Genomic DNA, 72089 nt, shown 5'->3' on the forward strand with positions numbered 1-72089 from the left:
GCTAGTTGTTTAGTATCTTTCTGTTCAGTATCAGTGTTGACAGTTTCCCACATTCTAGTAAGTCATGCTTCCTGCCACGACTACTACTACTACTACTGCTCTTCTTCCTTTCTCTTCCCGAGGGCATTCCTTGTCCCCCAGCCCCCGTGGGTCCTTGAGTCTCAGCAGCCCTTCCAGCTCAGCTGTCTGGGAATTGGAGGCTAGAGTTTGCAGAAATTAGATTTAAAATGAGCTACAATGCACATCCTGTTAGACGTTAAAAGAAAAGTAGGAATGGGCTGTGAAGAAAGGCTTCCTGTGCCTGACAGGCTTGGGAGTAAAGGAATGGGAGGGATTAGTGTGAGAGAAGGGAGAGGACACGGGAGATACAGCTTAGAGAGTCTCTAGAGACTTCAGGACCTGGAAATGAGTGTAGCTGGTTCACAACTCAATGTTTCTATCTAAGCTTCAGTTTTCTCACCTGCAGAGCCAGGACAACAATCTCTACCTCACAGTGTTGTTGCAAGAATGAAATTAGAGAATGTGTGTAAAGCACTCCATACAGTGACTGGCGTATTGTAAATCCCAATGAATGGCACCTATTTTTTTCTTCTTCATCGTGTGCTCTTGTCCTCCAAACAGGACATATAAGCCCTTCAGTGGAAACTAAAACTATGGCTAGTAAGAACGATAGATTACATAGATATGTTACTTTAATAAGAGACAAATGTATAGAGTACATACTGCCTTATAGCTGAATTGTGGAATAAATTCTTCCAATCCGTGGGCTCTTCCCCCTTGGCAAAATTATATTCTAAGCATTTTCACTCATCAAATTGCTCATTAGCAATGACCTATTTAATTAATAGAATCAGTAAAATGGCATTACAATACAGCTGAATTTAATAGCTTGCAGTAATTTGGGGAGGGGAGGCTGCCATTATTCTCTTTTATTGTTTCTGCAAGTAAGTCAGCTCTAAAGTAAAAAAGGAAAAGGTAGTTTTAGTCTCTGCTTTTTAAAACATGCGATTCTCAAACATGTGCATCAGAGTCAGCTGGAGATCTTGTTGAAACACAGGATGGCTGGATCCCACTCCCCGCCACCCCCTGAGATTCTGGGGACTGCACTTGAGAACCTGAGATTTAAGCCAAGGCTGATTTCTCTGCACTTTAGCTGTGATGGCAATCGGCTAGAAGGTCCTGCTTGGCTTTAATGAACTCTGTAGATTTTTCTTAGTTGATTAAGCAGTAGTTTATAGCTACTTTGTGAAGAACCTTTTTTCTTGCCCTCAAGAAAAGTTATTAGCCCAGAAAGATTACAAGAAATAATGGGCCACTAGGGACACTTATTTAAAAAAATGGTGTCTGTGTTACACATTGATTAACAACTTGGGCTTTGGAGTTGGGAAGACAAAGAATGAGACCAGCTCTGTCATTTTCTAGCTCTGTAAACTCTATTTCCTCATTTGTAAAATGGCGTCAAGCATACCTACCTTCTTGCCAGGTTTGAAGGTAATGCACACAAACTGTGTAATAAATGTTAGCGATTTTTTCCCAAGGGGATGTAAAATCTCAATAGTGCCTAAGACTGTGACTGCCACTGTTCTGATTTGCTTATTAGAACCCTTTGGAAAGTCCGAGCACAAGGTAAGTCCTTTCCCTCTGAGGTGTAGGGCAGGTAGGCTCCTGCAGGTCAGGTAGAGAGGGAGTTCCTAAGGAATCTCCCACATGTTATCCTTCAGCCTCTTCAAGAAAATTCAGACTGAAGAGTTTATTCTGTAAATATAAAGGAAACAACCCCATCAACTACCTGCCAAATGGTGCATGCTGTTTAATTAATAATTGAGGGTTTAGCATTTGTTACTATTAAAATATGAACAACTTTGCCTTGTTTAGAACATCTTATCATGTAAGAGTTAGAAAGACCCTAGAGATCATCTGGCTTAATCCTTTTATTTTACAGATGAGAAATCTGTGGGCCTGTGAGGTTAAGTGAATAATTTCCCTGAGGGTACATTACCACTGGTTTAATTTCTATCGGACTTGCTATCTAAATGCTCTCAGAAAGAATGGCTTATGATGAACTACTCTAAGACAACAATTACTTTTAGTCTCCTGCAACATGTACTTGGTTTATATCCAAACACCCTACATAAAAGGTAAATTCATTTAGTTTCGTAGGGTTACATTATGAAACAAATTTATTTAGAAGCCTTTATCAGGAGGTTACATGGAATAAACTTAGCCATTTTGTGAGTGTATGACTGAAATTATTTCATAACCACAACGTGTGATTGGTAACATATGCTTTGAAAAAAATTCAAATGAACATTCTACAAAACAGGTCTAAATGAACATTCTACAAAACATTGGAGCTTCATTGTCTCATTTCTTGAGGAGTGAAAGCATATTGTGGACTGTTTTCTGAGAAAAATCTTGACCCTTTCTCCAAGTGCTCTGTTGTACAGAGATAGGATATATTTCTGTGCAGATTTCAGTTGGTTAATTTTTGGTGAAGTTAATTTCAACTCATTTTCTACATGATTGGTAAAAATATGGGTATTTGTATTCCATATTCTCATCAGATAACTTAACTTCAAACCTTCAATTGCCAAACTTATGAAAAGAGTTGGTGATGAGAAATATATATATATATATATATATATATATATATATATATATATATATATATATGATGAATGAACTATGTAGTTCATTCATTACTTTACAAATTCTGATAGCAACAACAATAATAGAAATTGCTAAATATTTACTACCATGTTTCCCCCAAAATAAGACCTAGTCGGACCATCAGTTCTAATGCGTTTTTTGGAGCAAAAATTAATATAAGACCCGATCTTAGTTTACTATAAGGCTGGGTCTATAATATAATAAATATAACAATATAATATATAATATGAATACCAGGTCTTATATAAGCCCAGGTCTTATATTAATTTTTGCTCCAAAAGATTCATTAGAGCTGATTGGCTAGGTCTTATTTTTGGGAAACATGGTATATATATGTATATACATGTATACATATGTGCATATGCATATGTATATACATATGTATATGTATATGTATATACATGTGTATACACACACACACACACACACACAGCTCATTCTGCCTGAGTGGGTCCAGAGTATCTTCATAGAGGAGGGAGCCTTTAGTCTTCATGTCATCAGGTGAAACTGAAGAGAGGAAACGATACAAAAGGCAGGCCGGCGTCAAGTATGTGCATGCTGGGGACTACCAACTACAGCTCAAGTTTCACTAGAACATGGGAGTAGGCAGAAACACATGCCCGAACCTTAGAGCATCAGGCTTCCCAAAATGTTGCTTATAATAGTAGCCCATCTTCTTTCACCTTATAATCAGTCATTTCATTTGTTTTGTTCTCACAAACCTAATGCCTACTATATAACCTTCCTTATTTTTGTCTCTCTTAAGTCCTCTTATTACTCACTTTTTATTGGCTGAGTAGTTTCGAGTTATACTCAATAAACCAGATGCTTACCGGTGGTCACCTAAATGTGAAAATGGGTTGGTATCTGGGGCTTTGTCTTCTATGACAACTTAGCTGTTAACCCTGCACAACTATCTTTTGGAAATGTTGCTGAGATTTTAGAATTCAGATACTTCTCTAAATAAGTTTCTTTCCTATGGACCCCTCATCAATTCTGCTGTTCTCTAGTTCTGGAGGTGCTATTGGGTTTTAGCTAATTACTGTTATCTTTATTGAGCTGAGCCCTCTGTGTCAGGTTCTTATATATAGCTGGAGGACAAGCCCTCCAAAGCACAATCAGCTGGGGGACAAAGGGAGACAGTTTCAATTTGAAGGGGAAGTTTGGCACGGATGCCATGTCCAGCTCACCATGTTAGAATCTGATTATCACTTTGATACTCTGACAGAAAAGCATAGTAATTGAAATCTTCTATTAGATACCTTGTCGCGGAATTTTATCTGGTTAGGTTACGTAAATACCCAAGTGTGGAAAAATCAAGACGGATTCTTTTAGAACTAGATTTTTGTAGGTACAGTAGGATGTACAAGGCAATGTCCATTTACTGTGACATCTTTCAAGGAAGATTTTATCTGGCGATAGTGATATTTACTCCACAGAGGTTGATAATAGCAACTGCTCTAACATACTTAGCTGGAGATCCTAGTAAGTTACTTATTATCTACTAGGTGCCAGGCAGTTTGTCCATAATATGGCTAATCCTTTCATCCGTACAAGGTAGGGTTATTTTATTCTCATTCTACAGGTAAGCAAATAGACTCAAAGAGGGTGACTGATACAAAGCCAGGCAACTAAATGAGAGAGCCAGTCAGTGTTCGGCCAAACTTCCCAAGTTTCTACTTTCCCTATTATGACCATGCTCCCTAAAACCAACTGTAAACCAACCAGCATCAAAATTACCAGTCTACTTAAGATTGTTCTCCTACCATTTCAGCAAAAGTCAGAAAGGTGATAGTGCTTTCATGAGAATGAATAAAAGCAAGAGGCAAACTAGTACTACAAACATTCCCAAAGTATCACAAAATACATAATAGAAGGTAGAACAGTAAGTGATGTTATGTCAGAATAATTTCAGACTGATCTTGGTTTTAATTTTTCAGGGTCTTTTTATCTTCCTCTTATCCTTTAGTTTTAAACCGAAGGCTCTAAGAACATTCATTTGGAACCCCTCCAAAAAGGAACAATCTCTCTTATACACTGCTGATTAAAAAAAAAAGGGGGTAAACTGATAAGTTTTCTAGGGGACAAAGTGGCTGCAACAAAAGCTTTTAAAAACTGGCATGCTCTCTCCATTAGCAATTCCACTTCCAAGTATTCATCGTAAGGAAATATTAAGAACACATAAAAGATTTAGTAACACAATGTTCTTTAAAGCAGTTTATTAATGAAAAATTGGAAACAACCTAAAAACCAACAGTTTAATAAAATATGGCACATATGATGGAATAGCATGCAGCCATTAAAAAAGATGTAGTAATACATTTGACACGGCAGGATAGTTGTGGTATTCATCAAGTGAAAACAAGTTACAAAACAGTATATACAAGTTAATCCCATTAAAAAAATCTATAAATGTGCAGAAGAGTCTGGAAGGCTATACACCTATACACCTAAGTAACAGTTCTCCCTGGATGGTAGTATTATAGGTGGTTTTAGTCTTTTTAAATCATATTTTCATTTGTTTTCCTTTTTCACAATATATCTATGACTTGTACTATTAAGAAAACATTAACATCTTTAAAAAAATCTCCTTTGAAATAGGAAGAGCTTAGCAGCCTGAGCACAGGGACGCACGTTAGTCTGATGCCACTTTAATGGCGCATCAGGATGATTTGATGTCAAGTTGTCACAGTGCTGAGTGGAAATGGGAGTGGCAGTAATGTTTACCCTTCTTCAGACTAAGGAATCCATTCCTAGAAACCCTCCACAGCCACTAAGTACTGGCATTTCCAGCAGTATTTCCCTTAACTAAGCACAGCTTACACCGTCACACCTGCTGGCGATACGGCCCTGCAAGTTTCCTCTAGCGTACGATAGCATTGTTTTTGGTGACGGTCCAGAAGGTAGGAATTTCTCAAGTGATGTCAGATTATAGGCCTGAAGGTGAGAGGCAAGTTTTCTGTGTTCTACTGAAGTGGTTCTCTACCTTTACTGTGTGACCATCACCCAAATGGCTTGTAAAAAGATTGCTGGGTCCTACCCCCAGAGCTCCAATCAGTAGATCTTGGATAAGGCTTAGGAATTGCGTTTTTCTTTTCTTCGACAAATATTTTTGAGTACATACTATGTGCCAGGTCTTGTGCGGAGCTGGGAATTTAACTGATCAAAAGAATTATAGTCTGTCTCAATGAGCTTGCATTTTAGAGTGACATAAATACTAAACCAATCATAAACGCAACTATATATAATTTTGATTAGTGCTAGAACACAGTAGAGAATCAGAAGACAGTTTTTAAAGTATTTTTTTTAAATGTTACATGGAAGAACTAACACTAGTTCTATAGCCCCTTGAAGAAAAAAAAATCAGTACAAATAAAGGTAGAAAGTACTTGAAAATATGAATTAGCATTTTGAGTAAGTTCCTAGGTGATGCTGATATTGCCCGTCTTGGGGTCTCACACTGAGCAGCATGGCCCTGAGGAGGCTTTTTAATTAGGACAATGTGGGAGAAAGGGCAGGTGTGCTCTTGGAACTCCCTCCTCCCGTTGAGTCTCATGAGGTAAGAGCCACTTACTCATGTGGAGAAGGGGTTGAGGCAAAGCTGGCTGTAGGTCAAATTTCAAAGCCATCTATTATGGCTCCTCACTCCGGCTTGAAGTGCTACATACAAGGGCAACGTATTTCAAAATGTCAGGCACTTGGGAGGTAGTGTAGAGACTTTTGAGGAATCCTGTCTATAAAGCATGGAGCTAAGCTGGGTCTCTCGCAGTAAACAAATCTGTTGCTTGTCCTGCACTCCATACCTTCCCCAGTTTATCTGAGAAATGTCCTCCCAAAACCAGCTCCTCCATTCATTCTATCCGTTTGTTCTGGCAGAGGGTGACAGCAGACTATGAGGATGGACTCTAACCCACCGGTGACCCTGGCCTGTTTTCTAATTTCTCATGTAAATTGGGATGACGCACATTCCCACTTCTAGGACCTAATCTCCTACAATACAAATTCTTTTGATTAGCTGCATAAAAGAAAACAACAAAAACGATTTAACACCATGACCTTTTAGATTACTTTGAGGACAAATGCAGAAACAAACCAATCATATTTTTTTGTTTATAAAAGAGCCTATGTCCAAGTTTATTATTTCGTTCATACGTGTATCCTTGCTAAGTTACTATACCTAAGCTCAGGGGCACAGAGCTTATTTAAATAATTCTGAATGCACCATGAATAGGCTTCCCAAGCCTTTTTTCCATGCCTAAGAATTTTTATGGGATCTTACCTGAGCAAAATTATACCTATGACTTTAAAAAATAAGCCAAAACCAAACTAAAATAAACCAACCTCCCTCCCCTCAACCAACCAATCAAAAAAAAAAAAAAAACACCTCATGAAAAGAAAGAGGAATAAACAGAAGAACAAGTCCACATATTGTGGTAGATTTGTGGTAGACAAAGGCACAAGAAGCCTTTGAACCTTAACATTATTAGGGGCTACGATACATTATTGGGTTACTATATTCATTTAATGGAAAGCATTAGTTTCTCATAAAAAATTTACACTGAGTGTGGTAAGGTTAAACCTAGATCTGAGTCTGATTTACAGAGGGTGTAAGATAGGATGGGTAAAAAGAACAGATCACGTGTATCAAAGAGGTGTATCTCTGGTACACGCATGAGTGAGGCCTACAGTCTTGGCAGGTCAGGAATCTACAAGGGCTAACAAGGCGAAATTGGAATTTACAGAATGTTTCTACCATGTGCCAAGAATTTCCCTAAAAATCACCTAACATATACAAGATAACATTTGCTATATAAACCTCACAATAACCTTAAGGTGGAATAATTATCTCTATTTCACTAATAAGGAGACAGCAGTTTTATGTCATCTGAGTTGAAACGCAAAGAACACAGTATGTGAGGAAAACTGGATTTGAACCCAGAACCAATTCATTCCAGGATCCATACTCTTTCCCCTTTACTACTCTACCTCCTATATACCTAATTTATAGTTGCTGTTTCAAGTTGACCTGATTTTTTTGTATGATCTTTTGAAGCCTAAATCTGGTCTCATATAACATAATAGATGGTACTCTAGGCTGGCTGTAGAACTTCCGTTCTGGGGAGGGGAAGCTTCTCTCACTTGGTTCTGTAGCTAACTAGCCAGCTTGAGCAGCTTCTGGGGTTAAGAGTATGGCAATTCACAGTGTGAATCAAAGCGTCTTGTGCAACTATAAAATTGAGGAGGAATTTGTCTCCTAGCACCAAAATAAAAGGGTAACGACTAAAGTTTGGATTGTGAACTAAATTATCAACATGTTTACCATGTCATTAGGAACTCTTAAACATCATTTTAAACCATCCTTCTGTGTTAAGCATTCATTCTTTAAAGTACCAGAAACAGTTTTCATTTTGATGCATTAACATGCCCTGAAGAAATGGGCTACCCCTTTGCACCCCACGTGTAAGCCAGACCGAACTACTTTGATGTCAGAATGAGCTACACGCTTTTGGCTCTAGGCCTGGCACATCTCTTTCCCTCCGTCTGAAACCATCTTCTCCAAACCACCTCTCACTCCCCAAATCTGAATTAGGTAACTCCCAAACACAGTTCCCTATGTTACTTCTATCGCGACACTGATCCTGTTATATGACAAATGCTTCTTTATTTTTTTGTAACCTCCACTGGCCTTCAAGGGATCAGGGAGGACTGTGTGTGTCTGTTCAGGGTACTATCCCAGTTGGTCAGCATAGTGTCTGGCTCTCAAAAATGCTAGATGAATGAATGGATAAGAAAGACAGAAGTCCTAACATGGAAACAATGTGCTTATTCATATCAATGGTCCAAATAGCAGCTTTCTCATGCCAAGTGTGTCACTAACCATTTATTAGTGTGTGTTTCATAACTAGAAATCCTGATCAAGATAACCTAAGTTCATTAATAAATTTTCAAAACTTTATTAGTAGGCTCAGAGTAACCAAAAGTGTATTGTTTGTACACAATTTACTCTATGATGAATGTATATGCACTAATCCATATTTTTATAAAGATTTGTCCATTAGAACAAATTCTCTTTACTTACAGCAGTACGCTCTTAATGAATCCAATTCTGATTATGCATTAAATTGTGTCAATTGAACAATCTTAAAAATATTGTTTAGTGAACTGAGCTTGTTCCAGATGTTTTAACTGCAAATATACCAAAGAAATACAGTAATGCTTTTCAAAGACTAGTTCTTAAATTTAAAAGAAACCAATCAGTAGTGTTAATAAAACAAACAACCCCCCCACCATAACCCATTGAAATACAGTATTGAAATAATTCAATTTCTGTTGGAAAACAAGGTATACATGGTATAATTGCATTTGTTTATGGAAACATTCAAAAACATTGTATTTTTCACAAAAGGGATTTATATTTTAGAGCTCATTTTAAATCGACATTTAAAAACAAATTTTAATTTTATTCTTTGGCTATTAATTGAACCTAATAAATGAGTCACTGACATCATTTCACAATAAATTTATTTTACATAAAAGAAAAAGCTTGCCATTAGTGAAAAATTCAGTAGAAAACAGTTTTTCTGCTTTAAGTTGGGGCTCAAAAGTAGTGCTTATTAGTGAAACCTCAGTAGAAAGAATTTTGTAAGAAAACATTCTTAGCATGAAAGCTCTAACATAAATTCTGTAATGAAATATTTACCATGCAATTTTATTGGCAGAAAGGCTGGTTTCTGATGGCTGGTATTTTCTTTCAGTCTCTTAAGACATGAACATGGAAGATACTAACCCTGCTTTATTTAGAGTTAATTGTATATAAATACGGTGTCATGATGGACACTCTTTCCATAGTCCACCTATTTAATTGAGCAGTTCTAAGTAGGTAATTGGCACTCTGCCCTTCTGATTTCCCCTTTCCCCCATTAGCCAGTCTGAATCCATTCCAACGACACTGAACACAGTGATCACCTATAAAATAAAATATTTCCAGTTACTATGTTAAAAATAAACACGCACAGGGAAACTAATAAGGTTTGTATTTAATTTGTTTAAGCTATTCACTATCAAAGGACTTCAACATTACACATTTTGTTGAAAGGTAAAGGATATTTTTAGAGGCAGTTTTAGAAATCTTCCAGTTATTTAGCAGTTAAAAGCTTTAGATATTTCTGTAATGTTCTATTTTGTTAAATAGTAGTTAAAATTCTATAAAATGTTAGTATTACCATCTGAAATCTATGAAAGCATTCATGATAAACTATTTCCAAATAAATAATGAACTTTTCACTTTGTTATATAGAATATATGTCAATCTACGATGTAATTTTCTTTTTTACTCACCTCATCTGCCAGAAGTGATAATTCACTACTGTTTGCAGCATCATAATCATACAAAACCCTGGCCTTCCTGCTGCCACTGCACTCCTTAAGGTCAATAAGGTTGGAAGGAGAGGTCATTACTAGCCCACTTGTTGAAGTCAAGGCAGGAGAACCAGCCACATTTGATGAAGCAGATGGTATAGGTGCCACAGAAGTCTGATTGTTGTTACAATGATAATTGGATGGAAAACTGTTAAAAAGAAAATGGCTGATTAATATTAATATTTCCAAGTAACGCAAGTTCCTGAATATTACCACCTGGTGGCAGTGTTTACTTTCTACAAAAGGAAGAAAGATTTACAGATGTTAATATTTTAATGACAATACCTGCTGTCTAGCTTATCCTTATTGGGCTAATTATACTAGAGAAAATTCAGGTGGCTTTCAAAATTATAAATCCTTGAAAGTTTGTTTCAAAACTGTTTTTACAGTTATAAACTTAGAAAAGTTTTTAAAAAATAGAATGGCTATTCCCCCCCCCGCCCCCCAAAAAGTGAGTTTATCCTTAAAATAATTTCAAAAAGCTTCTATTTACATATTTTATTGGTGTCTTCCTCATTATGAATTGTTAAATACAAATTATCAATGAAAACTACTCTTGTGGTAGTAGCTAATAATTCTTTGAGAAACATTTGAGTAACTGAATTATCTTTTTTATAAAATCGATCCAATCACATTTCCTATTTGTTGAAATGACAAGTATTTATTGAGTATCTACCTGTCTAGCATCACTACCACAAGCTGAAGACATAAAGATAAAATGATATCATTCCTTTATGGACATATAGGCAAGTGAGGAGATGGATATTCAAATAACATGTTATGACTAATAATTATCATAAAGTAGACTCAATGAGAGAAAAAGGGAAATTTCTTAAGTTCATTTTGTCTTCTATTTTTTAGGGAAAATTTTTTATTAGAAATTAATGAAATCGCTGTGATTGATGTGCTTATAAATAATTTACAGATAATTAGAATATTTAATTTATTGTAAGGCTATTGTTTCTCCAATACTAAATGGAAAACACTATAAAAATAGCTGGCCTATCATCATTCTAATCCAACCATTTCTAAGGATGAAAGTTTCCTATGAAAATTCATATTTAAATTTTAATAAATCCATTAAGTGAAAATATAAAATGCCTCATTTGGTAGGGTAGGTGAAAGTCATCCCTCCATAAAATACAATTTCCTTCTCTTTATGACCATTGTGCCACCTGGAAATCAGTTAGCCAGCAGCAAAATTCCCATTATCCTTAACCTCTTACCTAAACTTTCCCTATCTATGCTTGGGGTTTATCTCCCATAATCGTTGAGCCTAGAAGTGGATAGAATAGGAGTTTTATGTTCCTCATGACCATTTCTACACTTTCCCGCCGCAACCAATCATACCCAATCTTTGAATTTCATGTTATTTGACTAGATACTACCCACCATCTCTTACTGCAATTATGTACAGATGCCTCATTCCTTTCTCTTCATTTCTAGATTTTAGCTCCTGGCTCACTGACACTATCTTAATTCTTGAGGTTTTAATACCATATAGGTAATTCTTCCAACACTTTGGCCTCTCAGATCCACGAACTCTTCTAGTGATTCTGTGCCTGACCCTAGTTCATCTACCCATTCCCACCTCATGTAGACTTTTATCAATTCTAAAAACTAAAATCCTTCCAATAATCATAATTTCCAACACCTCATTCTCTCACCATTTTTATTCCTGGTATTCTTTCTTTTAACAAGCTTATCTGGGATCTACGGTCCTACCACAGACCTATCACCTATCATCCTACCAACACACCCTTCACGTCCATGGTTAATTATAATCACCCCATACCCCCACATATCTCTTCACTGCCTATGCCCCTTACATCATTGTGCTCATTTGGTAAAAATGTCCCTATTTACCTACTTAATATCTATATACCTACTGTGGTAAGAGAAAAATACAAAACCATGTTGTCTGGTTGTACATTCAATTTATGAGAAGGAACGTCACGGGGGTCTATGATGCTGCCTGGAAATTACATTTCTTTAGTCCATTAACTTCCCCTCACTTTTATACTCAGCTGATGAATTTTTTCCTTTTTAACTGAGAGAAAAAAGGACAATTAGGCAACTTCCATGCTTTTGGTCATTTCTCCTCTCACTACAGATGAGCTGTCTATTCTCCTAAGGCTGGTTTCTCCACCTGTGTACAAAATCCCATCATCTTTCTTCTCTCAAGGACATCAACCCTAGCAATTCTTCCCTTTCTTTCCCACATTATATTTTCTCCATTTACTGTATCATTCTCATCAGCTTACAAACATGCTCTTATTTCTCCTATCCTAAAAAACAAAAATCTGCTGGAGCACACTTTCTCCTTTGGCTACTGCTCCGTTTCTCTGCTCCTCCTTATACGAGAACTCCTTGAAAGACTTACCTATACTTACCTTCACAGTTCCTCTCCTTCCATTCTCTTACAATACAAACAAGTTTTTGCCCCTACTGTTCCACCAGAACTACTCCTGTCCAAGTCAGCAATGACTTCAGTGTTCTAAACCCAGTGATCCACTGTTAGTCCTATTTCACTTGACCTATCTAGTGATCACAGTGGATCACTCCTCTCCACTTTTCTCTATCATCTTCATGTGACTTCAGGTCACGCCCTTAGTTTATCTCTCACCACACTTTTCATTACTTACCACCCTCTTAGATGGATCCTCAGCTCTTTATGTTGAAGTATGTCAAGGCTCTGTCCTTACTCCTCTTTTCTCTACCTGTACTTACTCCCTTGGTGATTTCATCCACTCTCACATATTTAAATATCCTTGACATGCCGATGCCTCTAATTTACATCTCTAACTCAGCCCCAAAATTCCAGACTTGCAGATCATAAAATTGGATAGCTCCACTTAGATGTTTCATGCACATTTCAAATTAATATGTCTAAATCTGGGTTTCTGATACACCAAACATGCCCTCCTACCCCAACCTGCTCCTCTTGGGGCTTTCCTGATTTTAATTAACCACAAGTCCATTATTCGAGTTGTTCAGGCCAAACAGTAGCAGTAATTCTTGACTCCTCTGTCTCATACACATGAAGGCTGTCAACAAATCCTGCTGGCTCTACCTTTAAAATACACGCAGGGTTTAAACACTTCTACCACATCTACCACAATCACCCTGACCCAAGCCACCGTCATCTCCTAAGTGACTAAATTATTCCAATAGGTTCCAAACAGGTTTGTCAGCCTCTACCCATCTAACATCTAACCCTCTAACATCCATCCTCAATAGAACAGCAAGAATGATCCGGTTAACGGCTAAAATCAAATCATGTCACTCCTCAGCTCAAAATCTGGTTTGTCATCTCTGAGTACAGGCCAAAGGCCAAAGAGTGGCTTCCAAAGCCCTATGTGTTCCAGCTCAGTCTCCTTGATTCATCTCCAACCAAGACTCCTGCTGATGCTTGAACATAACAGCTATGTTCCTGCTTCAGGGTTTTTGTACTTCCTGTACCCTCTCCTGGAATACTGTCTCTCAGATGCTGCATGCTTTGCGTCCTCACATCTTTTAAGTCTCTGTCTTCTCTGACCACTGCAAACTTCTACCCCTAACGAAGGTACTTCCCTGCTGTATTTTTCTCCAGTGTTCATCACCTTCTAATATACTACGTAATTCACATACACACAGATTTTCTACTCCCCTCTACCTCCAAATAGAATGTAGGTTCCATAAAGGCCAGGATTTGATCAGTTTTGTTTACATTGTGTCCCTTATGCCTAGAATAATACATTTTTTAAAATTAAAAGCAAATGTTTCTCTGATGAATTAAAAGGGTTCTCAGAATAAAAAGAATGAATTTCTAATTCAGGTTTCACTCCAAAATTAAGAACACATTTCCTAGCATCCTTTCCTCAGTGAACTCAGTCCTCAGCAGCAATAATTATACATTTCTGAAGATTAAAAAAAGAAGACTTTTCTTTCAACATATGTGATTTTAAAAAATCTCTAACCATAGAATTTAACTTTCAAATTTACTTGTATATTTAGCCACTAAGAGCTACCTATTTTGAGTTCTCCAAAATTGTTTGGAGAATTGTAAAAAGAAAAACAAAACAAAAATATCAACCAACGAACCAAACAAAAAACCTGAAAGGACATTTTTCACTTTCTAAGAACTTTTACTGACACATTTAAAAAACTACAGACTTCCTGCCACTGTAACTTGATATGTTAAAACCTCCCAATTATTTAAAAGTAAAATATATTTACTAATCTTGTGATTAGTGCTCCTTTCTCATCTGTAAAATGTGGAGTGAGGATTATAACATTATCGCAGGTGAGGTGTCTAGAAGAGTAGCTGGGACACTGAAGCCCTTCCTCAGTGATGCTGTTGTTCGGTTACTACCCACCAACACTGCTATTTACCGCCACTGACTGACATGTTCACCGCCTGGTGCTACCCTCAGGAACCGCTCACCCACGTGCTAGTGAGCATCTGGGTGATTTTCAGGTTCTGCATTTGAAAGTTTCTATATGTGGTCTTAAAAAGCATAACCTGCAACAAATGAAAGGCCTAAAACTCCCCCACTCTCTATCATTGGTCGTTACCAGTAACAGAATTCTCTGAGGGCAGAGGGACAACCTGGATGTTCTTCCCTAGAATAACAGCACCGGCTTCACTCTGCAATGTGTGAGCTTATCCTAAAGTGCAGCAATAACTAGATTTTGTTTGAATGACTGAGTTCCAAGCATCTGTGTGGCTGTAAGCAGAATACAAGTATGAACAGTAACCGCAGCAATCCCTTTGCTACACTCCCAGAGTATTAGGGCAAACTGAAAAGGAAGTACTAAGGCTTCGTGGGCTTAAAATAGTTGTAATGATGTGGGGATAAAGTGGTGTTCTGCTTTCAGATATTAACACCACTAACAAAGCTTCAAGAAGTGTAAATAAATCCTTCTGTAAATCCTACTAGAATAACTAATGGTATTAGGTTAGAACTCATTTTTAAGATATAAAATTGGTTTTGTGAATATGCTTAATTTTGTTGTAGGTCGACTTTTGAATGATTAATATGAGAAAGCAACACCAAAGTGGTGAGTTGTTGTTTCTGCCTTCTTCCTTGAAATAACTTCTTTTGATAGTTCTACATAAAATGTTACACATCATCCCCCTGCTTTAATAGTTTCTCACTATATAAATTGCAAACTCCTTACCTTTACTCAAAGGGCATTCACGACATGATCCTGCTTCATTTCATCTATCTTCCAGCCTCATCTACAACCCATTCTTAACTTGAACATCATGCTTCCATCAGAACGAACTACTGTCAGTTTCCTGAACTTGCCACTCTTTCCTTTGGCCCTTTTTTATACATGTTCTTCCTATGCGTGGAATAGTCATCCCTGCCCCGTTCTTCATCCAGATTATTCCTACTAAAATGATCTGTGAACCTTCGCTAGACCCACGTGAGTCACGGTTAGATGTCCCTGACAGTAACCTGCACTTCTGCCTTATCACTCACCACATGTCCTGTCCACCTGTATTCTGTATTTCTACATGGACTAAAGTGTGAGAGCAGAGACCAGGTTTGTCCTATACATCATTTTATTTCCAATGTCACTTTACAACATAAGCTCATAAGGGTAAGCAATTCTGACTGTTCTATTTGTTGATATAATCTTAGAGTATAGAACAGTTAAATAATATTTGAATTTTAAACATTGAATGAACACTTGGCAGATGTTCAATAGGTTATTTGAATGAATGATTGAGCTATATGATTTTTCTATCATTTTGTGTTAAAGTATATGACCACAATCAAAATAATAACACTAATGGGTTTGAAGTCTTACAGACTATTCTAAAACCCTTTTTTAAAAACAGTGGACAAGTGAGTAGTGAATAAGTATAAATTAGTTTATCTCTAAGGGCAACTAAGTGTCAATGTAACTATATCTTCCTCCACTAACTGCAAAGGCATTCAATAGAAAAGTGAACTTCAAACACTTTTAAAGCTTTCTTTATACAGCACTAAAAAGGTATTCATTTAAATTATCTTCTCATCCTGTTAACATTCTTCTGTGCCAGAAAAGCTCAAAATGTTGTAACCTCAGAAGTCTGATAATTACTTTCCTTACAAAAAAAAAAATCCGATTTTAAGCAAGCTAATAAAAGCCTTTAATTCTTCTAGTCTTCACCTCTATTATTAGTTCATATGCAAAAATCTGAATTTCTTCTCTTATCAGAATTTCATGTCTAAAAGGAAATTACCACCTTCCCAGTTGTTTCTGGAGGTCTAACATGTACTGGTAACATTGTGCATAGTACGTCATCTGGGCTTCTACAAAGTCATTCAGACAGCGGAGATGATGGGCCTGCAAAGGAAAGTTACAGTCACTTCTTAGCTTTATAATCTACTTAAAGTAGCAAATGCTAAGTAAGGGGAGACAGAATACAACACTATACTCAGGGAGAATGACTAGTATCTAACATTTTACTACAAAACTTATTAAAATTGACTTTAGTTTAATGGTGTAATAAACTGTTTAGCCAACAAAAACCAACAACTATGATGACGGTGGGATAACTAGGTGATGAGGTATAAACAAAAATTTTAAATATTTCTTTATATATTTTAGAAAGTGCCACAATTTAAGTTTCCCTGATAAATGACTGAAAAGGAAGTTCATTTTTTCATCTCCAAATTGCCTTAGGACTATCAAAGTCTTTTGTTCCAAATGAATTTCCAATGAAGGAACGAACACTCACGTGTGTACTGCTGATTCCCTCTAGTAGAAGTCTGGTAATTTCTGCCTGACGATCAAATTCACTTTGAGTTATTCTTAATTCCTGTTCAGACTTAAATTGGAACACAGTTTTAGAATCTCATTAAGACAACTTAGTCCATTTTATGTACATTCATTTAGACTGTTAAAAAAAAAAAATCTCCCAAACAAACTGCAAATGCTAATCGAGCAATTCCCTGATTCTGCTTTATATCTAAACTGGCCCCTGGTTTCTAGATCTTAGTTTTCCTATATTACTCAACCTAGATAGAACCGATTCCTACCAGTAATTGAGTCAAAAGAATTTATCAATGCCAAAGCTTAATGACATACACATAAAAACCTAGAAAAACTTTTATGGGACAGTCAATATATTTCCAAGTATCAATTTTGTTAAACTTTAACATTTTACAAGTCTTAAAATTACCAATTTATATGTATAAAATAGTATTTCAAAAAATTCTTAATTATTATCATACTTTACTTTGAAGTTAAAGATAGCCTTTAATCTCAAATAAAACACTTCAGAATGAAACCATAGTATTTTAACCTTTTGTTTTTAGTTACCAATCATATACTTGTTTTCAGGTACATGGTTCTTAGGTACCTTCAAAGTACTCTTTGTCCTTATGTCTTTCTTTTTAATTTTTCTTTCCAAACTTTGCATAAAATATGCTTTAAGCAGAAATATTATCTATAACACATGCTAGGGTTTTTCTGCAAGTTATGGATGACATTTAATCAATGGTATGCTAGTAAATCAGCTCTCCAGGAAAAAAAAAAAGACATTAATGTGTTCATTTTCATGGTATAAATACTTCTACCATAGTTGATTTCAAGTTACCAAAGTGAAGACCTTGGAGCTGGAAAGCAGTGTGTATAATAGCACACCACTACTAGCTTCAATCATCAGACACAGGTTTAATACTGGGGCAAAACAGTTCACTGAAAAATCAACATGATCTAAAAACAGTAAATACTGGCAAAAAAAAAAAATCTTCTCAAACCTTTAAAGAGTTGGTTAGTAGTAAGTGAGGAGGAGAAAATAAAATCTGATAGCTCACTCAAAATAACTTTCTCTCTCATTGGGAATCATCATCGGTAATAATGTTATTATAATGATAATTTCTACTACCTCTCCAGAAGAAACTGTTTTCCCTCAGCCAAATAATTACAATAGCTCCAAGACTATAGTATAAAAACAAGGTCTGAACTTTTTCCTTTCACACCCCACCTCCCTCTTCTTTGCCCTGACAATAGTTAACCTAGTGAACTAGTTAACAAGGAAGTAGCAGCAAAATAGATAATCAGTTGTTATATTATCATCTCACTGGCAACAGACCTGGCAGACAGGACTGAGAATTGATTACTAGACTGGATTTATAGAAATAAGCTTGAATTACTCAATAAGTTGAGGTAAAATTAAATTTTACTTCACTGAAACCAGAATACACGGTGCTTTTATAACAGGACTGAAGTAAACTTCATCTGGAAGCTAGTATGGAATGGAAAAAAATCCCAGGAGAATAAAAGAATCAATGTTCTTCTTAAGGAAAATGTTAAGGAAAACCAATCACTTCAGTGTTACATCAGCACTATTTACTGTTCTGCTTGACTGAATACAAAAAGGTTGTGGTTAATAGAAGTAACCATAGCAAATCAAAAATAAATGAACTTCAGAAGTAAATGAGGCTAGTTCCATGTAGATCTTTGATTGTACAAGTACAACTTGATTTAAAAACCTTTAGTAGAAATGGCAGAAAAGCCTACTTAAATGGCAATATTTTTGTACAAGGTATAAGCAAGTAAGCTAGGCAGCAAATTAATAGTGACCCGGAAACTTGAGTCTGAAGTGGAAATGTTTTAAAGCTAAAACACTGAATGAAAAAAAATAATATGACCTTATTAAGGATAAGAGATCAGTCTTCAATGTTTGAGCAAAATTATTTGTGAAGAAAGGCACCATGTAACAAAGCCTAAATGTCATTCTGTAAAATCTAGATTTTATATTTAGAAAAGGCGACAGGAAGGAAACAAATCTCATGTTTGAACAAGTTTCAGTATATGTCTTGGGTGGTTGCAAACAGTTAAAAGTCCCAAAACATTTCTACTTTTGACACATAATAATTAATCTGAGAGGCTAAGGTTAACTGAAATTAGGTTCAGTATAATTAATTGACTTAGGAAAAAAATGACCCATTATTAGATAGGTAAAAAGGGTTTAAAGAAAGGCAATAAATTTAAAGGGTTTTAATCTGTCCTCCAGAAAATCTCATTCCCGGACTTAATTTTACAATTAAGATGCTTAGAATTACTGTCACTGGGCTAAATGACCTACAGTATATATGATAGCATAACTTGGATTAGGAAAGCAAGAAGAGTTCTTTTAGGATGTAACTTGGAAAAAGGTCAAGAATTTGTTGCTTTGTGATATCAGGACTGGGTAACTATAAGCTAGAAATTTAGCTCATGCATTTGCTATGACAAACTTAAACCGGTGTTATTTTTTCTATGGGCTTAAATCTTAAAATATTCTAGGAATAGGAAGTTTTAAAATTAAACGTTTTTTAACTGCAAAAATAACAGAAGAATTATAGAAGAAAACTCCTCAAATCTATTTTGATATATTTTCTTAAGTTTTTCTCATATATAAATAATGTAAATACTTGTTTCATGAGTTTCTTCCTATTATATCAAATATTTCCCAAACTTGAAGAGACTGCAGAATCAAATCAGAAATTTTGTGATGTACCTGCATGCTAACCAAAGTAGAAGAGACCCTGGTTTTCTTGTTTAACCTATATTCTCTTCTAGGTTACTCTGCCACCTTTTCATGCTAGAGGTTCAGGAAGAAATCAGAGGCCAGGGTGGAACCATAATTTAGTTGATGAATGGATTCCACAAAGGGGCATGAGAGAATAAGTCAAGAATTTCACATTGGTATTCCAAGTCATAGAGTCAATAGCTCTATAACCTACGCATGAAATAGTCAGCAATCCTACAAAGTCAGAAAATGAAGTTAAAGTTTGTAAAACTATTAATACCCAGGGGCCATAAACACCTCACTGTCCTCGTCTGGAGGTCAGATTTTGGTAGGCCCGAACATAAAAAGGAAATGAAAAATGCTTCTGAAGACCTCAAGTAGGATTTGAAACTAATCGGCACTGAAGTCGTAATTTTATTTATTAAATTCTGGCTTAGTTATTTGATTTCCCAGCCCAGAAATATTAGAAATAGCAACACAGGCAGAGGGACTGCTAGTAGCAGGCATATGGACAGCTTCTAAAAGTGACAGTCTGACACTGAGGGAGAGGACAACATACTTTAAAAACAAACAGAGCCAATTGTTATACAGTATAATAATGGATATTCATAATAAAGATCCTAACTATAAGTAAAATTAAATATATGCTATCATGTATTTAATGCAGTAAAATACTATTTTTTACAAATATTTTCAACTAAAGTGAGAACAATTAGCTTTGGTGCTGGAGAGAACAAGCTTCAGTAAACTAGAAAATTCATTTGTGTGACATATGATACATTCAATTCTATGAAGATAAAGAACATGGTGTTAACTATATTTTACATAGTTGTCATATGAACAACCAAATCTTCTGACAAGGCATTGTAAAGATTACCACTTAATATAAAAGGTATCAAGAGTGCGTGCAAACCACATCTCTGCAGCTTTGTTCTACTGTTCTGTGGAGTTACTACTAGCCAAATGGACCTGAGCTTTCCATAATCAGTCAGATTTTAATAAGATATAGTAACAAAGACTGTGACTAGCCCCATGGTTATTGCCCGATATTTACTGAATGAATGACAAATTCTTGTTTCATAATTCTGTAGTTTAATAATTTACTTACTTTTGTCACTTCCTCTGCCCAAATCTAGCCAGCATTAAAAATTAGAGAAAAATATAGAGCATGAAAGAAAGTTGGAATTTAACATTTTCTACAACTTAGTACAGAAAAATGTAAATAATTTAATTCAAATGGCATACTCCTTTTCCAGAATTACACTAACAGATTAAATAGTGGTAACTAAATTAGTGCAGCTGAATATACTGTGAAAGTATGCCTTGATATGTATCAATACTATCAATTTTTGAATCTTTTACTAATTCTATAAATAAGAACAAGTTTTCTAAAATTGGGAATATTTAACCTCTCTTAGTTCTAGTTTCCTTGATCTGTAAAATGAGAGGTTTGGACTAAATTATTTCTAATTCCTTTTTAGGTCTAAAATTCTAGAATTTTAGGAAATTAAAACAAAACAAGAATAAATGGACACTGAACACTGATATAGCCATCTGGAGGGGGCACAATAAATCAGAGCTATAATGAATTTAAAATTACCAGACTTAAATGCATCTTACTTTAAGTAGATGACAACAGTAGTAAAATAAATGCCTAATAACTGAAAACAGTCTTGCTAATTGTTTAGGATATTTTTACCTAAAAGGAAACCTGTAATTTATGTGCTAAATTATCAATGATTGAAACAAGTCTCACTCTTTTTATTTACCTACAAATAGCACAATGGAAATAAATGAATGCATTCTCTTGCTATCTAAAGAAGGCCCTAAGTTAGCCAGGGCTTCATAGATTTTTTCCCCCTCCCCTGCTTGTAGTTCAATGGTAATGGAATAAAAGCAATCAACTGTCAATTTATTATTAACTGTACTGCAGGTTCCATGCCATTTCTATAAGAAGTAATGTATCTAGGAGTATAATAATAAACACTTCATACATCTTTATTGGCTAACATAAGTTTTTGGGCTATGTTCAGAAATTACAAACTTCTATTTTGTTAAAAAATTAAAAATTCCTAACATCTTGAACACTTTCTCAAGCTCAAAACACACATTGGGTACTATGTAACAGTTCTGTCAATTATTGCCCAAGGCTATCACTATCCTGCAACTTTCTTAAGTACATTAACACTGTACAGGGAATATAATATGCCTTGCCAGTACAGAAATGCCTGAACTACTGGGGTTTGTCTTGGCCTGGAATTGCAGAAGAAACTACAGTGGTACCTCGGTTTTTGAATGTCTCTATTGACGAACATTTCGGTTTATGAACACTGCAAATTTTATGGATCTATGGTATCATTAGGTAGTAAAATTCAGGCTAAATTTGCAGTTTAAGGGTTGATTTGAAAGGTCTGGAACAGATTAATCCATTTTGCATTACCTTTTATGGGGAAACCGCACCTCGGTTTTCGAACATTTCAGAATTAGAACGATCTTCTGGAATGGATTACGTTCGAAACCGAGGTACCACTGTAATTCTATATTGAGTTTGGGTGAAAATTAAGGAAACAAAGGTACCAAGAAGCAAAGCAAATCTGTGTACCTTATAGCTTTCTATATAAGTTGTTAATTTCGTTAATTTTCTTCACCAACAGTGAAAATACCAAGTTCCAGCTAAATTAATATCTTTTATTGGACATGAAAAGCACAATCTATTTATGTATAAATTCAGATTCTAAAATCTGGATTTGGCTTAGGTAATATATTTGGCAATTAGAACCACAATTTCTTTTCTTTAAGTTCTAATATTACTTCACCTAGTATTCCCTATATTTTTTGTTAGACTAATGAATTCATGGCTTCGAATGTTTTAGATATTTACATGCAGATAATAGCAAGAGAATGCACTTTATTCATGATGTAGAAAACACAGTAGGCCAACAAACCTTCAGCCATTTTACATGCAGGAAGTTGAGCATGTGAGAGAAATTTACCATAATGTTATCTCCTTCAAGGCGAGCTGAATTTAGTTGCTTAAGTACATAAGTAAGAGACAAAGAACACATTATACCAATGAACACAGTGAAACAAGTTACTTCAGCACAATAAAGAACACACAAACAGGTAGAAAACAAGTGATAAAATGATTTTCTACTCTCAAAAAAACACACACAAGTATATTATTCTATAGAATTTTCAAAGACAAAAAATATGGTTGATGCTTGATTTTAAATTAGAATCACTTAGAGAAAATGCATCACTTTAAAAACTGCCACTAATACCTATAATTTTATTAATTTCCACCTATAAAAGCCCTTCTGCCTACCCACAGCTTTCCTATTCAAAGATCATTTCTATTTTATGAATGTATGATGCCTTCATCCATGTTCTCTTTCAATCAGCCTCAGCCAGGTCTTGGCATACTCTGAAGAAATATGAAAGGTATTTTTAATAAACTTTATATTCTAATACATGTACCTAAAAGTTAAGGTTACATGATGGTGTTACAAATTCACTAATTTTATAAAGACCTGAGAGTGCTATGGAAACGCTTAAATGGGCAGAGGGACATACTAACTATGTTATGTTGAAGATGTATCTTCCATCATTTTTCGATATCCAAAAGTGCCAGAGGTCTAAACCTCCAAATATCAGCGAGCTCTGAAGCCAGATGATTTGTTTCTTCTCATTAACAAAACTCTAAAATAACTTTTTAAGTTCATAAAAGACTAAGATTAGGTTAATAAATGTCTGTGCCTTAAAATTTAAATGTAGAAGTTATATTTGTCTTTGCTTCTCTGACATAAGTTTTACACTATTTTCAAAACTATATTTTATTTTTGTTCATTGTGAAACATTCAAGTAGATTTTCTCTTTTCTATTTAATTAGTATATTTGAGAAATAGCTTTGCTGTAGCTTTACCATTCTTCATTAGTAGTTAGCAACCACTAGTTACTAATACTAACTAATAAAACACATTAGTAAAGTAGCACTATTGGAGACAAGCAGAAATATAGGGCTAAATGTCAAAAAATTCAATCTACTATATGAGACTGTGAACCAAGGACAGCAGAGATTTTGCATTATTTATCTATGAGCTCCTCAGCAAAGCACCTTGTACAAAATTAGAATTCAGTAAATACAGAATTTTAAAAGAGGTCACAAGAAACCAGTAAATGAATTTAAAAAAAAAAAAAAAAAGGGACGATATGCTCAGGTCCCAAACCTTACTTGCAGAGGAATAACTAGTCACACACACAAAAAAAACAAACTCCATGGAAATTTATAAATAAGTAAAATCAAAGAATGTCTGAGGTTAGAGTAACCTCTTCAGCTGCCAACTAGAAACCAGGAAATGTGTCAAAGAAGAAGAAGAAAACAGCAATCCTAACTCTCAGTGGTTTCTATTTTTCTGTATTCTTAAGGAAATGGAAGAGAAATACAGAAAAATATTCACAAAATACAGGCATGCCTCAAAGCTTTATGTAATAACAAACTAAAAGGATCTTTCCTTTCTGAAGTATTTCAGACTTACTACTATAAAGTTTGAAGAAAAATGAGTTGGTTATCTAGGAGGAAAGAACACAACTAAAATCAGGAAACGTAAATTTTTGTCTAGACTGATATTTTTAATATTTGACTACTGTCAAATTTAGTTTTATGTAATATGCAAATCCTAGAAAAGTTGTGTATAAATGAGATTGTTGAATAAAGTCATTTGTATAATCTTTCATTTTTATTTTAAATGTAAATTCTCATGGAAAAATTTAGTACTCAAAAATACACAGCACAGAAAAATTGTCGAGATCTTCTCTGGATATATCAAAAGGCAACATCTCTCAAAATTTGTCTATTATATTTAGTTCTTATATGTGTTAATAGCAGTGGTAAAACAATTTAGAATAATCAAAGGACCTCGTATACTGTTAAATCTGTGAGATTTTTGGCACTTGTCCAGGTGAAAAAGTAGACTATCATTATCCTATAATAGTGTTGTTAAAGAAAGTTAAACTAATACTTGACAACCATGTTCTTTTTTTCTTTTTTTTAGGTAAACCATTTTGTTTGTATTTATTTATTTATTTATTTATTTATTTATTTATTTATTTATTTATTATTAGTTTCATGTGTACAAAACACTGTCAACCATATTCTTAATCCATAATCATCACTGGACACATGTAGGTATTTTGAATAAAGAGATTCTGTCATAGTTCAAACATTTATTTCCAAATGATTCTTATTTATCTTAACATTTTTTCCTAACTATGAAATTAATATCTTAAAAACCAATTTATATTTTACTATATATTTATTATTAGCAACTAGAAATGAATATCCTGAATCTCTTGTCATTGTTCAATTTTGAAGTTCTGATTCTGCAAAAAGCCTGTTTAAGGAAGTTAGGCTGTTCTTGATAATGATGTCATGATGTATTTTGAGGTGAAATAGACAGTGAATTTGCAATTAATCTCTTGTCAAAGATAGCTTTTCTCCTGTAGGAGCTAATACAGAATCTCCAAAAGGTGAACCATCTAGAAGAAAATAATTTATTTTGCTCATATAAGATATTGGGGTAATCGCATAAGACATCACTGTCCAACACAAAGTTACCACTTTTGAATTTCATTCAAAACCAAGTTTCAACCCTTTCTTTCCCCAAAAAAGAGAACCACAACAGACTTCTACCAATACGGTGCTAATATGCTCCTTTAAGGCAATGATTCTTAATGGTGGTAGTGGCAGTGAGTTGGGAACAGTCAAGGCAGTAGGAATGTCATGCCTCTGAACAAAACTCATCTCTTAGCTCAAATTAAGAATTAGCTGATTGGCTTCCTCTAATAAATTCAGACTTGTTTATATGTGATTAATCTCTGCAAACTTTGGAATGGAGATATAAACAGTATAAACATTAGATTAAATAAGAAGCTTATAAATTAAACCTTTAAGAAAGTTTTATATATGTGTATATATATATATAAAATCACTGAATAACTATATTTAATATATACCCACTCAGTTTTAAAGGCTCTTCTAAGGTTGATTTTATGAAAAATATACTACAACTTATTTATCCACCTGTCAGTCCCTGCTGCCACTGTTTGAATGTTTTGGAACTATTCCTGGTGACAACTCCTTTAGTCAGTTTGAGTCACATGTGGAAAGGGAGTCAGTCACATCTAATTTTTAAGCCACAAACAGCATTCTCAAACTTATTCACTCATCTTAACTATTTGTTTTTATATTTCAAATATAATAAACCTAACTCCAAAAGATGTATTTGCCATTGCCACTGAGGAAATTTAAAGATGACGTAGCTTGAGAAGCTCTTATAATTTTGTTTTTTAGCAACAGGTGTACAGCTAAAATAAGGATGTTGCCTCTTGATATGACTATTTTGCACTGATCTGGATGCATTAAGTTCTGATGAGTTTAAAAATAAAAAAACAATACTCTAACGTCACATTATAGTCTTAATGACAGACTGTAGCTTGCATGTATATGAGTAAAATATTTTACAAGTCTAAATGCTATTAACCTAAAATATTTTTCTATTAAAAAACACTACTTACTGAAGCTCTAGTTTCTGCAGCTTTTGCTTTTTTTAGTCTGGTTTTTGCAGCATCCAAATCCAGTCTCTTATTTTGTAATAGTTTCCTTTCTTTCTGTAAGTTTAGGAAAGAAAAATATGAAGGCTGATGATGTTAAAATCCAGTAAGAATATACACATTTAAAGTATTATTTTCCATTAAATACATCAATCATCTGATAAACAAAGATCTATAATTACAAAATTGGCTATAAAGTGACCATTCAGTTATCTGATTCCCTTTTCTTACTGTTTTCAATTTTAAAATGATTGAGACATTCTGAATATCTAGGAAAGATGGCAGGCGATGGTACAAACAAAGGAATACTAGTTTCAATGTTGTGATTTTGCACCGCAGGGAACATTTGGCAATATCTTCTTGGTTGTCACAACTGGGGAGAAATGATACTAGCATTCACTGGGTAGAAGCCAGGGATGCTGCTAAACATACTACAGTGTAGTATAGCTCCCACAACAGAATTACTCGGCCTCAAAGGTCAGTAGCGCCCAGGTTTGAGAAACTTTTTCTAACGGTTACAGTTTATGTAGAAAGTGTCTATGACAGAGGAGGTATGGGCCTAAGGTAAAGCTCATTGATACCCTATGTGATGTTATGTGCCAGAGCACTGAAAGCAATTATACTACTCCAAAATGGAATTTCAAATTTATAGAACAAATAACAAACAAACATTAGTATGTTATCTTAGAATTCCTCATGGGAACTTCAAGCTTCTAAGAGCTTAAGAATTCAGTTTGCTTTATTAGTCCTTAGCTAGATTTCATCCTATTGACAATCTAATACCTTTAAAATCATATTTCAACTTGGTGGTTTTCCCTTTGTCTCAGGCCAAATATTTTTCACCCAGAGACAAATTCATTGTAAACATATTTTCTATCATATTTTATAATAATAAATCTGCAAATTATGAGTTTGAAGTAGTATTTAAAAACAAGAGCAGTTTTGCAATAATTGTGGGGCAAAAATCCTACATCTCCACTCTTCATCACCTAAAAAACAAATTAAACTAAAAAATAACAGACTAATGGATTAGGTTTGGGAAAGTGATAATATTTATTTCTTATACTTTGGCAATAAAGCATAGCTGTGTGAAAAGAACATAATGGACTTTCAGGGATGCAAAAAGACAAGAAGTCTAATAGCCAGAAATATAGCTTCTAAGAATTAGGTTTCTGGATCCCAGTTTAAATGAATAGTTACATGACTACACTGTCTTGATATTTTGTGCCATATTTTTATAATCATTCCAGAAAACTTTCTATAGATTTTAGTGCTGATAATGAACAAAAATGGATGCAAGCGTATCTCAATAACATTGTAGGGACACAAAAATGGAGTCTGTATCATCAACAGTCCTTTATTTTGGTTAGCTTTGTGTTCTGCTGAATAAACACTTAGCTCAATTTTTTAAATTTTCTAATCTGCTACATCTACAGTCATGAAGAGGGCAAATGAAAAACTGTTATATCTAAATATTTTACTTTAAAAAAAAGGAAACACTTTTCAACTCACAGCAATTGTTTTGTAATCTCCTTCTATAAAGTTTCTTAAAGGAGTGAGAAAATTTAAGGCTGATGTTTGAATTAGCTCTCTGTCTGCAGTTCCAATTCGTTTTTGTGTTTCTCCACATTTAATAAGAGCATTACCTGCAAAGGAAAAATGTTTCTTTTTACCATTGTCTGGTAGTATCAGAAAATAGAATCATGTTAAGATAAATCAACAACTTAATCTAATTTAAAGTTAGTTGTCACTTGTTCACGTAAGTAAAAATCAAAAAGAATTAACTGTAGTTAAGGTAGTTTTATTTTAAAAATAAATTTAAGATTATAAATATCTAAATAAAATTGACAAAGATGAACTCCTTATCGTTAATTGTACTACTTCTACCAATGGGACAAATAAGGATGGATACACTAAAAAGTATTTGTGGTCACAGTTCAAATAGTGTAGATAAGCTTATAAAAAAGTATAATGCTTAAAATATTTTAATAAGTAGATCAAGTCAAAATTTGTCTTCTGTTTCTATATTTATGCACTTATCTCAAGTTTGTATAAATAATAGTATATATTTGTTATTTTAAGTTAAAAATAACCGAGGACACGTACTGTGGAATATAGAGTGAAAGAAAAGGAATCACAAAGAAAAGGAACTAATAAGCTTTAGTTCTGTGGATTTTAATGCCTTCTTGTTAGGATGAGATTAGATGTGATTGATAAGGAAAGTAATAATATATCATAGTAGTTAGCTCAATTTCTGGATACAGATCTGCATTTGAATTACTAGCTGTGTAATCATGGATGAATCGTGCAATCTTTCTTAAGACTCAGCTTCTTTAAAATGGAGATAACAAAATTTACATTGTAAGTAGATATAAGTTAGGATTTACTGAAATAATACTTATATTGTATAGTGCTTAGCTCCACTGCCTGGAATAATTTCAGCTATTATCAATTACTAATAAATTGACCCACAAAGCCCAATTCCAATAATCAGGGTACACTGAATGGAAATATTAGAGATGCAAACAGGTTAAGTGGATGAAAAAAGGAAAAAATTCAGAAGCCTTTCAGATGTTCATGCTCCACCAGGCTTTCAGTCCGCTGAAGCAAAGGGCCGGGTCTCCTTCATGTACTTTATGATTCTAGAATCTAACTGTGTGTGGCACAAGCCAGCAAAAAAAAAAAAATAGAAAAAAATCTGTTTAATGTGTCAAGTTTTTCTAAAATAGTTAAAATTTAGAAATAAAACTAGAGAAAATTTAAGCGTTTTCCAACTTCTGAAACAATTATATTTTGAAGAACACAATGTAAAAGTTTCAAAGTTGTATATCTAAAAGCCAGTCAATGGATTAATGGCATTCATTACACAATATTTAGGTTATTTTCTTCTGACATAAAGAGAACTACTAAAGTTTAAGTTCATTTAGTCTCAGAATTTATGAGCTGTTTCATAATTCAGGACTGTATGTAGAAAATAATTTAATTTACCAACTATTTCATATCCAAATAAGGACCAATTTCTTGCAGAAGTCTTAAATTATTAGACATGAACAATAGGAAAAGAAGCTATAGAAATCTTAAATAGTCTTATGCTCTGAGAAAATTAGATTTGAAGGATAATGACATATAACGAACTTCAGTTATACATTAAATAAGTCAGTATAGCAACTAACAAAGCTGGCATAACTGTAAGGTATGATTATAAAAAATTAAATTACATGAAGAAAATAGAAATGTGATCCAAACCTCCAGAGATAACCATTGTGAACATTTTTGTGGTACTGACATTATTGTGTAACGAAAGCAATAGTGATTTGTTCAAACACTTACTATGTGCCAGGTACTTTCCCATTGAAATAAGTAAGTCTTAAGAAAGCCGTTTGTGTGTGTCTATGTATGCATACGTACATGTATATACATATGTATATGTGTATATGTATATATGTGTATATATGTACACACATACATGTATATGTACCTGTATGTATATACATATATATGTGTATATAGATATGAAAAAAATATGTATCAACTGGAGGAGACATATGTAAACAAAAACTGCAATGTATCATTAAGTACAACAGAGGTGTTACAATATTCAATGGGAGTACAAGTGAAGAATGCATGTAATCTTTTACCTAAAAAAGCACGTAAATTCTCAGAACAATATGTACTTACATATATTAAATATTCAATTGAACTGTACATATTTATTGGTTGTCTATAATTCTCACTTCATCCAAAATTTTAACATAAAAAATTTGAACTTAAAATGGATTCTACTAAATGTTGATGTCTCTACATAGTAAAAATCTAAAAGTAAAGATATTTCTAAACAGATCTTTTTGACTTTCACTTACCATAAGCTGTTCCTGGGCCAAACTCAGTGCCTGCATCAATCATATATTGTCCCAAAAGTTCTGGGTTATTTATGCGACTTGGAGCTTTTCTATCCAGCTTCTCATAAACAAATTCTTCTATCCTGGCATCTAGGAGAAAGGTTTAAAATTACCAATGATTTCAAAAAAGCAAAACTATTTAAAAGACTGTTTTGTGTCTACGACTAGCCTTTTATTGCCCTATAAAATAAACATGAAATTAGCATGCTTTCTAGTATATATCTTACTATATAATTTTTTAATTTATATGTTAGAGTATTATACAACTCTAAAAACATATTTTAGAAATATGATAAAATATTTTGGAACAAAAATATTTTTAAATAAAGTAAAACTAGTATGACTACATCAGTATTTTATGGAATTCTATGTTCCAGAAAAAGGTTGGTATTAATAGTGAAGTTGCTTTTGCCCCATTCATATAATGTCTAACTTTTAACTTTGAGTATATGTTCATATTTTCAAAATCAGGAATTTACAGCTATGAAAATATGGATATAAGGTATCCAGAACCAAAAAGTGACACACTTCTGATGCCTTTTTCGCAGTTTTGCTTGCTTGCAAGCACTCTCTTCCTAGAGTCTAAATATAGGCATAGAAGTTTATAAAGAAGAGAACAATCCATACTTTGAATAGTCTATATAGACAGAAATTAGCAATATGATGCCTTGGTTTAATTTTATTTAAGTATATAGACATCTCTGAGCATGTATTGACTCAAAAGATTTCATCAAGATAAGTTAAAATACAAAACAAAAGGTTAAAAGCAATTATAGAACATCATAAATGGAAAGGAAAAAAAATCAGTAAAATCTAAATAAGTAGTTTGTTAGTATAATATTTAAGAAATTCACATTTACACTGCTGCCTAACAGTGAGGTATTCCTCCACAAGTGGAAGTTTCATACAATGCACTGAAAATTTCAATATTGAGCTGAACCAGTAACAGAAACACTTCAGAAGTTGGAAAAATGTTAATGATAATACATAAAATAGGCTGTTGGAATAATACTTGCTTTTGTAGTCTCTGGTGCAGCATCAGGAGTTTTTAAGCAGCATTTTAAAACCATTAAATTAGTTAAAACCAAAATAAGTCAGTTCAAAACAATTATTTAGACAATGTTACGTAAATTTCAGAATTTCTTTTTCTGACTGTGAGTGATTCTTAGCTTTGCTGCTTTCTACCTATCTGGTCAAAAGTTTAAAGTTGAACCCCATGTTGATTTCATTCAGTTAATAAAACATTTGGTATATTTTAAATAAGTGTTTCATTTCAATAAGTCATAATAAAATGTTTAAAAATATGTAGGCAATTCTGGTATAATTCAATATATATATTTCTGAAAAACTCTAGGTTCTGAAAAATCATACACTAAAAATAATAGGACTTTACAAGAAAATAGAGTTCGGTTTGACCACTCAAAATCTATGTAACTTTATTACAAGAGCACGAAAAAAACAAAAATTATCATTACTGTCTCATACTTAAAATACTAATGTAAAATAGTATTATATGAGCCACTGTAACTTCTTTATACGGACACCATTCCCATTTGCCAGTCCTGTATGAGCTTATTTGCCATTCAGAAAAACGTGTAGTAGTACAGACTATGTATGAGTATGAGGAACGATGGGTAGAGAAAGGAACAAGAGGCAAACTGTCTAATACTTTTTTTTAAGGTGCCATTGTATATAATTTAAGTAGCCTTAAATTAGTAAGGCTACTTACTACCATGTAGTAAGAGGTACTACATGGTATCCAAAGACAATAGACCTCAAAGTGTAAAAGGTCTATTTTAAAAGATCACCACAATTTAAAAATAGCACAGAATTACTAATATTTTTTATAGTGCTTGAGGTTTACCTAATTGCAACACAATTTAAACCTTGGAATTTTAAGTTAGTATCTAAAAGTTTATGGTATTCACAACGTGGTAACAATAGCACTAGGGAAAAGGGGAAGGAAAGCATGCATTGTCGTCTTTGATCTTCAGCTCTGAAAAGTAAAGCTCATAGTGAAAAGAATGGGTGTCAACACACCTGGTTCTAGTCCAAGTTCCACTTCTAATTAACACTGGACAAAATGCTAACTTGTGAGTTTCAGTTAATAAACAATTATTGTGCACCTTATTTGCAACGTTGAGTTATCTGAAAAACCTTCAAGAGTTGTGTAAAAATCAAATGGAATAATTTATGTCAAAATGTAAAACATAAACATAAATAATTGGTAACTAACTTGTTATATAATTTTCCCTTAATGATTTATGGATAATTCTCTCTCTTGTGTGAAAATGATTAATTTATTTTCATAGCCCTTTATAACTTAAAATTCAAAGTCACTGTCTGAAATTGAGTTTTCAAGAGGATTCTACAAAGGTCTGAAAAACATTATTTGCCAATTTTTTAGAGAGTACACAAAGAAGTGTTTATCACCCATTTCTTCACCAAAAACAAACAAAAAATAACCATAAATCTCAAAGCCACAAACCAAAAAACTCTATTTTTCCAATAACCATGAAAACATTTTTTTTTAACATTAAAAAAACCTACTAACAGTACCTTTTAATAAGATTAGTCAATAAGGTAAACAAAAGTTTCTTACTTGGATTTGGCTGCAATAATACTTCAGTTTGTTTCAGTATTTTTTCTGTCCATATTTTGGTACATTCAGCTTTGCTAAGGAGGTTCTCTAAGTGAGCATCCAATTCTGTCTTCTCTGCCTGGCCAAGCTTTTCTTCTGTGAACTGTTATCGATTATAAAAAAATAAATAAATAAATATACCTCAATACATTTTAGGAACCTCCATCAACAATTAAAAAGAAAACTCAAATCCAAACAATCCCAAACATACAAATAATTGTTTGTAAACCATTGCATATGAATGCTATTTTTTTGACCCTCTGGTTAATTTACACCTCTTTGTGGCACTTACTATGCCCCTATCTTATAGTAAAAACGTATCTTTAGTTCTGCTAAAATGTATGGTAATCTATAGAAAATCTAGCATACTGCCTGGTATATAAAGTATAAATATTTACTTATAAAGGTAGGTTAGTATAGAGGTGAAAAGTAAGAGCCTGAGTCAGTTTAATTTGAATTCATATCCTGACTGCAATGCTGTGTGTCCTGAGCAAACTTTTGAATATTTTTTTCTTAGGTATCCACTATTGTAAAAGAGACAATACATATCATATAGTACTTTGAGAATTAAGTATATGTAAATCACTTTGTTCAGTGCCTGGTAATTATTATTATGAATTTAAAAAGGACTGTTTATGTTTAATGTGGCTTTGTATATTGGTATTTTAATCACACGTAGTTAGATAGGCTTTTACGGGATGTTCTGGGAAACTATCATTTAAGTTGTTTCTTCAGGATATGTTCCAGCAACAGATTTGTTGACTAACTTTTATAATATATCCTATTCAAACTATGGAGGTACCTTTTAAAGATCATAAAATGTGGTTAAACATACTCAATGTATCTATTTTTTATTATCTTGAGTGTGTTTATTATCTTGAGAAAAGGAAGAATTGTTTCTACACTAATAAAGAAGTAAAAAGATTTCCGTGTAGATTTTATAGAGTTCTGGACACTTGTAATTAAATACTAGAAGTGATAATGACTCAGGCTGCTTACCATGCATAAGTTTTTTTCTAGAATATGTGCCTCTCCCCCATCATAACAGAGGTATATCACTAACACTGATTCTATGCTCAGTCATTTCTGGCTAACAAAATATAACGTTCACCTTACTTTTTGTTTTTTTTCTCTCACTTCTTAAAATATATTCTTCTGTTTCATTTTTCTGAGTTTTATTATCTGTTTCTTTCAGCATCTTTCTCCTTGGTCTAATACTTTTAACTAATTATCAGTTGGAACTTTTAGCTGAAATGTTCTCTAGAATGTTATTCTTAGACTTCTGGTTACAATCCCCCACCAAAGGTCTTATTCAGGGGCTAGAAATAACAGCTTCAATAGTTTTCGTAAAGCCTTAGGTCTTTTTTTCTTGAGACTGGCCTATAGCCAAGACTTGACCCAATGGGTGGGACACAGAAAAGCAGTTCCAAAGCTATTGCCTAAGCCCATAAGCCTGCCGTGTACTATAACTGGGGACAGGCGAGGCATTGGGCAAAAGGTCAAAACCCTGATTCTAAGATCAGTTGGGTAACTGCAATATCATTCTTAACAGAACTCTGGTTGTCTCTACAGATCCCTGAGATTCTAAGCAACAGACTCCTACAGAAGTATAGATTAGAATTTTCCATGATCAGAGACTACTACTTCCAATGTTTAGATAGATTATCTCCCAGATAAAGTAGCCAATAGTGGGGGGGGGGGGAAGAAAAACATACACCTAAGTGAACATCACCTACCCTGTTTCCCCGAAAATAAGACCTACCCGGACCATCAGCTTTAATGGGTCTTTTGGAGCAAAAATTAATACAAGACAAATCTTAATGTTATATAAGACCCGGTCTTAAAACAAAATGTGACTGGGTCTTATATTAATTTTTGTTCCAAAAGACGCATTAGAGCTGATGGTCCGGCTAGGTCTTATTTTCAGGGAAACACAGAACAAGTATAAAGGAGGATCTACCAAAAAAATTCTTCACTTAATACCTTAATATGTTCATTCCATTCATTCCTTCATAAATACTTATTAAGCACCTACACATGTGCTAGGCACTATTCTAGGCACATGGCTTTCAGCAACCAGAAAAATAGACTAGGTTTCTGCTCTTAGGAGCTTAAATTTTATTGGGGGAAGACAGACAATAAACAATAATTTTTTAATAAGGATACAAGGATAAAAAGATGGTGGAGACTCAAGACCAACATAGGTGGTCCAATTTTTCTTGAGTGAGTTACTAAATGATTAACTGAGTGAATTAATGAATTCAAGTATAGAGGAAGAAGAATTCATTCTACAAGGGCACAAGGGAGCAGGAGAATCAGGGAAGGCTTAAAAGGAAGAAAGACATGTAACCTTGGCCTGGAAGAGGGAGCAGGAGTTTGAGGATTGAGAGATGTCAGTGGTTAGAAAATTAGCCTCTCTGAGCAAGTAACAACTAACCTGAGACCGAATGATAAATGAGCTATATAAAGATCCAAGGTAAGAATATAGATTACTCTGATGATTTATCTTCCAGTTGCACTTCTAGAGGATTATTAGTACCACCTTTATGCATATTAATTTTTTGGTAGAAGTCCTTAATTTTATTTAATACCCAAGAACAGAGTACTACAACAATGAACAGATCTATAATTTAAAAATCAGTATTTACTAGCTCAGTCTTTGTGAAAGAAACTCTGCTAAGAACTAGAAGACACGGTTTCTGTTATTGGAGAGCTAAATGAAAAATATTATCTAAACAGTAGAAACCTACAGGCCTATTTTTTTCAGCACATAAAATCATGTTAAACTTTATCTAACAGCTGTATTAGAAACACACTGGAATTAAACATATGGGCTAAAAATTACTAACCAATGTTTATAAGCAGTGATTAAAGAAATAATCACTGAGTTTATCTGATACAGTTAGGTTTCAGGGCAACTCTTCTCCCAATAATATTTCAGAGAATCAACAATTAGAAAATTAATTATTTGGAAAATAAAATACTTCAACCTTCAGGTCAAAAGGCCTGTTTACTTAATTATCTAATAATATTTCCTCTGTAATTCTCATAACACTACCTTACAGATATCTCTCATTAAATACACATTTTTTTTTTAGTGAAACAAGACAGAGTGTGAAAGTGTAACAGAGCAAAGATGAGTATTTGTTAACAAGTCATTTATTTGTTAAAGAGTCTGAGCAAAAAACAAAGAAAATATGTAAGCTGACTTACAAAGTAAGATTCTACAAACAAACATAGGTTTTTACTATTTTAGTTCAGAGGGGTAAAAACAAAAACAAAAAATATAAGGAATGCTTAAGTATGAGAGAGATAGAGTCTAATTATAGAAAACTTGTTTAGAAAACAGCAGTTCTGTAGAAAGACCCACATAAACAATGCATTTAAGTATCAGTAATAAATTCTATGTGATGTTTATTTACACTTTCTGAGTGAAAACAGCTATAATATTTTTACTCTGCCTACATTTGTGCTTCACATTTCAGTGCGTTATGGTCATTTTAGCCTCTACTTTTTTGTTTAATGTTTTTTCCCCCTCAATAATACCATTTATAAAACCGTTCTCATACTTCTGCATTCTTAAAGGTGTCGGGGCTTAGTACATGTTAGAAAATGCCATACAACGTACTAAGCTGTGCATTTTATATCAAACACTAAAAAAAAATTGTTATATAGGTAAAAATCATAATTTTAGTGATGAAGAAGTGAGGCTCAGAAGGGTTAAACATTTTCCCCAAGGTCAGTGTTGGGATTGAATCTCACATCTCTTTGAATCATAGTCTTATTACACTATACTACCCTTCTAGTAAATACTTGCTGATGTCAAAAAAACTAATGTTTTTTATCACCATTATCCAAAAATATTCTGTGCGTCCTTGCCCTTGTGTCTTTGTTCACAGCAGTCTGGTCAGCTGTATCCTACAGACCACATCTGCTTCCTACATGATCGTCAATAATCATCAAATTAAGGGTGACCTAACCTTAATCCTATGTAGAATGAACAAAAAAAGGGTGGGGGGAAGACACAGAATATTGCTAATGTTATATATTTAAGCTGAAATTGTAAATTTAAATGTTATTACTTAAATGTATAATTGTAAAGGTATAATATTTCCCATGATTTTATCATTGTGGGGACTCTTCAGAATTGTTTCCACTGTTAATCAGAAGGTACGACATGCTAAGATAACAAAGCAGTACAATATTTAATACGTACATTTTTCTCTAATACATTTTTTAAAAATATATCTACTGCAGGAAATGATGAGTTATATCAAGTAAATTAAGGTTTAAATTATTAATAAAAATATTTATGGAGAAAATGGTATGTATTTTCTTCTACTGTATGAGATGTCTGATCAGCATATGACATGGTTCTTGCCCTCAAGGCTTTTATGATCTTAACAATACTGCCTAAACACAAACATAGAATTATAATAACGGTACTCTTCTCAGACGGACAAAAGACCTATTAAGTCTTTTTTAAAAAAGACCCTTTTCTTAATTATCAAAAAAATTTGTTTTCAACATCTTTAAGTCTAAAACCATTGCCGACTTTGTAGTTTCTTGATAATTGTTGTTAATTAGAAACTACAGTTAATTTTAAGCATGTATTTTAATGAATGTACAGTAGTACCATTTAATCATTACATCCATTTGTGAAAACAACTTACATTGAAAGTCAGAAGGCAAATAAGTCATGGAAATCCAAATCCAGTGTTCTCTAAAATTGCAAGTTTGATATGCAATTCTTTCACAATATTTCATTAGTAATACAGTAAAAAGACACTAAAATGACACGAGAACAGAAAGTTTAATCTCTTTATAAATTTTCTCTAAATATTGCTTTAAGGAAAGGACTGATTTTGAGTCAGCCACATTATACCAGGCACTGTAATCCTTCCTTTACTACAGAATAGGAATGTAGCCTATAGTATGAACCAAGGAGCCCAGATTCTATATCCTTCCTTACTAGAAAGAAAATTACCCTACAAGTAAAAAGATTGTGTGATTAAAGACATCTATTGATATAAATTCTAACCATCAATTCTTTGGGTAAAGTAATAGTTTAAAAATAACAAACTTCTTGGGGAAAATGTGTAACAAATTCTGAATATAACGTAGTAATAAACTTTAATGTAGATCATTCTCAATTTTGGCTGCTCTTTGGAATTACATGGGACAGCTTTCAAAAACACTTTTTTTTTTCATTTAATGTAAAATCCAAATCCTAAGGATTCTAATTAAATTGGACTGGGGTGCACCCTGTAAAGATTCCTCAGGTAATTTTAAAGTGCAGCTAATACTGAGAACCACTGTTTTAAGCTCATACATAATTATTTTAACATCAGGTTAATAAACCATCTTCTACCTAGTGTTTACTGAATTAACATCAGTCAATACATCAATGGATGCGAACAGTTTGGGGTAACACTAAATACACAGTTTTTACATAATGAGAAAACATGGACTTGAATGTGATATGTTTTATCTATTAGAATTTGAGAGACATGGTGAAGTTATCTGCAGTTTAAATTCTATAAAGGAAATGAGGGCTTGCGAGAATATTTGGCCAAGTTGGAATTCCATCCTGACAGCAGCTGACAGGAGCTAGTAGTTAAGGATGGCATTGTATTCATCTTTAGATCTCCAGCTTAGACACACTATTAATGCTTGCTAAATTAAATGGGAGATCAAGGCCAAGCTTGAAACTAAATTTTAAAGAATTTCCTTTTCAGGAAATAGCTGGCAGTCATGAGGTTTATAGTGTAACTTTAGTAGTCAGTTCAAAGAAAATGTTAGAAATTTAAAACAAACTCCCTCCCTAAGTAATGTAATTTGAGAATATATTTTTTAGATAGTATACACTCTTAAAGGTGGTGAGCAAAATTTTACTTCAATATCAATTCTGAATTAAAAATGTGCCCACTTGAAAGATTAAACGAAGAAAATAATTCACAAAATGGATATTTACTACAAAATGGATATTTACTAATAGTTAATTGTGACAAACGGACTAGGCCAGGAAGTCCTTGAGGTCAGCAAGTAGGTCTCATTCATCTTAGTAGCCTTCAATGCCAAGCATCTAGCACGTACTCGATAAATATAGATTGAATTAAACAGTTTAATATTTTAGACTGGCATTAATCAACTTCAAGGTCAGTATATATGTCAGAAAAATACTAAAAAAAATAATAAAATTATTTAACATGCTAAATGATTCAAAGAGTGAAATTTGCTGATGTATACTAACTACCTTGCCTGGCTAAAATGACATAAAAAATTAAAAGAACCATGTTGGATAGTGTGAGAAGTGAATAAGAAAGAAACAGATTCGATTACTTAGGACATTCAGTCTTATTAGAGATGTGAAAACCACAGAGTAACAGAATTTTAGAGCTCCAAGGGACCTTAAATAACAGTTCATAAGAAGAAAAATGCCACATGATCATACAGAATTGAAAAATAACACGATTTCACACCAAGCTTCTGTGGTCTGAGATGGACTTGAAGTTGTATTATGAGTGATGGAAAGACTACACAGAGAGGAGACAGAGGGCATTCAAGATGAGTTTAGCTTATGAACAAAAGTCTAGAGTTAGAAAAGTACAAAATACTTTTGAAATTAAAAAATAGGTTGATAAGAATAGTCTTTATATGAAAGTGAGAGAAAAGACAAGGCCAGAAGGGAGTATTTAATGCTCAACTAAAGATAATTCTAAGAACTAATAAATAGCTTTTAAGACTAATAAAGGAACTATTGATCGAGGATAAATTGCCTGATGCTTTTGTATTCGATTGTTTTGAGGGAGTTAAGAACAACAACAGCATCTCAATAGACTGTTAAGTAATGGATATTCCAAGTTATTTATATATTTTACCTTAACATTCTTTTTTTTTAAAGTACCAAGGAATATAAACAAAGTTTTAGAAGGATAAAAGTAGAGTTATGAGACCCATTTAGATACTTTAACAGTTTGATTTTACTTTTTTAAAACAGGGAACATTCTTAATTTTTAACTTAAAAATGTTTAAGTAAAATAAAAAAATGTATGGCAGTTGGCAAATTGGAGAATGACCTATTCCTTAAGGTATAATTTTAATAGAAATTGTTATTTAGAAATGTGAACGCTGAATTCCATTCTTATTGTTCTTACTACTTATAATGAATAACTGGCATAGTTCTTATGCTATTCTTAGCATGAAACTTGGCACTTTGGCACTATACTTATGTCAACTCAATTTAGAGTGGGAATTCAGTTATTGACTAAATATTTAAAAGAAAAAAAAGCAGTGTTTTGTTGAAAATTACCACACAGCACTCCAAATTTCACACATTACACTTTGTAACCACCCTTTTTTATTTTTTTTCTAACATTATTTTATTTTTAAAAAGTATTGTGGAAAATGTCAAACATATATAAAAGTATAATAGTATAATGAAACCTCATGGACCCATAACCCAGCTTCAACTATGAACATTCTGCCAATGTTTCAACTACCCCTTTTTTCTTCTGAAATCTATTAAAGCAGTCTCAGACATGATAGTTTATAAATATTTCAGAATGTATCTCTAACATACAGACTTACCATAAAAATACATATTAAAGGAACCTGTTCCTCCTGAATTTTTGCCCTTCTTAGTAAATGGTTCAAGTGAACACCTCGGAGTCATCCCTGACTCATCTTCCTCTCATACCCCCGAGTCAGTCTAACAAGCAGTACTGGATAGATTCTGAACCTTCCCTGCTATCACTCTTAAGTCACATTTTGCCTGTCCTATGGCCATAGTTCCCTAATGGGTCTGCCTAGTACCCCTGTAACCTCAGAGTCTTTGCACTTGTTCCTTTTGCCTAAAATGCTTTTTTCCAAAAAAACTGTGAACTGTGACTTCCTTGAGGTCCCCTCCTATTAGAAAGGCTTGCCCTGATCATGTCTATACAACATGGCAACAGCTGCCACCTGTGTGCCATTAACCAATCCCCTCTGGCCTTTTTCTCCATCACCACCTGATGTATTCACTCGTTTGTCATCTCCTGCTAGATTGTAAACTCTGGAAGGGCAGATGTTTTGTTGATTTTATTCACTGCAGTATCACCAATGTCCAAAATAGTAGGGATAAGCAGACATGAAGTAAACACTTAAGTTTTTAAGACTCAAAATTATTCGACAGTTCACAGATTAGAATAGAATTTAAAAACTTTTTCCCAAAGAATTTGAAACGAGTAATTATAATTCATTTGGAAAGTAGTACATCTTGTGAGAGCTTTGCCAGATTTTAAAAAGTGAGTCTACTGACAATTTAAAGAAAATTCTACTATGTGTACTATTTAAGCAGTGTGGATTATATACCTGAAAACGTATCTAGCTATTTAAAAGAGTGGCATTATATAGTGTAAAATCTGCATTCAGCATCTAGAATCACAGGCAATCAGCACTAAAGCAATACCAGAGGCTCTGCCTCTTTTGACGTCAACATTAAGTCTCACAAATCAAAATTAATTTCAGACCCTCAATTCACTCATTCTTCTGGTACCTTGTCTTTGAACTATTATAAGTAGGCTAATTTAAATCAAGAAATTATTTTAACGATAAGGTTCAATGTCTTTACAATGTATATTTTAATGGAAGATGGGGGAGAGAGGGTTAAGGCAGCCAGCCTCACCACGCAGATTTTAAAACTTGCAAATCAAGGACTAGAAGGAATTTCCCATTTTTCAATTGTTACTTAAGTGTTAGGGAAATGCTTAGATCGTACTAGATGATTTTGAAGGTCTCTTTAGGCTGTAACATTCTATTATTCTACATATCCTAAACCTGCAGTGTTTATCCAGGAAGAGAGAAGTGGCTTGCAATAAGTAGTAGGTCAGCAAGTACTGGGCTATTTACTAGCCACGCAAGTTAAGCAAGTTACTTAACCTCTCTGAAGCTGCTTCCTTATACATATATATAACAGGTTGACGTTAATAACATCTATCTGGCAAAGTTACAGACAGGACTGGAGATTAATTCGTTAAATGTCTAGCGAAATGTGTGGCAGTGTTTTCACAACCCAGGCAGCTAGCACCTTGTTCTAGTTCTACCCTTCTTTTGCCAGGAATAGTGCAATGTAAGCTCCACGGTGCCAGTCGAATCGGGGTAATGGAGACCAGGAAGGGAGTACAGCAACACAACTGTCTTCCATTTCAGTGTCCATTTGACACCCGTATTCGAAAACGTGTTTTCTCTTTACAAAAACAAGAGAATGCTGTTGCTACCGTGACTGTGTCCCTAACTTAAAACGCCAGCTTGTGTATAACGCGGGTTGCGGTGAAATTTCCATCTGTTGGTCGATTTCACGGGGTTGACGTGACGTGGGTGGATCTGGAAAACGGCCCAAGCTCCCCAGCACCGACACTCCCGGACGGTGCAGGTCCTCGAGGCGGCCCACTGCGCCCCTACCGTGGGTCGGAAACACCGCGCTGCGCCGGCCCGCGCGCCACAAACCGCGGCCCCCGCCTCCTCGCCCGACCGCCGGTGCTTCCCATCCTGAGAGCGAGCGGAAAGCCCCGAGCTCCTCGTTTCCCCGTGGCCGTGGCCACGTCTGGACGCCGGCGGGCGACCTCCATTTCTCCCGCGGCTGCCAAGCCCGGGGGCCGTCCTTCCAGGGCGAGAGGGGGCGGCACGGCGCTGCGTGGGCAGCTCTCAGGGTTGCAGGGCAGGAAAAGGAAACAACACTCCCTTCTTAGGCTCACTCGGCGGGGAGGGCGAACGCGAGGCGAGGAAAGCGTGGGGGAGGCGCAGGAAGAGTTCGCCTCGCCGCGCACCCCGCGGGGCTCGCGAGGCCTCCGCCCGCCCCGGGAGGGAGGTCACACGGGCACCCGCGTCGTGGGCTTAGACAGGCGGGCGGCGCCGCGCCCCGGCTCCGGGCCGCGCTCAAGGTGTCCTCCCGGGGCGGGAGGAAGCGCCGGGCTCCGTCCCCGCCGCCCCGCACTTTCCGGGAGCGGCGGGTGGGCAGAAGGGGGACAGCACACTGACGCCGGGCCCTCGGGGGCGCCAGGCCGCACCCGTCACCCGGCGCCCGGCCGCGCGGTCAGCCAGCGGGGCTGGGCGCTCCGACGACCCGCCCCGGCCCCGGCCCCGCGGGGCGCCGCCAGCCGCCCCAGCCCCGTACCTGTACGGCGCGGCTGAGGAAGGTGCCCGCGTCAGCCGCCAACTTCTTCACGTTGAAGTCCATGATGTTCATCCTGGGCGGCAGCCGGGCGGAGCTGCCGGCTGACCTAGCGGGGAGGCGGAGGCGCCTCGGCCGGGCTGGGGCGCCGGCGGGGAGTGGCGGGGGCAGACGTGGTAGGTGGAGGGAGGCGGCGCCAGCTCCGCCGCCGCAGCTGTCGTTTCCGTCAACGGGGAGCGAGGGGGCGGGGCGAGGGGAGGGGACGCACGCCTCCGAGCCCGACGGCCGGCGGCGGCGGTGGCCGACAGGGAGGGCCTGTGCAGTCCCGAGGGTGGCCGCTAACGTCCGGCGGGCAGCGGCGGGCGAGCAGAAGACGAGCAAACGCGTTCTGACCCTGCGCGGCCGGGGCCCCAACGGAGCCGGCGGGCGCCGGCCGCGGGGCGGGGCCTTCACAGAGGTTATCGCGGGACCAGCGACCCCTTCAGGATCGCCGCGGTATAGCCGCGGGGCGTGCGGGTGGCGGGGCCTGCTCCTCCCCAACGAGGGTGGCGGTCGCTGCGACGGGCGCCCCACGGGGCCGCGGCAGTGCTGCGCGTTGGTAGTGAAGTCCGTGAGAACCAAGAGCAGAAACAACTCAAACCCCGCTCTTTGTTTTAAGAGAAAATATGGAAATTGTAGCAAAGAATCACAATATCTGTGAAAGAGAACCAACAGCTCCATCATCTTGTAGCAGCCGTGCCCAGCGGCTCTCCGACGCCTGGATGGCATGCGGTTGCGCATGTTTGCAGGCCCCCACCGGACCTGCTGTGTGCTCATTCTTGCAGCATTATTGATATCTATTGTGTACAGGACTGAATCTAGTGTTGGAGACACCATGCTGAGATAAAATTGGGGTAACCCCTGGACAAGACTTTGTCCTTGCCCTCCAGAAGCTCTCGGTTCCTTTACTTCACAACCTTCAGAGATTTCTCCATCCCCAGTGGAAGCTCTTAACTATTTGCTGCCACAGGACTTGGTGACTGCCTGAAGGTGGCACGCACCTGCTGGGATACAGGATCAATCTTAGGTGCCTGCTTTGTCCAGAGTATGGTGCCTGGGACACAAAGTGCCAAGTGGGGGGCACAAAGAACTATAAAATGGTGAGTGAGATAGAATAACCCTTCAAGATTCGGGGTAGTGAATTTAATAACAAATGATAATATGATGTGAAATCTGTTCAAAACCCCCTAATTCCGAATAACTTCCTAACCAGTCTTCACGATACAGCCTATAATTGAACTAAATTAGAACAGGTGCAAGCATGGAGAAAAACGTTAGTATATCAAGAATAAGAAAACACTGTATTTTTTTGTATCGCTGCGCCCTTTTGTTACATTAGGGCTGGGAAAATGCAGGCCCAGCAGGCAACGAAATGAGCTTGGATTCATGCTTGTTTTACTGAAACAGCAACCACAGAAAGAGTGGCTGTTGTTAAAGTCTGAAAGTTTAGTTCCTAAAGGTATTGTAAGGAACAGCAGATAACGTAATATTTGTGTTCTTTTATGTTTATGGTGGTGACAAAAATAGCCACTTCTTTTTAAGATAACTCCAATAGAATGACTCTACAGGCCAAAAATATTCCGTGTGACTTTCATATAAACCTGTTTTTCCAGAAATATGGGACAGAAAATATGTAGTCTTGTTTTTCTTTTATTGTCCATTTTAGATTTATATGTGGAAAAGCGCTCACTCTCTCTTCACAGATGTCTATCTTCACAATAAATGCATTTGCCATAATCTATGTCCATTTCTACAAAAGAATCACAGCATCACATCCACCATTATAGGAAGAAACTCGATCCTCTTTTTCAAAGGTGGAGATCTTCCTGACTTGGAAGACACCTTCACATCTTCCTCTTGAGCCCACTATAGCTGTAATACTGTTTCTCTTGTTTCGCAGACAGATTCACACGACTATAGTGTACTGCCTCAATTTTCTTACCATCTATTTCCTGCTTAATTCCATGTAGTTGACTTCCACTTCTATAACTATACCTAAAAACCATTTTTGAGCTTGCCAATTATATTCTTTTGAAAAAGTTTTAAAAAGATTTTTATTAAAATATAGCTAACATACAATATTATTAGTTTCAGGTGTGCACCATATATTCAACATTTATATACCTAAAGAAATTATCACAAGTCCAGCAACCATCGGACACATTTTCTCCCTTTAAAAATTTTTCAATTACAGTTGACATTCAGTATTAGTTTATATTAATTTCAGGTGTACAGCATAGTGGTTAGACATTTGTATAATTTAAGAAATGATCCCCCTGACTAGTCTAGGACTCACCTGGCACTACACACAGTTATTACTGTATCATTGACTATGTTCCCTATGCTTTACATCCCTTGACTGTTTTGTAACTATCAGTTTGTAGTTCTTAATCCCGTCACCTTTTTCATTCTGCCCCCAAACCCCTTCCATCTATCACCCCAACAAATCTAGTACCCACCTGACACCATACTTATTACAAGATTATTGACTATATTCCTTATTCTATACCCTACATCCCCATAATTACTTTGTAACAACTAATTTGCACTTCTTAATCCCTTCCCCTTTTTCACTCACCCCCAACCCTTCTCCCATCTGGCAACCATCAATATGTTCTCTGTGTCTATGAGTTTGTTTCTGTTTTATTTGTTTGTTTTGTTCTTTAGATTCCACATGTAAATGAAATCACATTGCATCTGTCTTTCTCTGTCTGATACCCCACTCAGCATAATATCCCTTAGGTCCATCCAGGCCACTACAGATGGCAAGAACCCATTCCCTTCCCTGGCCAAGCAATATTCCATATATATGTATACCTGCTCTGTATCCATTCTTCCATCAACAGACACCCAGGCTGTCTCCACATCTTGGCCATTGTAAACAATGCTGCAATGAACATATGGATTCACACATCCCTTCGAAGTAGCATTTGGGTTTCTTCAGATAAATACCCTGAAGTGAGATTACTGGGTCCTTCTTTGTGTCTTGTTATAGCCTTTGTTTTAAAGTCTATTTTGTCCGGTATAAGTATTGTTACCCCAGCTTTTTTGTTTGTTTGTTTTCATTTCCATTAAATATCTTTTTCTATCCCTTTACTTTCTGTCTGTGTATCTTCCAATCTGAAGGGAGTCTCTTGTAGGCAGTATATGTTGTTTTCTTATCCATTCAGCCCTCCTATGTCTTTTGATTGGAACAATTAATCCATTTACATTGAAAGTAATTGTTGATAGATATGTAGCAATTATCATTTGATTACTCATAATTTTGATTTTCCCCCCTTTCTTAAAGAAGTCCCTCTAACTCCGGTGATGAGTTAAATGGTGATGAACTCCGTCAGCTTTTTCTTGTCTGGGAATGTCTTCATCTGTCCTTCGATTCTAAATGATAGCTTTGCTGGGTAGAGTAATCTTGGTTGTAGGGCTTTGTTTTTTTATCATGTTGAATATTTTGTGCCAATCCCTTCTGGCTTGCAAAGTTTCTGTTGAGAAATCAGCTAACAATCTCATGGGAGCTGCCTTATAAGTTACTAGTTGCCTTTCTCTTGCTGCTTTTGGGATTCTCTTTGTCTTTAACCTTTGTCACTCTAATTATAATATGAATTGGTGTGGGCCTGTTTGGGTTCATCTTATTTGGGACTCTCTGTGCTTCCTGAACTTGTATGTCTATTTCCTTCACCAGGTTAGGAAAATTTTCAGTCATTATTTCTTCAAATACGTTCTCAATCTCTTCTTTCTCTTTTCTCCTTCTGGTACTCGTATGATGCAAGTATTGGTGTGCTTGATGTTGTCTCAAAGGCCACTTAAACTATCCTTATTTTTTTAGATTTTTTATTATTATTATTATTATTTTGCTGCTCTGATTGGGTGTTTTCTGCTGCCTTATCTTCCATATCACTGATTTGATCCTCTGCTTCATTTAGTCTGCTGGTGATTCCTTCTAGTGTAGTCTTCATTTCAGTTATTGTGTTCTTTATTTCTTACTGGTTTTTTTTTTATGATTTCTATGTTATTTTATATGCTTGCAGTCTCTTTGTTGAAGTTCTCACTAAGTTCCTTGGGCATCCTTATGACCATTATTTTGAACTCTGTATCTGGTAGGTTCCTTGCCTCCAGTTTGTTTAGTTCTTTTTCTGGAGCTTTCTCCGGTTCTTTCATTTAGGACGTATTTTTTTATTTCCTCATTTTGGCTGCCTCTCTGTGTTTGTTTCTATGTGTTAGGTAAATCTGCTATGTCTTGCAGTCTTGGCTGGGTAGCCTTATGTAGTAGGTGTCCTGTGGAGCCCAGTGTCACAGTCTCCCTGGTCACCTGCACTGGGTGCTCCATGAGTTTCTCTTGTGTGGGTTGTGCGTGCTCTCCTGTTACAGTTGAAACTTGATTGTTACTGGCACATCAGTGGGTGGGATTGACCCTTAGGCTGATTGGCTGTGCAGTTTATCCACATCCACAGCTTATGGGCTGCTGTGCAGGGGGCTTACCCCACTGAATGGGTAATTTGCCCCAGCAGGCTCTGGTGCCTATTGAGATTGCCCTTTGTATGTGCCACTTATGGGGCTAATTGGGGGGTGCTGTGCCGTGGTCTGAAGACAGCCTCCAAGTGTGTTGGTTCTGGGGCCTCTTGGGAAGGGCTTTGGTGCATGTCCAGGTCAGCCACTGCCTGTGACTGGCCAGGGACTACCTGGTAAGAGCTACAAAGTGTTCTATTGTTGTTCACTGACTGTGCTATACCTGGAGGTGTGTGGGAAAGGCCATGCTGCAGACTGAGGACAGCTGCCACCAGTTGTGGACCCTGCATAGCTCCACAAAAAGCTAGGATACCCTGAAACCTGCTGCACCTGCTAGCCCCTTTAAGAATCAGCCACTGATAAAGCCTTATGCAGTACACAAATTGGGTGAGGCAGGATTTCAGGGAGTCACTAGAGCGGGAAGAGTTGTATTCACCAGGTTCATGTAGATTCTGGTTTGGTGCCAGTTCTGAGCCTAGAGCTATGTAGCAAAAGTCTCAAAGCACACATCAAGGCCAGTCACTGCTCACTTGGGGCCCACATACTCTAATAGTTTTCCAAAGAAGAGTGCAATGGGGGGTGTGGGTGTGTGTGTTTGGGGGTGGCTGGCTGCTGGCTGAGAAAGTTCCTCCAGTGTTGGGGGAATTGAGTGGGGCAGGGTTCTAGGAAGTCATCAGGGTGGAGTAGCTGAGCTCATCAGACCAGTTCAGATTCAGATTTGGCCAATGGGGGAGGGTTCAGCACAGGAAAGATGGTGCCCACCTGCTGGCTGCATGGGAGAAGGACCCCACACAGGGAAAATGGGAACTGTTCTCTAGCCCTTGCCTGGAAGCCACACACTTCAATCTGCCCTCTGTATGCCTACGATGCCCTGTGATTCAACATCCCTCCTCTGGAGCCCAAGGTAAGTGCCTGTGAGTGAGTGAGTCTGTGTGAGGGCCTTGAAGAGGACATCTGAATTTGCCACAGTCTTCTGTCCCACCCAGATGGTCAGAATCCCCCACTGTTTTCACAGCCAGGTGTTTTGGGAGTTCCTCTTCCCAGCGCCAGTACTCTGGGCTGGGGAGCCTGGTGTGGGGCTGGGGTCCCTCGCTCCTCTGGGGGGGGGACCTCCACAGTCAAGGTATCCTTTCTGATACTCAACTGCCACACAGAGGTTTGGGGCCAGCCCATTTCACATTTCCGGTCTTCCTATCCGTCTTGACTTGGATTCTTCTTTATATCCTTAGTTATAAAACTTCTGTTTAGCTAGACTTCAGATGGTTCTCCAGGTTGATTGTTCTGTAATTTAGTTGCAATTTTAATGTGTTCGTGGAAGGAAGCAGGCAGTGTTTCTACTCCACCATCTTGGATTTCTCTCTCCTTATAGATTTTCTATCTGGATGACTTATCTATTGACTTAAGTGGGATATTAAAGTCATTTACTATTATTGGATTACTATCTATTTCTCCATTTGTGTATATATTAATATTTGCTTTATATATTTAGGTGCCTTTATATTGGGTGCATAAATAATTACAAATGTTATATCCTCTTGTTAGATTGAACCATTTATCATTCTTCTTTGTATCTCTTGTTATAGTCTCTGTTTTAAAATCTATTTTGTATGATATAAGTATAGTTATCCCACATTGCTTTTGGTTTCCATTTACATGCATGGAATATCTTTTTTCATCTCTTTACTTTCAGTCTGTGTGTGTCCTTACATCTGAATTGAGTCTCTGGTAGGCAGGAAATAGATGAGTCGTGTTTTTTCTTTATTCCATTTAGCCACTCTGTCTTTTGATTGGATAATTGAGTCCATTTGCATTTAAATTAATTATTGATAGGTATGTACTTATTGATATTTTGGTAATTGTTGTCTGGCTATTTTGTGGTTTCTCTTTCTTTCTTCTTCCCTTACTCTTTTCCTTTGGTTTGATGATTTCTTTTACTGGTATGTTTGGATTCCCGTCACTTCATCTTTTATGTATCAGTTATAGAATTTTGCTTTGTGGTCATTGTGATGCTCCCACATGGCAACTTACATTCATAACAATCTATTTAAAGTTTATAACAACTTAAGTTTGATTGCATTCTAAAGCTCTACATTTTTACTCTCATACCTCACCCTGTTTTATGTTTTTGATGTCATATTTTAGGTCTTTTTATTATGTGCATTCTTTAACTAATTATTATAAGTCTAGTTATTTTTACTACTTTTGTCTTTTAACCTTAATATTGGCTTTATACGTGATTGATTCACTACTTTTACTATATATTTGCTTTTCCATGACATTTATTCTTTCATATATTTTCTTGTTATGAATTAACACCTTTTTATTCAGCTTGAAGTCCGTTTGACATTTCATGTAAGGCTGGTTTAGTAATGATGAACCTTTAACTTTTGCTTGTCTGGATAACTATCTGTTCTTCAATTCTGAATGACAACTTTGATGGGTAATTATTTAGTTGGAATTATTTTTTTCTTCCAGCACTTTTATTATATCATGCCACTGTGTTCTGGCCTGCAATATTTCTGCTGAAAAATCTGTTGACAGGCTTATTGGGCTTCCCTTATATAAAATGTTCTTTTCTCTTGCTGTTTTTAAGATTCCCTTCTTGTCTTTAACTTTTTGTATTTTAATTATAATGTGTCTTGTTGTGGATCATTTTGGGTTCTTCATTTTGGAACTCTCTGAGCTTCCTGGATATAGATGTCTGTTTCCTTCCCCAGGTTAGGGAAGTTTTCAGACATCATTGTTTTTCAAATAATTCTTGTTACCCCTTTCCTCTTCTTTTGAGACCCCTATAATACAAATGTTATTCTACTTTTCCTATATGACTCTCAAGCTATCTTCTCTTTTTCTTATTTATTTATTTATTTTTTTGCTGCTCTGATTGGTTGGGTGACTTCCACTGCTTTGTCTTCAAGTTTACTGATCCTTTCTTCTGTTTTATCTAATCTGCTGTTGAATCTTTCTAGTGTATTTTCAGTTCAGTTATTGTATTCTGCAGCTCTGACTTCTGTTTTGTACCTTCTTATATTTCTGTCTCTTTGTTGAAATTCTCACTGTATTCATTTATTCTTCTCTTGGGTTTGGTGAGCATTTTTATGACCATTTTTTAAAAACTCTTTTACAGGTAAATTACTAATCTTTGTTTCATTAAGGGTTCTCCCCCTCCCCGGGGGTTCTATCTGTTTCTTTTGGGGGGGCATATTCCTTTCTTTCTTCATTTTGTTTGACTCCCTATGTTGATTGGTATGCTTTGGATGAAACAACCACCTGTCCCACTTTTGAAGGGTTGTCTTCGTGTAGGAGATGAATCTTGTCATTCAGCCCTGTGCTAGCTCTTTGTTGTCTCTCAAACCTTTGTGATTGTACAAGCAACCTATTTTATATTTAATAGCTCCCAGTATTTGAGGGTGTGCCAAAACCTGTTAGTATTTCAAAGGGGACAATCTCAGTCAGCACCTACATTGAAGCTGATTGGAAGCCAGACCCTCAGGCAGCATCTTTTAAAGTATGCAAATATATAAAGTTCTGTGGGACCGCAAGCGTAAGTTGCACTGGCCACTAAAGCCAGGAGATCTGGAAGTGTTTCCTGGATGGCAGTCACAGAAAGAGGGGCTCCAGACAAGTGTATACACTCTTTTCTGGGAGATACTGGTGAGCTATAGTGATGCAGAGGGAAAGCACAAAGATGGTGTCCATTGACCAGTTTCCCGAAAATAGCTCCTAAGGCCTTGTGTGTGCCAATCCTGAAGCTTTCCCTTCAGACTGAAGCTCCAGGACAGGTAAATAGACCTCTCTCATAGAAAGACTGGGGATGTTTCGGTCTGTTTTCTTTGCAGTGCCCTGGGTGGAAGCCTGTCCAGACCTTCTCTTTGAGTATTATAGTTCTATGGGATTCAGGAATACAAGCCCCCCCAACCACCAAAACCAGGTGGTCGGGGGTGTCCCCTGGGTGGCAATGCAAAGATAGGGCACCAGATATAAAAACCAGAGTATCAGACACATGTAAGTGTTCCCCTCCCGGTGATACTGGTGCTCTGGAGCATGGTAGAGGGAAAGCACACAGATATTGCTCATTCTCTGAGGTCTATGGAAAGGGTTGCAGTCAGTTCTCAAATTTGTGCTTAATTAGAAGTCTGCCTCTCAGGCTGTATCTATGATGATTAGCTAATAGGCCTCTTTCATGGAGAGACTGAGCTCATGGGTCTGTTGACTCTTGCTGTGCTGAGGTTGGTAGCTGTTTAAGAAACTCTTTTTTCCATTGGTTACAGTCCTATGGGACCTTTTGAGCATAAGCCCCACTGACCACCAGAGCCAGGCCATGGAGAGGTGTCCCCTAGCAGCAGTAGCAAAATGAGGGAACCAGAGAAGGGTATAAGCTTTTTTTTCAGAGATACCGATGAGCTAGAGTGAGGCAGAAGAACACAAAGGTAGAATCCACTGGCCTCTGTTCCCTGAGAGCTCTTCCTTAGGCCTCCACATATGTGTCAAACCAGAAATCTGTCCCTCAAGTCAAAGCTCCTGGACCAGCAAATAAGCTGCTTTCACAGAAAGAGGAAGAGTGTGTTTCAGTCTGTCTGTGTAATGCCTGGGGTGGTAGCTTGCTAGGAACTGTTCTCTCTGATTGTTACAGTCCCATGGAACCCAGGAATGCAAGTCCCCTGCCCTTCAGAGCTAGGCAATCAAGTCCCATGGTTGATAGTTAAACAAATCAGGGTACCGGAGATGTGTAAAAACTCAGGGTTTGAGTTCCCTCGAGATTGTGGTTTTCCACACTGGAGATAGGGTTTATGGTGAAATTATGTCCCATCTTCTCCTACCCTTTTCAATGTCATTTTCTTCTCATTCGCCTAATGTGTAGTTGTTTCTTAGCTAGCAAAGTTTTGTTTTTGTTTCATTTTATTTTGTTTTGTTTTCCAAGAGGAAATTGTTCCATATGTAGCTATAGACTCAATGTATCCATGGGAGGAGGTGAGTTCAGGATCTTCCTACTGCTATCTTGAACTGGAAACTATTCTTGTCTTTTTAAAAACAATGATTTATATCAAACAATTTAAAACTAACAAAAATGTTGCAAGAATAGTACAAAACTGTGTGTGTGTGTGTGTGTGAGTGTGTGTGTGTGTGTGTATATATATATATATTTTTTGCCCAGAAATCTTATTCAAACTTTGCTGATTATTCTAATGATGTCTTTATAGAAGAAGCATCCAAGCCAAGATCAGGTGTTGCATCCAGTTGTCATGTTGCTCCGTTTTCCTTGAATCTGAATCAGTTCTTCAGTCTTTGTTTAAAACTTTATCTCTTCTTTTTTTCCTCCTTTTCTGAGCGGTAAATACTATTCTTAAGTTGGTATGATTAATTTCTCTTATGTTTTTGTACTTTCGCTGATTATACATGTATCTATAAATGATACTATTTTATATTTTTAAACAAATATAAGGACTAATGTCTAATTCTTTTGTCTGTTGTGTCTATTGACTCCCATTGTTTTGGGATTGACTCCTTTTTGTCTTTTTTTTTTTTAAATTAACTGATTTTTAGTGATTAAAAAAATGTTTACGTTAGAGATACTTAAAGTTATCACTGGCTAGTAACCAATTTTTATATAAACTTCCTTTTGGACTTGGAAGTTTCAAGATCATTCAGATGTTGTAAATTTGAAATCCCAGTCAATGAGAGCACAAATCATGATTATAAATTCTTTTGGAGACCATTTTATTTTTTCTTTCAAAGCTCATGCTATGACAGAAAAGTTTCCTTGTTATCTTGCTCTGCTAAGGGGTGAATTTTATCTAGTTTACGCTTTCACTGAGGCTACAGAACTTCCCAGCTTTTTAATTTATGTATGTGGAGGGAGGGCATGAGAAGGGGCTCACAGTTTTTAATTTCTGCTTGCACCAAGGGCTCAAAGTCTTATCCGTGGTTACCATATGGGTTTAAATACTCAAGTATCTTCTTCATCTAACCCCCTCCCCACTCAAAACAGGGTCATATTGTGTGCTCCTGGCTCTGATATTCAGTTCCTTCTTTATTTCTACCACCTAAGTATTTCCCTGTCTTTTTTGTAAGCTAAAATATGTATTAAAATATATATATTTTTTGCACTTTAACCAGCATTACTAGGTGTTTGTAATGGAAAAGATGATATTTTCATATTGTCTAGTCTGCCTATATTAGGGATTGATTGTATTCAAGCTCAAGTAACAGAAACCTGAGATAGTGCTTTACTTAAATAGGAATTTATTTTCTTACCTACTAAGAAGTTCAGAGGTAAGCAGCTTCCTGTGTTTTAATTTTTCTATTCTTAGCATGTAGCTTTCATCTTCATGTCTCAAGATGGCTTTTGCACTTCTAGGCAACACATATGTCTTCAAGGCAGATAAAGGATGACAGGTGAAGGTAAAACACATATGCCAACTGAGTCTGCTTTCTTTCTTTTTTTTTTTTTAAATCAACAGAATAGCTTTTTCATAAGTCCCACCAAGCAAACTTTTATTTACATCTCATTGACCAGACCTGGATCATTTGGTTTCCTATAAATGCAATAGAGTTTGGTAAATGCAATGTGCCCAGTTAAAGAATATTGATATTTTTCAACAAGGTGCATTGTCATCCTGAATGAAATGGGGGTATTGTTAGCAAAGAAGAAGGGGAGACCAGTTATAAAACAATTATCAATATCTGCCATGTTACTGAAGGGCAGGAATTGAAAGTCTCCTTTGTTCCTTCTACTGTATTGCAACTTCCTTTCAGTTTTTAGACTGATGAACAGGGCTGAGAACATAAGTGCAGGGCTCAGTGCAAAATGAAAGTGTGAGCCCCTTGTTGAGGAACCAAGGGAAAAATACCATTAAAAGGTACTAAAATAAAATAGAAACTTTTCCTTTTTATTTTGTGTTCTCTAAACTTTTATAGTTTTTTTTATTTGCTACTTAGTGTCATTCTAAGCAAAGAAAAATAAAAAAATTTAAGTTATTAGCGTGAATTTTACCATACATCTTCAGATATTACAATGCCAGTTTTAAAATGCAAATATAAGAGCATTTAACATGAATGTATAATCACTGAAATTACACAATTTGTATTTCATAGTGTGTACATGCATCTGTACTTTGTTCTTACCAAAATAGTGAAATGCTGCTTAAGTTTAACTCAATTTTTAAAATTTCATTTCTTGATACATATGCATTCAACCAACATTTTCTACCTTTGGCTTACTGATGAATAAGGGAGTACTGAAAGGAAGAGGATCTATGGGTTGCCTTTTCCTTCTATTATCATTTTCGGTGTAAGTGGTTGGCAGCTTCCACATACATTTACCTTGTACTCTTGTTGGTGTGCTGGAATTCTTTATTCATAGTGTATTACGAACACTATGTGAGTGGGGGGCAGCAAGGGCCAACAGTGAACATGCATATCTGAAAGTGCTGATATGAAAGTGCTGATATGAAAAAAATATGTATATATTTTACATATATAGTTATGCCTATTATATACATATAATAGGCATAACTATATATGTAAAATATTTTTAAGAAATTACAATGGTTTTCAGTAGGGAAACAATACGGTGGAGTAAGGAGATAAAAGGGTTGGAGGTTTTCACTTTTAATTTTGTATCTTCCTTTACTGCATGGATTTTCAATCTGTGTGTGTGTGTGTGTGTGTGTGTGTGTAGTGCCAAAAAATGTATACACATTTTAAGAAAAGAAAAAACCTATTAAAATTGTAATAACATATACCAATAACAAAAGATGAATACAAGTCATGTTTAACTTCAGTTCCAAGAGGTGCTCAGAGTGGTTGCCATCAGCATAATTTTCATACAGTTTTTTCCTTTCTTAAAATTTGTATATATTTTTTTGTATGTATGTGTATGTATGTATGTATGTGTATACACACACATGTATATTTGACATTTCTTTCATACTTTTATTTTTTGGATTTTAGAGTAACAATTTTATTGATTTAATAAATATAATGCAGAATCATTAAAAATGTTCAAGCAGCATAGAAATGGATTAGGAAGAAAGCAACCCAAGTACTATCACCCAGAAATAGCCAGTGTTAAAATTTGGTGAAGATCCTTTTCTATATAAATACAGATGAAGAATGCGTGAGAGAGATACAGAAAGAAAGAGAAAAATAGGGAAAGATAAAGTTATAAAAGGTAGTAAATTAAATGTACTTGAATTTAACAGAAACAAAAAACTGTTGTGAAAGATGAATAGCTAAATCTCATTTCTTCTCCACAAGAGGTATTAGATCCTAAAATATTCCTCTTGGAGTCACTGGAGTCATTTTGGGTGAGATTTCCCCCACCTCCTTTTTCTAAACTACCTGTTTCAATCTTAAACATAATCTATTAACATTATATTAAAGATGAGATAGCTAATTTTTTCAACCTTTCCTTTTTCTCCCTATGAACTTATATCGCTTTTATTATTTTTAATATTTAAAATGAAAATATTTTTAGTAGGGAGTCAAACAGAGAGTCAGCATTAATGCCCAGTGTTATTGGAGAATGTAGGAAAACAAACACTCTCATACACTGTTAGAGGATGTATACACTGATAAACACATTTGGAATCGTAATTTGCATTTTATAAAAATTGTAAATATATAAGCTCTTTGACCCAGCAATTCTTCTTGTAGAACATATCCTAAGGCATGTTTGTACAAAGATAAGAATACAAAGATATTTTTTGCAACACTAATTTTAGTACTAAAACTCTGGAAATAAATGTTGATCAGTAAAGAAATTGTTTTATGATGTATAGTGCATTCATAATGTAGAATATTATACAATTGTTAAAAGAAATATGGAGACAAATATGTACTAAAATGGAAAAAAATCTCTAAATTATATTGTTAAAGTAAAAAAAGCTAGTCATATAACATACCTAAAGTCTGATTTTATTTATTTATTATAAAAGAATATATGTATACATGTTCATACACCCACAGTGGTACAGAATGATACATACGAGTATAAAGAAGACAAAGAAAGGAAAGGAAAGGTAGGATAAAGAGGAAGTTTCACATGTACACTTAAAAACAGTTTTAGTGTTTTACAAAAGGAATGTATACATTGTATAAAAGAGAGGGAGAAAAACAAGCTTCAGTCTATTTTCAAAAATTTAATACATGAAAGAAAGGAATCTAATTTTGTCTAGTATTTCATGTTTAAGGATTAATATAATGATTAAATCTGCATTACGTTTCAAATAAAAAAACCAAACAAACCAGCTTTTGACACAATCCACGTCACTTGCCATAGATACTAGCCAATAAGCTCAAATTTTTCCTCACCTCGAAATGATATAATTTCTTTCCTATTTATGCTTATGATCTGGGAATAATTTAGTTCACCACACCCTTTGATCCTGAATAAAAGTGCTAGGTGACTGGCAATGTTATTCTTTTTCAATGTGTTTCTAGAAATATCTTGCCCTGTATGCTTATATTTTCACCGGGAGGCCTGAATCCACTTTGAAATACAGCTTGATTATAATTTTATACTTTAGTTAGTCATATTACTTTGTGACGTGGGATGAAGACTAGAAGGAAGAATAAAATAATAGGTTGGCCTACATTGTTGTAATATAGGTTAATATAACTCACACTAGCAATAAGTGTCCTGTATTGAAAGGTACATATCAGTTATCTACTGATGTTCTCAGGGATGGGAGTAAGGAGACAATATCACCAAATGAAGTGGTATGGGTTTAAACTCTTAAATTCCCAAGGGAAATTTCGAAAGGATCCATTTATCTGTTGTTTACCAATCAGATCAACTAACGAACAACTATTATGGGCAATCCCTATGGTAAATTCAATGGAGGACTATCAACCAACATAAGGTTGTCCCTTCCGTTAAAGGACAGACACAATGAAGGTATGGAAAGCCAAATCTCAGAAAGTCTACCCTTGAAGACATTCAAGTGGTTGCTGGTAGAGTAAAAGATATCTGAAGTCTTGCAAAGAAGCACAAGATGTAATCCTTCTGCTCTGAAGCCTATAATCTTGTTTTATTCACATGAAAGAAAATAGCTGTGTGCCAAGTATTAATTGAGTAGAACAGATAAGTGCTATAGAAAGTCACAGAAAGGACACATTATTACTCCACTACTCATGGAGTAGTCAGGTAAACCTTATAGCATGAGACGTGAGACATTTAATGATGTCTAGAAAGCAATTGGAAATATGTAATTAAAACTTGGGTGGGAATACTGTGTTAATAACACAGGTTTTGGAGTCAATTACATAGATGTGATAGATAAGCTTTCCAGGAGATACAGAAAATGAGAAGGAAAAGATTAAAACCTGTCTTATTATTATAAGACACTATGAAAATAAGAACAGACATTAAAAAATAATTTAAATGCAGTCATTAATATAAAAATCTTGTGGACTGATCATTAGCTTATTAGGTACAAATGAAGAAATTTTGATAAATGGAAGACAATTCTGAGGAAATTATAGAGAAGAAAGCATGGAGAACTAGGAAATGAAAACTATGACTTAAGAAAAAGGATAGAGTGAGAGAGAAAGTTCAATATATTACCCAACAAGATTTCCAGAAAGCAAGATAAAAAAGAAGGAGCGAGACAAATTTGATGAGGTAATGGTTGATAATTTTCCAGAATAGATGAAATAATGTCTCAAAGTCAATAATCAGGAGTTTCAAGCAGAATAAATAAAAAGAAGTATACCCTAAACACATTGCAGTGAAATTGTACTGCAAAGACAGATAAAATCTAGAAAAGAATCAAATAAAAAGACAGGTTACCTACAAATAAATAACTATTAGATCAGCAATAGAGCAGTAACAGTTCTCAAGAACAATAGTAGAAATTAAAAGTTAAACAGTATCTTCAAAGAGAGAAGGAAAAAGAAACACATTTAGAATTTAACATGCAACTAAACTGTCCCTTAGGAGTGCCAAAAATGGCACTGTACAGACAAAGACTGAAAAAATTTACCTCTTACAGACTGTCATTGAAAGACTAAAATGTTCATATCAATACTATACATTGTTTAAAAATTATTCATATTATACGTGTATTAATACTTATTGTATACATATACATACATAGTACATGTAAGTGGTAAAATTATAAAAGGCAACATGAGAAAAAAATAAAAACAAGCATGAGAATGAGAAACACCTAATTCAAAATATTGATTATCTGTGGGAAAGGGGAAAATTATGGATTTGGAGCTTCATTTGTATTACTTAAGCTAGTGTACATGGACATTCATTATATTATTTTTTAGACTTCTTGTCTACTTAAAATATATTTAAAAAGGAAGAGAGAGTTTTAAGAAAAAGAATGATTTATAATATCAAATACTGTGCCAGAAAATGAGAACAAGAAATTTCACAGATTTGGATACTGAAAGGTCACTAAATATGCCCAGAGAATTGTTTTTCTAGGGGAGAGAATGGAAACATCCTTTCCAGTCTGCCTACATCTGCTCCTATCATTCCTCCTCTTCTGTTGAAAAGAAAATAAATGTCCTTTTGCCCATCAAAGATCAGTCCTTTCATTGTGTGTTCTGGATTCTACGTCTCCTACCTTTTTAGGACACATATACTCATATTTATTCCTTTTCTTTCCTGTATATTTTTTCTCCCTTTCTACAAGTTCCTTACCAGCATTTAACATACTTAAGTCTCTCCTATTTTCAAACTCCTCTTCCCCCAAATTGCTGCATAACCAAATACTGCCTCTATTCACCTTCAACCCTATTCCAACCACTACCTCTTTTATCTTCTTCCCATGCCAGTCAAACATCTTAAAAGAAATATCTTCAATAAGTGTCCCATTGTCTGTACTTTCCATTTGCCTCTGAAACCACTCTAATGTAGTTTCCCTCACTCCCCCCAAATTATTCTCCCTAAGGTCACCAGTGATTTCTGTTTTGGTTTTTACCATTGCTATTCTGCACCACTTGTTCCTTATCCATTATCTTAATAAATGCAGTATCTATACAGCATTTACCATATGCCAGCTGCTGTATTAAGTATTAATACTTTATGTGTGTTAATTTCTTCTTGAAACCTCTCTTCCTTTGACTTCCATGACATGACACCACTCTGATTTTCCTTCTATTTCTCAAGTAGATATTCTGGTTTCTTTGCTTATCCTTATTGCTGTGGACTTTAATATATGAAGTTTCTCAAGGCATCATCCTTATTCCTCTACTCTTCTCACAGGTAATTGACCCCTCCTCCGGGGGTCATAGCTGAGATATCCCTCCTGATTCTCAGCTGCCACATGCAGGTGTAGGGCCAGCCCATCTCATACCTCTGCTCCTCCTACCAGTCTTAGCATGGCTTCCTCTTCAAATCCTAGTTAAAGGATTTCTGTTCAGTTAGTCTTCAGATGGTTCTCCAGGTTGATTGGTCTATAATTTAGTTGTAATTTTAATGTAGCCATGGGAGGAGGCAAGCACAGCATTTATCTACTTTGGCATCTTGACCCCCTTGTTTAGTTCTTTATTTGGAGCTTTGTTCTGTTGTTTCATTTGGGACATGTTTCTTTGTCTCCCCATTTTGGCTGCCTCCCTGCCTCCCTGTCTTTGTTGTTATGTATTAGATAGAGCTGTTATGTCTCCTGGTCTTAGTAGAGTGGCCTTATGTAGTAGGTGTCCTGTAGGGCCCAGTGGCACAGTCTCCCTGGTCACCTGAGCTGGGTACTCCAGGTGTGTCCCTTGTGTGGGTTGTGTGTGCCCTCCTCTTGTAATGGAGCCTTGGTTGCTGTTTGCACGTCAATGGGAGGGATTGACCCTCAAGCTGATTGGTTGTAAGGACTGGCCATGACTACAGTGGAGGAGTTTTTGTGCATGGGCTGACCCTATGGGATAAGATTTGCTTTAGCAGGGCTCTGGTGCTTGCCCAGTCTGCCCTTGGGGGTGTCATCCACAGAGTTGGCAGGGTGGTGCTCTGGATAAGTCTTAAGCTGGCCACTGGGCTTGCTGACCCCAGGACTTCCTGGGAAGGGTCCTGATGCAGTCTATGTTCAGCTGCAGTCTATGCCCTGCCTGGGGCCACCTGGCACAAAGCAATCCATAGATGACCACTACTGAAGTGGGGTTGGAGGTTCCTGGGAGAGGCCAGTCCTTAAACTGAGGCTGGCTACTGCCAATGCTGAGTGTCGGGCTGCTCAGCAAGAGGTATGGGGCATGCCCAAGACAGACGCTGCTTATCTGAAGTTTGTGAACCTTTGAGAGATTTCAGGAACATCCACAGTATGCACCAAGTCAGGCTGTTTGTATCAAAAAGTCACTGGAAGTGGTTTGGCTAGGTCCACAAGTTGGATTAGACAGGATCTCAGGGAATCACCAGGGCAGGGGGAATGGTGTTAGCTAGGTTGATGGAGACTCAGATATGGTGCCCACCTAAGTCTGCACGCTGGGAGAGGGGGAGAGTTTGGCAAAGGAAAAATGGCTCCGCCAGCACTTCTGTCCAGGAGAAAGCTGCTCCTTCAGGCTTTGCCTTGAAATCAGACTATTCAGTTCCTCCTAGTATGTCCTGGTGCCTTTCAAGCTGCTGCCTCAGTGCTGGTGCTCAGAGCAAGTGAGTCCATCACTGAGTAAGTTTGTGCACAGGCCCTTTGAGAGGAGTGCTTAGGACTCTAGCCACCCTCCATCTCCATCAGCCACAATCTCCACTGGTTTTCACAGCCAGAAATTGTGGGGACTTCTCTTCCCGGCACTGGAATCCTGGGCTGGGGAGTCTGGTGTGGGGCTGAGAACCCTTGCTCCTCAGGGGTGACATCCTTAACCAAGATACCCCTCCCAATTTTTAACAGTCACACGTGGGTATGGGACCAGCCTATTCTTTGTGTCTCCCCCTCCTACAGGCTTGACATGGCTTCTTCTGTATCTTTTTAGTTACAGAACTTCTGTTCAGCTAGACTTCAGGTGGTTTTCAATGATGGTGGTTCTGTAGTTTAGTTATAATTTTGATGTGGTAGTGAGAGGACAGGCACAGTGTTTACCTACTGCACCATCTTGATGGGAAATCCCTAAATTAAACTACCTTAAACCATTTTTTTTCTCAAGTCACATATAGCTAATGCTTTGTCTTTAATTATGACAAAGGCTGCCCCTACATGCTACAAACTATGAACATACTGGGGAAAATCATGTAAGAAACAACATGATTCCCTCAGTATAATGATATTATTTCCAGTAACAGTAGCATATGATCCAACAAGAAAAAAATGCATTGCAGCAAAACAGACTGGATGGCTCATAATTAGTGCTGTTTTGAGGAACTCGGTTCCCCTAAGACCAATGAGTGAATGAGAAACCTAGCTTTGTTCCTTGCTAGTTGTGTGGTCATGGGCTCATAACTTTTCTGAGCCTCAGTTTTTTAATCTGTAAAACCAAGATATTTACAGTGATTACTTCATATGGTTGCTGGGGGATTAAGTGAGATAATGCATGTAAATGCCTAGCACATACTGAATAAAAGTGCCAATTAGTATTTAAAAAAATATACCTTGACAGCAACCTCCAAAGTCTGAGTCCAAACCGTCTATTGGTTGCACTATTGAAATACTCTCTCAATTGGTCATAATTGTTCTCCCTACATTCACATTCATCTCCTTCCATTTCATTTCCCCATAGGAGCCAGAGTATTCTTTTAAAACCACATTTTTCACCATATATCTCTCCCTATTTAAATACTTCAAATAGCTTCCATTACACCTGTGATAAAATGATAAATTCTGAATCCTTAACATTAGCTTACTCTTTCACAAAGCCCTGCTTATACCTTCCTAAGCTCATCTAGTACTGCTGTCTCCCTTACAACTATAGCCCCACTGCCCTTTCACTTCTTTGGGCAACAAGCCTTTTCCCACCTCAGGACCTTCACACACACTGTTCCCTTTGTCTTAAATCCCTGTTGCTATTTATTCTTTAGAAGCTGACTCACACACCACTTCCTTAGGGAGTCCCTTCCTGAACTCCCTACTAAATTAGGGATTCTCTTCTAAAGTCCTTCATAGCTCGGAACACAATTAATAATTTCATTAATTTATATAATGATTTGTTCAATAACTAATTCCCCACAGTCTATGAACTTAAAAAGGACAGGGATCATATCTACCTTTTAAAAATTCTGTATATGTGCCTAGCACATAGCAGGCACTAAATACTTAATTTTGAACAAATGAGTGAGTAACATAAGGTATGTGGAAGCATTTAGTACAGTGCCTGACAAATAGTCAAGTTGATTTTCCTGTTTTATTTGTAACATGTATGTTAGACACTGGTCTTTCATTTCATGGAATGCTATTAAGTTTAAAAAATTATTTTAAATCTTTTGGGTGGCTGCTGTCATTCCACTAGATGTCAGGCTAACCTAAAAAATTAATTGCTATAAAATTATAGTACTGTTTATGATTCCAGTATTCAGTTGAGCTGTTAGATAATTCCCATATTTTTAATTTAATGGGAAGAGTTAATTTTTTTAGATACCTTTGAAATAAAGATTGTGGATGCTCCATGATTGTATATTGAGTACTAAGGATATAATTCTATTTTGCTGTAGAAGGTTTTAGGGATTTTGGTTTCTTCATGAAAGAATTGAACTCTATCAACAATAAAATATTTATGAAATATAAGGTAATAATAGCTGCTTATATTTATTTAGCACTAACTACATGCCAGACACTTTGTCAAGTGCTTAACTGTTTGATCTCATTTTGTCTCAATTAATTAATGTTAGGACAGTAACAAGAAGTATCTTAATTAATAAAATAATCCTGTGAGATAAATAATATTACTAACCCCATTTCAAAAACTGGAGTTTAAAGTGGTTAAGTCACTGTTCTTAAAAACTCTAAAATAGCATAGCATGTCATAATTACCAATTTATAAGAATAAATATTAAAAAATAGAGATATTTTAATAATGGATGACTTGTTAACATTTATTGCCACTTAGAACTCAGGATTTTGTTTATGTGACAGATAAATAAATGATGTTGTTTAGTAGAAGGGATTAGGATGGTAGTGGAAAGAGCATAAATTTGGAATGCAAAAGACCTTGATTTGCATCTCAGTATCACCACTTTCCAGCTTTAGTCTGACTTTGAACAAGTTATTTCATGTCTTTGAGCCTCAGTGCTCTTATAATAAAATGCCTGCCTTACAGTGCTGAAGTGATGTGACTATTACAGTGACTGGCATGTGATAAGTTATAGTTCAGTAAATCATAGTTTTTTTTTTTTTATTAATTAATTTATTTATTAGTTTCAGGTGTACAAAACAAGGTAATACTTAGACGTTCATCATTTATATCCCTCGTACTGTGAACCCCCCTCCCCCCATCCACTATCCCTCCGACCTCACACTGAACCATCACATTATATATATAAAATTATAGTTGGCATTCATTAATGTTTAGCTTCTGATGTACAATGCCATGATCAGGTATCCACAGTATCCCTGAGGTGGTCTCCCAAATAGGACGCATGTCCATCGGATACCCAACAAAATCTTTACAACATTATAGAATACCTTCCCCAAATTAATTTTCAAAAGAAAAACCCTGAGGCCATCTTGTGGTTACCAGCTGCTTCCAAATCCCTTCACCTTTCCCCTTATCCCCAACCCCCTCCCACACACCCATCTAACCACTCTCGGTTTTTTCTCTGCGTCCCCAAAACTGACTCTGATTAGTTCATTCATAGTCTTTTCTTTAGATTCCATATATAAGTGAGATCATATGGTACTTGTCTTTCTCTTTCTGACTTATTTCACTTAACATAATGTTCTCTAGATCCATCCATGTTGCTGCAAATGATAAGATTTCTTTCTTCTTTATGGCTGCGTAATACTCCATTGTATAAATGTACCACAGCTTCTTAATCCAGTCATCTACCGATGGGCATTTTGGTTGTTTCCATATCTTGGCTATTGTGTAAAGTGCTGCAATAAACATAGGAGTGCATACAGATTTTTGAATTGGAGTTTTGGATTTCTCCGGGTAGATGCCTAGGAGTGGAATTACTGGATCATAGGGTAGTTCCATTTTCAGATTCCTGAGATACCTCCATACTGTTTTCCATAGTGGCTGCACTAATCTGCAGTCCCACCAACAGTGCACTAGCGTTCCCTTTTCTCCACATCCGCGCCAGCATTTGTTGTTTGTTGATTTATTGATAATAGCCATTTTGACTGGAGTGAGGTGGTATCTCATTGTGGTTTTTATTTGCATTTCTCTGATGGTTAGTGAGGTTGAGCATTTCTTCATATGTCTTCTTGCCTTCTGTATGTCCTTCTTAGAGAAATGTCTCCCCAAGTCCTCTGCCCATTTTTTAATTGGGTTGTTTGTTTTTTTTGGAGTTGAGTTGAGTAAGTTTTTTATAGATTTGTGATATTAATCCCTTATCAGATATATCATTGGCAAATATCTTTTCCCATACAGTAGGATCCCTTTTTGTTTTATTGATGGTTTCCTTTGCTGTGAAAAAACTTTTTAGTTTGATGTAATCCCACATGTTTATTTTTTCTCTTACTTCGCTCGCGCGAGGGGATATATCAGTGAAAATCTTACTCCGGGTAATGTCCATGAAGTTTCTTCCTATATTTTCTTCTAGATATTTTATGGTTTCAGATCTTACATTTAAGTCTTTAAGCCATTTTGAATTTGTTTTTGTATATGGTGTGAGGAGGTGGTCCAGCTTCATTTTCTTGCATGTGTCCGTCCAGGTTTCCCAACACCACTTATTGAACAGACTATCTTTACCCCATCGTACATTCTTGCTTCCATTGTCGTAGATTAGATGGGCATATAGGCATGGATTTATGTCTGGACTCTCTATTCTGTTCCATTGATCTATGTATCTATTTTTATGCCAGTACCATGTTGTTTTGATTACTGTAGCCTTGTAGTATAGTTTGAAATCAGGTATCGTTATACCTCCCACTTTGTTCTTATTTCTCAAGATTGCTGAGGCTATCCGGGGTCTTTTATGGTCCCATATAAATTTTAGGATTATATGTTCTATTTCTGTGAAAAACGTCGTTGGTAGTTTGATAGGAATTGCGTTGAATATGTATATTGCCTTAGGCAGTATGGACATTTTAATTATATTAATTCTTCCTATCCATGAACATGGAATGTGTTTCCATCTATTTATGTCTTCTTTCATTTCTTTCTTCAGTGTTGTATAATTTTCTGAGTACAGATCCTTTACATCTTTGGTTAGATTTATTCCCAGATATTTTATAGTCTTTGGAGCAATTGTAAATGGAATTGTTTTTTTAATTTCTCCTTCTGCTATTTTATCATTGGTATATACAAATGCAACTGATTTCCGAATATTAATTTTATATCCTGCTACTTTACTAAATTCATCTATCAGTTCTAATAGTTTCTTGGTGGAGTCTTTAGGGTTCTCTATATATAGTATCATATCATCTGCATATAATGATAATTTTACTTCCTCCTTACCAATTTGGATGCCTTTTATTTCTTTCTCTTGTCTGATTGCTGTGGCTAGAACTTCCAGCACTATGTTGAATAGAAGTGGAGAAAGTGGGCAACCTTGTCTTGTTCCTGATCTTAGGGGGAATGGTTTTAGCTTTTCCCCATTGAGTATGATGTTAGCTGTGGGTTTGTCATATATGGCCTTTATTATGTTAAGATATGATCCCTCTATTCCCACTTTCTTAAGGGTTTTTATCATAAAAGGTTGCTGTATTTTATCAAATGCTTTTTCTGCATCTATTGATAAGTAAATCATAGTTTTTATTATTTTGTTATAAATATCGCACTGTAAGAAAAACAGATATTATTTTGTGTATACTATGGGTAAAAATATTTTGGTTATGGTAGATGAATATCAAAATAGGAATGTGAAGTTCATAACTGAAGAACTTAAAATTTATCTGTGTGTAGTTTACACACAAAGATTAATTAATTAAGTTTCACAATTATTGGGAATATTTCCATTGAGTAGCTAAGAACTAAGATCGTATGTCTTGTACTCAGTCAACATTTTTCAAGCACTTTTGATATTTGGGCATGATAATAAAGAAGGTAGAGAGAGATGAGATTTACTATCTTCTTTCCATGTTTATTACTACTTACCATTTATTAATGCTATGCATTACTTCTTTCTTTACATTCCTTTAATAGACTCCAAAATCATTCCTCTTTTTCAGTCTCCTGTACACAAGTTTGAAAGACGAATACTCCTAAAAGTACAGGTCAAATGATATCACAACTTGCTCAAGCATCTGCAGTTTCCATTGCCTTCCAAAGTAAGTATACACTAATCTTGGTTAGAGTCCTGTCGTAGAAGATTTTCCCCGTTTTTACTATATGATATATGGACCTGTATCTATCAAAGGCTGGATCAAGATATGTGGGCACAAAAACTAATGTCTCTAAATCAAGTTAATATTTAAAAAATATTTCTAAATTTATTTAATGGGGCTAGAGTGAAATCTATTTTTCTTTTATCCTTTAAGACATTTTTAAAATTCAGGAAAATACAAAAAATAGTATGATAACAATCGTATTTTTTGAATATAGAATTAGCCATTATTAACTTTTTATCTTATCTGGAACTTTTTTTAAAAGGGCTGAAACATTGCTTTTTAAGTTTAAGCCCTAAGAAACTAGGCCAACTCCCCTAGTCCCATTCACCCTTTTACCCCCGCTGGAGCTTCCTTTATGAAGAATTTAATGTGTCCTGCCCAAATAATTTTAAAAATAGTTTCATTTATCTGTGTTCACAAACAAGTATAGTATATTTTGTATGGTTTTAATTTATGTACCTGATATCATACGTATGTACCTATCTTCAATTTTCCTTACTCAATATTAAATAGTTGAAATCTGTTTAACATAGATTAGAGATAGATAGTTATAATCTGTTTCTTTTAGCTGTTGTATAGGCCCATCTCATGAATACACCACATTTTATTTGCCAAGTCCCCTACTACTGGACACTTAGATTGTTTCCTGTTTTCACTCTTAAAAACCGTGCTGTAGTGAATGTCTTCACATATACTGGAACACAAATATAAGAGTTTCTCTAAGGGATCTACCTATACTCGTGTGCATATTATTTTATTTTACTAAATACAACCAAATTGCTGTCAGCAGAAAGTCCCTATTTCCTTCCATTTTCACCAAAACTTGATGATATTATTATCATTGGGTAGAAATAGTATCTTCTTGTTTTTTAAATCTGCATTTCTCTGTTTACCATCAAGATTGAGACGCTTTTCTAACGGTGATTGAACTTTTAATTTTCCTTCTCTGTAAATTGACTGTTTCTGTTCTTTGCCCATTTTTTGATTGTTGTTGTGTTGTTAATATGGTGAATTGCATCGATAGGGTTACTTTTTAAATTATTATTAGCTTGTTCATTTCATTTGGAACTCAGGTATAGAATTCAGTTAATAATTCTCCTAAATTGATGATACACTATCATTTAGTCCATGGCTCCTTTATTGTACCATTTTACTTATTTTTATTGTTGCTATCCACAACCCTACTCTATTTCTCCTATCCATAAAAGTTTTTCCTTTAATGTGTTTGATATGTATCCTGGTAAAATGAAGTATTATTTTTGTGTGTGTCTATGTGTTAATTTATATAAATAGTGTTGTCTTATAGATCTTACTTTGTTTCAACATTTTTCATTCAATGCTACATGTTTAAGCTCTATTTTATTGCTGTATATATCTATATCTATATCTATATCTATGTATCTACTGTATTGTTTCTAACTGTAGTATAGTATTTCAGATTATGTACCTATTGCATTTAATTATCTATTTCCCTAGTGGTGGAGACCTAAAGTAACTTTCAACCTTCTGCACTACAAAATAACTGTGATAACTATTGTCATATAAGTTGCCTTTTGACTTGTGTGCTGGTTTCTTTGATGTTTATACCCAGGTGTGTGATTGTTAGAGCATGGGATAAGGTGTATATTGAATTCATTAAGTACCATCAGATTATTTTCCACAATACTACGTCAGTACACTCCTATCAGTAGAAGATGAAAAATCTTATTTCTCTGCTTTCTTACCTAAAATTGATATTACTGATTTTTAATTTTTATTAATCTGATGGATGTTAAGATGTATCCCAATGTTGTTGCAATTGGCATTTCTGATTCTAGCGCATTTCTCTGATTTCTACATTTATTTACTAATGGGCTTCCCTTTAAATGAGTTGACTACTTATACCCTTTGCCTTTTACGCTTTTCTGTTGAGGTTGCCTATCTTTTTCTTATACATTTGCAGCTGTCCTTTATATGTGTCATATATTAATTTCTTAGCAGGTTTTAAACATTGCAAATATCTTCTCTGGTCTGTTAACTGTTAATTTTTGTGTGAACAGAAGTTTTCAATTTTGATGTATATAAACTGGAGGAGTTGGTGGATTTTCTTTCAACACTTTAAATGCTCTTCTTGCTTGCATGGTTTCTGAAGAGAAATCTGCTGTAATTCTTATTCTTGTTCCTGGCGTTTTTGACTGTCAATCTCAGCCACATTGAGCCTCTGGCAATCCATCGGCTACAGCTTGTGTTCCTACTGGTACTGGCTTCAGTGGCAGACCTCTGCTCCTTGTAAGCTGGGATTCTGTATTTGCCTGTCCCTCCAGTTCTGGGGGCAGCAGCTTGTAGTGTGCACCTAATTATCTGAAAAATCTAAGAAGACTTTTTGACTTTCAGTTATTCAGCTTTTTTTCTTACTGTGAGGATGGGAGTGATGACTTCCAAAATATTTACATATCAGACTGGCATTATTTATTTTTTATAAATTGACCTTGTGTCTAGAAACTTTGTAGAACTCTCTTATTAGTTTTAATTATTTGTCATTTCTTTTGGATTTTCTATGTCACCTGCAAATAATTACAGTTTTGTATTTTTCTTTCCAATTATTATATCTTCTTTTTCTTTCTTACTGCATAGAAATCTTACTTTCCTCAGTGACTGCCAAAGCTCTGTAAATCATTTCTCAATGTAGTGACCATATAGATGAGAATAAATTATCTTCTGACTCTTTGAGACTTTTGTAATCATATATACATATATATATATATATATATATATATATATATACATATGTATAAAATGATTTACAGATTCTTAAATGATTTATTTTCCTAGGAATTTAGAATTCTCCCTCTTTGTCTAATTTCTCATCCCTACTTGAAGATTTAATGCCCCTTTTCTTTATTTTTTTTCTTAGTTTCATGTGCACAAAACAAAGTACTAGTTAGACATTTATCATTTATATCCCTCACATTGTGTCAACCCCCCCCATCCACTATCCCTCTGACATCGCACACAGCCATTATATTTCCACTGTCTATTCCTAATGCTGTACCCCTAATGCTTCTTGTAACTATACACATATATACATATATATATACACACATGTATATATATATAAACTTGTAGTTGACATTCATTATTGTTCAGCTTCAGCTTCAGGTGTACAGTGCAGTGATCAGGCATCTACATCTTCCCTGAGGTGGTCTCCCTAATGAGACAAGTGTCTATTGGATACCCTACTAAATCTTTACAACATTATTGATTACATTCCCCAAATTAACTTTCGTAATTCCGTGGCAATCTTGTGATTACTGACTGTGCTTTCCAATCCCCTCATCTTCCCCCTTATCCCCTGCCCCCTTTTTAAAAAATTTTTAAATGATTAGGATTTGGACATTAATGTTCATAATACAAGTTTAATAAAATTATTTATTTATTTATTTATTTATTTAATTAAATTTATTGGAGTGACAATTGTTTGTAAATTTACATAAATTTCAGGTGTATAATTCTGTATTACATCATCTATAAATCCCATTGTGTGTTCACCACCCAGAGTCAGTTCTCCTTCCATCACCATATATTTGATCCCCCTCACCCTCATCTCCCACCCCCACCCCCCCTTACCCTCTAGTAACCTTTTTTAGTTTTTTTAAATAAAATTTTATTGGAGAATATTGGGGAACAGTGTATTTCTCTAGGGCCCATCAGCTCCAAGTCATTGTCCTTCAATCTAGTTGTGGAGGGCGCAGCTCAGCTCCAAGTCATTGTCCTTCAATCTAGTTGTGGAGGGCGCAGCTCAGCTCCAAGTCCAGTCGCCGTTTTCAATCTTAGTTGAAGGGGGCACAGTCCACCATCCCACACAGGAATTGAACCAGCAACCTTGTTGAGAGCTCACACTCTAAATAACAGAGCCATTCGGCTGTCCCATAAAATTTTTAAGTGTTTTATTTTTTAATGAAGAATGGTGGTTGAATTATAATATACTTTTATGCATGTATTGAGATAATATGATTTTTCTTTTTAATCTGTTAATGTGGAAAATTACATTGATTTTCTATTTTTATGCATATATTGAGATAATATAATTTTTCTTTTTAATCTGTTAGTTGGAAAATTACATTGATTTTTTAATATTAAACCATCTTCGGATTCCTAGGATAAATTCAACTTGCTCAAAATATATTATTATTTTTTATATTTTCTTCTAGATTTGGTTTGCTAATATTTTAGGATTTTTTTTCTTACTATTCCAGATATATCCTATAGCTTCCTCCTTTCAGACATTCAAAGAGTTTTTTTGAAATCTTCCTACCTGTAAACAAAGAATTTTCCTCTACTATAACTGTCTCTCTGTCACTGTATCTCTAAGAAAAAAATCACACTATTGTTATATTAATAGCTTAATTTGCATTTAATTAGTGTACAAATTCTGTTGACATTAATTTCCTGAAATGCTCTCTGTTGTTTGCGATCACTGTTAGTAAGTGTTTGGTTTTCATTATATCAAGTCATCATAGTACCACGTGCACATCATATTTTGTGGATATTTTTAATGTAATGGGTCAAGTTTGGATTTGATGGTACGAAAATATTAATTTAGCAAATACTTATTGACTAGCTACTATGTGTCAAGTACTATTCTAGATGCTGAGGATACAGCAGTTAAAAATAAACCCTGCCCTGATGGAGCATCTTGGTGATACTCTTAGGACCTAATTATGGTCTCAGAATATAAGTAGGACTTTATTGTGATGTTTCACAATACATGTAAAAAAAAGCATTTTCGCCAGTAGTCATTTCATGCCTAGATTTACAACTTTGGTATTCCACTTTTAATCAATTATAAAAAGTAAATTTGACCCCCTTACTGCTTTAGACCATTTCTCATTGAAAAGTTATCCTTATAGGCCTTTTTTCTATTATAGTTTATTTAAGCATGAAGTATTCATTTATAATCAAGAATAAAACCTAAATGATTCTACCATAAAATTATTTCTATTATAGATACATAAATGTTTTTCAAATGGTTTAGATAAATTTTGATTTTATTAATACATCAAGTGAATTAATAACAATCTAAAAATGTTTCTTTAAAAGCTACGTACAAGAAAAAAAAGAAAAAAAGAACACCACCACAAAAAAGCCTACAAGTACAAAAATGCATCTTTTTTTATATTGAATTAATAAATGAATTTTTCAAAGATAGAAAATGGTATACTCATTTTTTTTATTATCGTTAGTTTCAGGTGTACAAAACAATGTAATGGTTAGACATTTATACCCCTCACAAAGTGATAACCCCTCTTCTGCAATCTATTACACCTCT

At 35.6% G+C, this 72089-nt stretch overlaps 1 protein-coding gene across 4 annotated transcripts; it reads right to left on the reverse strand.

Moving 5' to 3' along the window:
* Window positions 1-9174: 9174 nt before the first annotated feature.
* Window positions 9175-43334, reverse strand: SH3GLB1 (SH3 domain containing GRB2 like, endophilin B1). Of its 4 annotated transcripts, none has more exons than XM_081056171.1 (11): window positions 42891-43186; window positions 32699-32840; window positions 30058-30186; window positions 27710-27843; window positions 26162-26254; window positions 22534-22620; window positions 20697-20720; window positions 16808-16897; window positions 16313-16413; window positions 10009-10237; window positions 9175-9636 (listed from the first exon to the last, which is right to left on the reverse strand). In XM_081056171.1, the coding sequence occupies exons 1-11, from the start codon at window positions 42960-42962 to the stop codon at window positions 9529-9531; spliced, it is 1209 nt and encodes a 402-aa protein (XP_080912297.1). In that variant the 5' UTR covers window positions 42963-43186; the 3' UTR covers window positions 9175-9528. The 4 variants fall into 4 exon arrangements, with proteins under 4 accessions (XP_080912297.1, XP_080912294.1, XP_080912295.1 ...); XM_081056168.1 differs by having other exon boundaries at window positions 22582-22620; window positions 42891-43161; XM_081056169.1 differs by lacking the exon at window positions 22534-22620 and having other exon boundaries at window positions 42891-43086.
* Window positions 43335-72089: the final 28755 nt, after the last annotated feature.

Source organism: Rhinolophus hipposideros (genome assembly GCF_964194185.1).
Source record: "Rhinolophus hipposideros genome assembly, chromosome: 8".
Classification (NCBI taxonomy): Eukaryota; Metazoa; Chordata; class Mammalia; order Chiroptera; family Rhinolophidae; genus Rhinolophus; species Rhinolophus hipposideros.

Bases quoted from the DNA above. Each gene is read 5' to 3' on its own strand.
- SH3GLB1 (XM_081056171.1), bottom strand. From the start codon at position 42,962: ATGAACATCATGGACTTCAACGTGAAGAAGTTGGCGGCTGACGCGGGC. The intron at 10,238-16,312 runs GTGGTAATTTCC...TCTTTTTAACAG, and splicing joins CTCCAGAAACAACTGGGAAG to TTTTCCATCCAATTATCATT. The intron at 9,637-10,008 runs GTGAGTAAAAAA...TTTATTTTATAG, and splicing joins TATCACTTCTGGCAGATGAG to GTGATCACTGTGTTCAGTGT.